General features: G+C 39.4%; 2 protein-coding genes across 2 annotated transcripts; one reads left to right on the forward strand and one right to left on the reverse strand.

Annotated features, from left to right (window-relative positions):
- The first annotated feature begins 22,749 nt into the window (after window positions 1-22,749).
- en (engrailed) lies at window positions 22,750-26,625 on the forward strand. Its single transcript, XM_068289868.1, has 3 exons — window positions 22,750-24,428; window positions 25,775-25,872; window positions 26,315-26,625. The coding sequence occupies exons 1-3, from the start codon at window positions 23,012-23,014 to the stop codon at window positions 26,561-26,563; spliced, it is 1,764 nt and encodes a 587-aa protein (XP_068145969.1). The 5' UTR covers window positions 22,750-23,011; the 3' UTR covers window positions 26,564-26,625.
- A 21,522-nt stretch (window positions 26,626-48,147) lies between these two features.
- LOC137576601 (homeobox protein E60-like) lies at window positions 48,148-49,147 on the reverse strand (the record flags this gene model as incomplete). Its single annotated transcript, XM_068289824.1, has 2 exons — window positions 48,148-48,574; window positions 48,998-49,147. Coding segments are annotated over 2 exons (423 nt in total), but the record flags the coding sequence as incomplete, so codon positions are not given.
- Between the last annotated feature and the right edge of the window lie 22,942 nt (window positions 49,148-72,089).

A 72,089-nucleotide genomic window follows, 5' to 3' on the forward strand; every position in this document is an offset into this window, starting at 1 on the left:
AAACAGTAAATAAAGTCAAAATTAAGTTATTATTATTATTTTTTAAAATTCTGGCTTTGAATCCAGAGAGACGACAAAATTTGCCATAAGGCGCAACAAAAATGAGACTTAATAAGTTTTACTTTTGAACGTCAAAATTAAGTTATTATTATTATTTTTTAAAATTCTGGCTTTGAATCCAGAGAGACGACAAAATTTGCCATAAGGCGCAACAAAAATGAGACTTAATAAGTTTTACTTTTGAACGAGAAACATTAGAAAGGTTCTTATACCCTTTCGGAAGGATTGTAGATTTGACTTTTATCAACGGTAACCCAAATATCTTTAAAGGATTCCAGTATCAACTACTAACTATCTAAAAGACAAATTCAAAATACCCTTAATGTTATTTATTTGTAAGTTCAAATTTGGGTTGGAATTAGAAATCATTTAAAAGATGTCTCTAGACATTCTAGCACTTTGAATTGTTTAAAAATTAAGCTGCTTTTTTTTACCTTAAAGAAAAAGTTAAACATTCAAAACATCTGAGCAATTTTATAATATCCTTTGCAAGGGTTTTTAATGTAGAAAAAGTAGGCATGAAAGCTGAATGAAGTCTAAGGGTATAAGAAGTTAAGTCAATATAGAACTCAAGGATATCCCCCAACAAATTTTACAAAAAGCTAACATTTTTAAACACACTTTAAATACATTTGAACTACTCTTTTATGCCTCTCGATATTATACAAAATTAAAAACATGTATGGCAACATTTTTGAACTGATTTGTTCTGCGGCTATTTTAATTTAGAAAGTCATTGATATGGTTGGAGTGCTTTCATTGGTCACAAGATTCAGGATATGATGTTTCGTTAACCAAATGCATCTGTTTGATCTCTGCCCCAAGCAACAAAAGCAGCAGCTGCAAACCAACAGCAACACCAACACCAACACCAAATAGCACATAAAATATACGAAACAAAAACCAGGCAAAAACACCCAAACACCAATGAATGTTGGGGTGAGTCTCTTTGTTGTTGGTAGGTGAAGAGCAGGATCACTTAATCGATTTCAAGCGCCTGCAACTATAAGTAATTTCCATCTGAGCTGGAGCTCAAGATGCCTCGCAAGATGCCGGGCAAACACCATGCCCACACCAGAGCACCACACAATTGCATGGTTATCAGCGCCAATCAAACTGAAGTTAAGAGACGGCAAAGCCTTCGCTTCGGACCAGGCTTAAATGCGAAATTAAAACATAAATCGTGCGCGCCATTATGGTTATTACCAAACTGGAGAGTGTCTAAGGGAGGAGGGGCTGTAGAATGGGAGGCATGTGGCAGAGGTGGATGGCCATTGGAAATTGCTCTGCAAGTACGCGCAAAATTGATCGTTCGATCAAATGAAAGATGGCCCATGAAGGAGGCTCCAACACGGACTTCCTCTTGAGGGGGCAAACTCATAAACTGAAGAATTATATATAGCTATATGGGCACATATATATATATATATATATATGTATGTATAACTAAGCTATGGTTAACCTAGTGGCCATATAACAGCTATGGCGTCGGCTCATCGGGCATTGTGATTATGAAAAGCTAAAATTGCAATGATTTAATATACAAAAAGAAAAATGAAGACTCACTTATTCAAAACTACGTAACAGCAAAAACCAAAAAAAAAAAGGTGGGCGTGCCCCCTGTATATGGCCCTTGGCCCTTTTGGGAAAATAAAAATGCAGAAATAAAAGAAAAGAACAAGTAAATACTTGTACTTTAGGTTGTGGAGCCTGTTCGGAGTGCATATAGTAGATCATGTGCTTATTAAATAATTTATTTAAGCACCCAATTCAATTTAATAAAAATGTAGCAAGCAGACAGTCAACCCGGCTCGTTTAGGGCCAAACACCACCTGAATCCCCTCGACCAGCCAATTGAGCATCAAGTGCATAATTGGACCCAGAGCCAAGGCAATGCAATCAGTTAGTATGAAAGCAATTTCCTCGTCCTTCTGGCATCCTTGTCTGTGTCATGGCAATTAACTGGGTGGCAGTTAAAAGTGGGCGTGGCCACTTGTACGCGCTTTTCATTTAACTCTTCTCAAGTCTTCAAGCTTGTGAGTCTTGTCTGGCTGGCACTTGCTCATTAATTTAATGGTTTAATTGCAGTTCTCTGCTCTTGTCTACTAAGAATATGAAAACCGCAAAAAAAAAAAAAAAAAACGCAGAGGAAACCACTTCCTCTCCACCCCAACTTCCCACTCTCTCTCTCTCTCGGTGTGTGTTCAGTAAGCTATTGCTTTTAATATTCAGTATGATCATGGCTGATCATATGGTTGGCAAATTTATGTCTTCATAATACTGAGCCAGAGAGTTAGTCTATTGTTGTTGTTGCTGTTTGTTGTTGTTGCTGTTTGTTGTTACGCATAGCAGCTGCCTAACCCATTTATATGATCTCAATCCCCTTTTTAGGTATTCATATGGCCTTGATCGGAGACGTGACTATAAGGTACGTGACTCAGTTGCTGAAAATGTTTGCTTATATCGCATTCTGTTGGCGTCGACGGCGGCAACGTTTTGAGATCTAATAAATATTTCAAAAAGGCCTTTTAAAAGGATTTTTTTTTGGTGTGGAGTTAATTGAAAAGGCAAAACTTGTTTCTTCTTTGTGTTTCGTTTTTATTTTGCCTCTAGATGATGAACTAATTAAAATGTTTATTCATTAAGAAAACGAATTAAATTAAAACCTTAAATTTTAAATTTGCTTAATGCAATTAGTTTGGGTCCAATCGAGAAGTGCCTACTAAACAAAATCAAAGTTAAAGTATGGCATTAGGGATTATACAAAATCGATGCTTGATCCATACTAAGGAAGAAACCGTAGGAATGTGTTAGGTCCGGACACCCTGGAGCCACTCCCCGTTCCTGTATACCCAAGTCGACGAAACGACTTACTTTTAGTTTGTTTCAATAAGTCCGTGACATTTTATGTAAATAAACACAGTTGGAAATCTTCAAAGCGATGAATCTTTCCTTGTTAAAGAAATTTGATAAATTTATACGACAGTCCGATAAGTACTTAGCCTACAAATGAAAAACGAAAATTTTGGGGAAGTGTCGATTTATTTCTCAACATAGTCTCCTTTAAGGTTGATGCACTTGATCCAGCAATGCTCCAACTTTTTTAACCCGTCTGAAAAATAAGTTTTCTCGAGGTCTGAAAAATGGGCCTTGGGTCAATATTTCCGTGACTGTGACTGTTTTACCTTTCTCCAGGTAGTCGATGTAGATCACACCTTGTGAATCCCAGAAAACCCACCTATCCTGCTAATAGGACAGTCTTCGCCTTCTTCGAAGTAGATTCGCCTGGTGAAGTCCACTGTTTCGAATCTTCCTTGGTCTCTGGTGTGTACCAGTTGATCCAAGATTCGTCGACGGTTACAAAACGACGCAAAAACTCCGTTTAAACAGCTTCAAACACTGGTCTGATGTCGTTTTACTGTTGCGCTTGTTGTCCGGAGTAAGCAAACGCAGCCGACAGCTTTCTCGTGCCCAAAATTTCGTGCAGGATATAACGCACGCGGGCTTTCGAGATTCCTACTGTCTCAGCTATCTCGGTCACATTTTCCATTTTTTCTAAAATCCGTGCACACGCTCGCTTCTACACGGAGTTAAAACAAAACCACAAACTCGATTCGACTGAAATTTTTAGCTTTGTCGTCTAAAAGATGGTTTTACACGATAATAAACTTTTCTTGCCACAGTAATGCCACCGGGCGGTGAGGCTAAGTACTTATCGGACCACCCTCGTATGTAAATTAAATGCATTTGATAAAAACTTCATGTAAGAGCCTTATAAATTTGTTAGTTGTAAGATTTTAGTATGGGCATATATGGTTATTTATTTTGATCGAAAAAGCTAAGCCTTATCTTTCCCTCCCTTGTGTTACACCTGAGCTCTTAGATATTTTGCACACAACATTGATGTATTTGTATAATTTGTATTTTTATACCCATGCAAAAAGCGTATATTAACCATATAAAGTATTATATGTATTCCTGATCGGCACGACAAGACGAGCCAAATCCGTCCGTCCGTCTGGATCGACGCGATCTTCTCCTAGACCGTAAGAGCTACAGAGCTGATTTCGCAACGCAAATGCATATAGGCTTGTATATACTGTATATCTCGGATTCAGCCAGATCGGATTGATTAGTATGATTAGATTTAAGTTCAAATATGGAAAGAAAGGGGCTAAGTTCACTTCTCTGAATCTAAATCTAATCTGAATCTAATTAAAGAAAATTTGAACATTAATTGCGATTCTACTTAGATGGACTATGCAATCTTAGGGATTGGATCACCCTGTGGGTGGTGGTGATTACCATAATTGCGAAAAGAATTAACCACATAAAATTGTCTACTAACCGCAATGAAATGTCTTAAAGCCCCCAAAGGTATGTTGAATGTTTTTACGGGCGTTGTAATTAGTGAGTAACTAACTAAAAAACAGCTACTAAACAATTTTAGTAAGCCTTAATGGGTAGTCGGTAACAACTTTAACAGCCATGCTCACTGGCGAATGGATGTCATCAGAGTAAAAGTTTCGATAGTAAAAATATGAAAATTTTGAATGGCCAATTGCTATGGCTGTGACTCCTCCTCCACCTCCTCTTCGTGGCCTTTGCTCCGAACCACTTTTGAAAGGGTACCGACTAAACTAACTATCCTATCGATCTGAAGAGCTGCCATGGCTTGGTGTCAGAAATAATCATTTGGCCAAGAGGCCAAATGAAAACTTCACAATACACAACAGAAAAGGAACCATTGAAAAGTCATAATTCAGTGATATTTAATCTCAGACAAACAAATAATAATAATTTCCTGCTAAAGCAAACAACTAAACAAACTTCACAGGCCATCGTCAGCCTGCAGACAAAATGCAAACTAAACGAACTGAAATAAAAACGAAAAAAAGTTGCATCTAAAAATTGCAATTGCAATGAAAACGCCTCTAAAAACACGCCCACAATGGGGCACACAGCATTTCGGACCAATCAATATCATAAAATGCAATTTATGATTTGTTGCTGTGATTTCTAAAACAAATAAAAAGAAGAAAACGTACAACAAAACAAGGCTTGCAACATGCCACATGCAACAGCAGCAACACCAGCTAGACACCAGCAACACCAGCAACAACATACAGCCAGCCACCTCAGAGTCGTAGAGCTTCAGCAGTTTCAAAAGTTATGGCACAATTTTCACATCATTTTCCTCATGCCTCCATCCCTCCAATCCCTCGAACCTTGCCTTGGCAATCGTCCAATTGGTATTGCGTCTTACCCCGCAGCAGCTGCCGCCAATAACTAAGTTATGGTTAGTGTCCAACTTGTGGACGCTTCTCTGTGGAGGCACGTAAAATAATTTAACCGGCATTTAACCTTAGTTTTTCGTAGCCAGTGTCTGGGGGATCCATTGTTGCAGTTGTTGCTGGTGATGGTGATGGTGGTGATGGTGGTGGCATGGCTGATCAGGCCGCTTGGTTGGTTAGTCTGGCTTGCAGCTGTCCCTGGTTTTGGTCTGCCTCTGCGTCTCTGTCTCTGTCTCCGTCTCCGTCTCCAACTTGGTCTCCTGCTCAGTTGCAGCGTTGATTATGATGAAGTTGTGCGCAATTTGTTGGCCGTCTGTTGCCTACAAGGCACAACGGAAATTGGAGACGCAACAGAGCAGCCGCAGCAGCAGGCAGGCAGGCAGGCAGGCAGCAAGGAGTAACACCAAGTTGAACTGAGCTGTAGAGAGACCATAGCCAGATCGCTTAATTGGCCTGGACTGGAACAGATCGGAGCGTTGAGTTAAGTTCTTTTCCTGTTTGTTGTTTCGTTATGGCTTAGCACACGAGACTAATTAGATTGGAGAATGTTGGCAAGTTTCGTTTTCGGTCATAAATGAAACAAAAGAACACAACACACAACAACTGGAGCTGATAATTCCATCAGGCTTAAGTCTTCCCTTAACCCTTTAAGCTGAACATCTGTGCGTGTGTGTGTGTGTGGGTCTTAGACTCCGCCCAGGCTATAATACCAACCACCAAGCAACCATCAAGACATTTGCTATAGACAGACTCCTTTTCTCAGGTAACTTTTGTGGAGTGGAGAGTGGAGACTCCTGCCATCTAGTGTCTCCCTTGACTCTCCATCTCTTTCTCACACGCATCTTTATTGAAGAGGGATAAAACTGGTTTTCGAAGTTTCGAATTCGCCACATAATTTCCCCTACACAAAACTCGAAATGTATCTGAAAGATACTTTTGCTCCCTATCCCTGTCACTGTTTATCTCTCTCTCACACACACACATACATTAGCTTAGCTTGTTCGCTGTCTTTTTGCAATTATGACTTAATGTTCGGCATTCGATCAAATGGCAACAAATACAACAAACTACAACTTGGCCAAATGCCATGGCGCAATTTCCTGTTAAATGATACGTGCTATAAACGTTTAATTTATGCCACCTTTTGGTTTAATATTAGCTTTGTCATGGCCCGATGCCTCTCTCTCTCTCTCTCTCCATCTCTCTGGCTGTCTCTGAGGCAGCTTCAATCTTAGTCGCCTCCAAATGGCCTGCTAATTCCACAGTAGCTGCCAGCAATTGTAATAGTTAGTCAGTTAGTCCCACACTCCCCGATATCAAGGTGAATTTTTAATTTTATAGAAAGATCCAAGCATGCGCAGACCATAAATTATGTGCAACATTTTCATTTCCACGTGTGGCATGCTATGCATAGATGGTTTAGGAAATGGCTTGATGATTAATACACACACACACACACACACAGAGAACTCCACAATTCGTAGCTAATTATGCTGCAAACTCTTTTTCCAAGCTGCGTCTGCGCGCTTCAGTGCCCACAAATTGCCTGCAGTCTCTCCGGTTCTCCAATTCTCAATTCTGTTGTTGTTGTGGGTGCTGCTGCTTTTAGCCGGGTTTAGATTGTATTCCAAAGTACATATTGCGGTTAGGGGACCCTCGAGGGGTGGGTTTTGGGTAAACGCTTAGCGCTTTTTAGTCGCTGCTTTAACTCTGACTTTGGGTCTCGGGGCTTTGGCAATTTTCAGCGATAAAACAAATAATACATTGCACCTACTTATTTGTGCAACGGTCTCTGTTTTCTCTTTGTTTTCTTCTTTTTTTTTTTGCATTGTTCTCTCCTCTTCAACCAGATGGATCCGAAACGGGGGTTCTTTCTGGCCCGGACTCTTCGTTGTCTTGTTTGCTTTTCAGCTGCTTTTGTTGTGTTGATTTGTTTGTTTTGCCTGCTTGCGATAATGAAAAGGTGTAAAATGTCAGTTTTGTTGGGAATATGGGGTCTCGGGACCCCATTTTGTAATTGTTATGGCGCTTTGTCGCTCTTCTTAGTCTTTCTCGAGCACTGGCGCTTGGCATAGAGCAAATTTGTGAGTAGGAAACTACAAAACAAAAGGAATTACTTTAAGTACTGAAATTAAGATATTTATCGAATAAAAGCCACAAAACTAAATGAAGGAAAATGAGTTAATATTTTCAATATTATCTGTAGACTGCTTCATTTGTCCTTAGGTGATATTTGAGTTTTAGCCATAAGCGAAAAATAAACAATTTCTTTTTCAATTTTTTACCATATTTGTTGAGAATGATTCACTTCAGTAGTTCAGCATTAAAATCGGTGAATCCTTTGACTTTAAGTTAATGTATACACGTCTTTAATCTGAAGGTTCACTAACATAGAGTTTCCTAATGTTATGTCAAAGTGTTCAAATTTGACTTAAGTTTACTTTCCGACGGTTAAAATCATTCACAACTCCTTTCACTGTAAATCCATTCATTTTATCTATAATTAATTTGTTTTGTTTTTTACCCAAGTATTAGTAAAGCAATGCTTTAACTAATTTTAAAATAATAATCTACATTTTTTTCTTCAAAATTTTCAAACTAATTTAGAAAACGACGAGACAAAAGAAATAAAAAATAGTGACTCGTTTTGAATTTGTCCTTAATTAACTTTAAACAAAAAGAAGCTTGGTTATAAAAAAATCATTTAAATTATCTTAATCTTCATTAATAAAATTTGCTTAAATTGGTTTCAGTAAAAAAGATGATTTCTGAATTAAAGATAAGAGCATTTTTTGCAAGCCTGATGAAACGTGATAGTTGAGATATACAATATCTAATTTTTATCCGATTTTAATGAAAAATATGTCATTCGACGGGAAATTCAATTCACTTTCTTTCGTAGTTCAAGGAAAAATGTACTTTAGTATGAATTAGTGTTGTAAAATGAACTCGCCCAAAGGACTAAAAATTTTTATACAAAATTCAGATTTTCAATTGGCTCCAAATCGAAAGTTGGGTCTAAGTTCTAAAATTGTTGTATGCAGTTTATCTTAGTTTTGCTGGATTTACAACTTCTTCAAAGAGTTAAAATTTCTATCTGTAATATTTAAGATTTTGGAAAAAAAAAACGGACTTTTCTTTGTTCGAATGCACCTGTGAAAAAAAGGATTAAACTATGAAGACCATTTTGACAGTCCGTTATCTGAAAACAGTAACCAACAAATTAAAGAAAAAAGTTATTCCATTAAGTTTTTTAGGAGACGAGAAAATCAAAACAAAAAAAAAAAAAAAAAACGTCTTAAATTCGTGTCCGCCACTGTATTTTCCCATATATGGGTTCCATTTATAGATTATCTTTTATACAAACAAAACAAATATTGACCAAATGCCGTTTTGTAATAGTTATAAATATAATAAAATGGCATTTAGTCAAAATTTTTTTTACCATCTGAAGTCAAATTTGAGTTGATTTTAGTTTCTGATTAAAATACCTTTGCTACTTTCGATGATATCTTTATTTACTAAGAATCATATTAATTTCTTTTAAGTATTGACTACTATTGATCAGTTAACAGAACTCTAAACAAACCTTTGACTTTGACACATTTTACCTATTAGTTAAGTATTAACTTACCCTTAACTAATAGAGGTTTGTTTAGAGGTCTAGGAGTATTAACTAACCCTTAGCTAAACTATTATTTCTACTACTTTTCTTCGATCAGAATTTGCTGTAAACAAGTTCTGTATCCTGTTATCCTTTGAACGGCTTAGAATTATTTCTTTCCTTACTTAAAATATGATTAATAAAGTTACAATATTGTAGAAGAATTTGAAAATTATTAAATTTTTAATCATTCAGCCGATTTTAGTTAGTTGGCAGCGGTTTATATATATTTCTTTCTCCTTTTTTTTGAGAGAGAAAGCGAGCCACACTTTTTCCATATCTCTGACATAAATCCACTTGCAAATTCTCCATACATATCCAATATAATTGGAATCTTCCTCAGTTCATTTCTCTAACTTTTGGCACCTCAATTTGGTCTACGTGCCGTCATGGAGTAGCTGAAAATTAGTGACGCTGAATGAGAAAAAATCTTGGCTAAATTGCTTATGAGAAGAGACAACAATGTCTGAAGAAGCCTGCCTGCTGTGATATATTTGAGTGAGTTATGAACTGAACCATTTGAAGGTCTTTGCACTATCTATTTATGTTTCATTGCTTACCTGGTAGCTAACGAAAGCCCCGTTCAATTGATTTCTATTAAGTAATGTTCACATCTAACACTTGGTGTGTGATTTTTCACATATTTAAGACCGATTAAAGACGTCAAAGCTATTATTAAGTGCTACTGGTGCGAATGATCTAATGTTGATCAATATAATGGCGAAAGACACGTTTCATTCACAGTTTAATGTGAGAAATACGTAGCTGAAAATGGAGCGCCTAAGCAAAGACATTTGTAGTCACTTGAAATCGATATTTCAAATCAAACGTGCCAAATTCAAATGCCCTGAATGCCCCAGGACCTTAATTAACTTTAAATGCTGATTTGTGTTGCTTGCCAGCGAAACAAGAAGGGCTTGAACTCGTTAAAAGTTGACCAAAAGGTGGCAAAACGGGCTTTTTGGCTAGCGAAAGTTTCCAAATCGACTTCATCCATCATCCATGGGTGGGGGGGAGGAGAGGAGAAGGCGGAAAACTAACCAAGCTCCAACTGTAGAATCCATTTCCTACAAATAAACAACAATGATGATTAATTTCAATAAATTTATTGTACAAGCTGTTTGCCTAGAGAGAGAAGGTCTGCAACGTGAACAAGAGAGAGGGAAAGGGAGTGGGGGGGCATCGGGAAATGGGTCACTTGCCGACAAAGTCTCCAGAATGTCTCCCCGTGACTTGGGGAGCTCAGTTTCAGTTCTTTTTCATCGACAAAAGCTGAAAATTTATTATTTGCACTGGAATCAAAGACAACTTAAAGAGTCTAAGTAGTGAGTGAGCCAAAGGGAGAAAGAGGGGAGTGTATGGTTTTTGGGGTGGGGCAAAAAGGAGGAAAGCCGCATGTACATAAGCAGCTCTCGATCCTTACGCTCGACTCCAAAACCAACCAACAGACTCTTTGGACTCTTTCTCTGGGCACACAACTCATTTGCAAATTCCAACGAAACACTGTTCCACAGAATTTCAACGATCATTTAGAATTCAGTTTGGGTGCCTCTCCGCTGTGGCTGTGGTTGTTGATGTTGCTGGTGTTGCGGTTGCATGCCCCAGTCTTAGAGTCTCTCAGCATCCCAGCATCAGGCCCCAGGTTCAGGTTCAGGTTCGTTCGTTCGGTCGTTCGCCATCTAGCTCGTTCGCTTCTTTTTCATGGTGCATGTTCAAGTTTGAGCCGAGACGAGTTGAGGCTTTTTGAAGATGCGCCGCAAAAGTTGTTCGAGACCACCCAAGTTGACGTTGCGACGACGTTAAGGATGAAGGCGGCAGCAGCACCAGCAGCAACAGCAACAGCAGCTTTAGAGAGAGAGGACGGGGCGTATGATGATGGGATGCCTTGCTGCTTGCCCATTCCCATTCCCATTCTTGTTCCCGTTCCCCAGATAAATGCAGGAAAAGGGCGCTGCTGCCGTTTTCTCCTCTTCTTATGCTTGTTTGTATGGTCTGCGTCTGCAATAAATGCGCAAATAAAGTCACAATTAGAGTTCAACTTGTGGGAACGACAACGACAACAACGACGACGAGGATGAGGATGAGGTTGAGGTTGAGACTGCGATTGAGGATGGAGGACAACGTCCAAGCAAAAAGGAGAACGAGATTCTTGTGGCATACGCTTTTGGTTAATATTTTCGACTCCTCTTCTTTTGACTGGAGGACTCTGTGGCATATTTTGAGATGCGTGAAGAATGTGCAACAGGCCGCAATCCTATCCTCTGAGCAGCTGCTTGGTGCATTTGGTGCTAAAGTAGAAATGCTTGTAGTATTACGACCAGGAAAATCGCCAGTTAGGGTCATTGATTTGTTACGAATTTATTAGTCAAGAAATCCCCAAGAAAAGTCCAGCGGCAGAATGAAGCGTTTAGCTGTAGTTTTCTCGAATTTCTCCCTTTTTTGGGGTCTGACAATGACATGAATTGTTCAAGAAATTATTGTCTTACCAAATTTGGTAAGGTCTTAAAAATATGGCCAAGGAGAAACACTGATTTATTTGCTTGCATTGGCTGCCAAAGGGGTGTGGGGAGGGGACAGGCCAGAAATTGTTTCATTAGGCGTTCTCGAAAGAAGAAATAGCTTCAGCTATTTGGGTCTTTATCTTAACTGCTTTACACATCTTTAAGCCAAAAGGAGGCTCTATGCCATGAGCTTAGCTAAAAGTCCAATTAAACCAAAATGTATCTTGATAATTGGCATTGCTGTTCTCTCACTCTCTCATCACCTTGTGATTGTCTGTGTATGTGTTAAAGACCGTTGGAAAAACCAATTAACCATGCCTCATCGCATGGCCATAAACTTCGATGCACCTGATCCACCTTTCTTTCCGCTGCCAATGCCGATCTCACCTTGGAACCAACTGTTTTGGCCTCCCCGTTATCAACATGGGCGATAATTGCACAGACAAGCCAATTTGTTACATGATTCCAATGAAAGCCAATTGATCTATGGCTAATACCGCAATAGCAAAAATTAATAATGCAATTCCCAATCGATGCGATCGGAGCAACACCCCAATCCAACAAGATGAACTCGAACTCCTTCTTCTTTCATTTGGCTCGATAAAATCTAAAGTGAAAATAAATGGCAGGAGAGGAAAGTTGCCAAGGTTGCTGTTGTCTGTTGATTGAAGGCTGACAATGCAATTAGCTTGAGTTAATGGCAGTTAGAGATACAGAGCGAGAGAGATCCTTGGCACGCGTCTTCTCTGCAAGAGACAAAGGACACACGACCTGCGACCTGCGACCTGAGTACGGCACGCGCTTTGGCCTTTCAAGGACTAACAGTAGGCGCATTCGCCTTGACTTTTCAAGGTTAGCAATTGCTAAATATAATATTTGGATTCCTCCAGAGGGAGCTTCTAAAAGAAGTCACCTTGAAGATACACACGACCAATCAGTCACACATAGAATATGTCTTCCTGGAAGCCACTTGCCTCCTCTGTCATTGTTTGTCTCAATTCGTTGTTGGCCAGCTTTTGTTGTTGTTGTTGTTTGTTTGTTTGTTTGTGTCTGTTATTGCGGGACGACACTAATCCAGCTTATAATTTTATTATGCCTGTGCGTGGGTGACGAACTGACTGACTGACTACATTGCCCGACAGTAGCGAATTTGTTGTTCCTTCTCCTTCCTTCCACTTCTTTTGACAAACCCAATACATCATCGGCTACCAAGTTGGAGCTGGAACTGGAGCTGGAGTTGCCGACCTCTAAAGCGGCTTAATGTCCATTTTGAGCTTGATGCCTGATTGTTTAATTGAATGTCAGAGTTTGACACAACATTGAAATTGCCACCAAAGAGGGGGGAGGGAGAGGGAGAGCGAGAGTGTGAGGGAGTGATCCCAAGCACGTGTTCCGATCCCTGTGTAACCTCACACTCACTCATACAACTCAATTGACTGGTTTCGTGCAAATTAAGTTTTCATTAGAAAATAGAAGAAGTGGAAACAAAACCAAGACCCCAATTCGCGTTGATTGCCAAATGTCAGTGTCATAAATTTGAAATTTGAAATTCTTCTAGCCACCTTGTTTCTGCCTGAAATTGAATTTTTGAACAAGCAACTTACTCACCCAAAAACTGGCAGTTGGAAACCAGGTGCATTATCAAAGCAGGCGATGTACTTTATGCAGCTCAGACAGGGGGAGGCAGAGGACTGTTGGCTTGGATGGTGTAGGAATTTTCAAAGGAAATGTCCATGGGAGCCGGTTCGTGTTAATAATTTAGTTGCTTATCGGTAAATGTTGACGTTCAAAATGGTTTTTTTTTTTGTGTTTTCGTTGAGCGCAAAAGGAGCCGAGTAGAAGTCGAGGTCTGTCAGCACATTTTTGGATAGTGAGATACCAGACTAGAGGTCCAATTAGCAGACACTTGGCACTAGCACCAGACACTGGCACATGGCATTAGATACACACACACACACAGACTAATTGGCAGGCGTTGAGTTAAAAGTTTACTTTGCCTCTCACCTCCCTCTCAATCTCTTTGTTGGGTTATCAAATCGAAAGACGATAAGGTCGTTGGGCCGTTGAGAAGACAATGGAAGTGTGCAGCCAAAAGAGAGGGGGTTAGGTGGGGTGGAAGGAGATCTGGTCTTGCTGTTGCGTATCTTAAAGCTTGCGCCTGTCTTTAGCCAACGTTTTGGACCACACACGACGATGTTGCTGCTGCTGGCCCAAACGAGATTTAAATGAGTCGCATCGAAACGAAAACGAACGACGATGGGGCAAAACGTAAGAATGACGATGAGGCGAAAAACTCTCTCACGATTCTGAATTTCAACGAAATCTCGTATTGCCAATACTACTCGAATGAGATTCCAGAGTTCCTTTTCCAGTTAGTTAGTGTTTTGCCTGTGGCGGGGCCCTGTGGAATTCTACGCATACCTCAGATACTTTTGGCACCTTAGCGGCGATTAAATGCATACACTTATATGTATGTATACACGGAACCTAAGCGGCTTTTCATTTAATTGACTTCAAAGTAAATACCTTATAACAAGGACCACACAGACTGCAAACCCCGATCGGAGAGAGACCAGAGATTAGAATGCATTTTAAATGGGCCAACTGAGCAACTGAAAATGAGGTACCATTTGTTGTCACAACAAACGGCGGCCACAAATGATACCACCGAATGACAAATGGACAACAGGTTGAAAACGGTTGAAAAGCAGTAGAAGCAGCAGCAGCCAAAGGGTTTCCTTTTTCATTTTTCTTCTAACACTCAAAGTAATGCTCGATAAGAAGGCCACAAAATGCTCCCAAAATGCAACCGCAGCAGTCCGCCGTCGATTCATCTTTGATTTTATTTCTTCTATTTGGTTTTCTTTCTCTTCTGTCGTATTTTTTTTGGTTGTTTTGTGGTCATGTAGCAAGTGACACTAATGTCCTGTCGTTCCATTTGTCGGCATCTCGCCTTATCGTCTCAAATGGTCAAAAGAAAAAGACTTTTGTTTGGTCTATAATTTATGACTAGGGGTCCCCTTCAAAAGCGAAGATCATGAAAAGGGGTTACGATGGCCGAGAGAGTGAGAAGGGGGGGATAGGTGCAGTCTCTGACTTACAAAGTGCCTTCGTGTGTTTCTACTGATCACGATGATGATTAACAATGGCCAATGGCCAACATAAAACTTGATCGAAAAATGAAAGCAGCAAAAAAATGCGTTAATTTCCTACTCAATTGACGTGTTGAGCTGCCAACAGCTAACTAGCCAGTCAACTAGTTAGTTAGTTACTCGGTCAGTCGAATAATCACTTAGCCAAAAACTTGATTTTCGGCCAGCAGTGAGAAAGAGAAACAAATAGACATGAGCGTAGATGCCAAGTAATTTAAAGTAATCTCAAGCTCAGACAGCTAATACAAGTCCATGGGTTGAATAATAGTTCTAAAAATAGAAGTCTTAAATCGAACTAGAAAATCGGACTTCACTTGGAGACAGTAATTTCGAGTACTCTATCAAATCCAATAGCTTGAAGTTTCCATAGGGAAGAAATATATGAAATCCTCACAGGATGAAGCAGAGAATACTGAGGATGATTATACACTGAGAGGAAATGTTAAACATTCTATTCAATATATTAATCTATTGTAAATCGTTTTACTCTCTACGCCTCTGCCCCAAGATGGAGTGCGAAAAACAGAGACACAATCTAAAGCTGGCTTAGTTGGCTACTAATCAACGAGTCTACGACTGATTGAATTGACTTGGAAGTGCTACTCGTTCCTGCTCCCCCCATTTAGCTTTCCTCTTGCGCTTGATTCGATTTCATAAATGAATAAAAGCCACAAAGTTAAGTTGGCCTGTAAATATTTGCACTTCAGTTAGCACTCAGATACAGCCCCAGCCCCAGTGGCAGTTCCAGTGTCAGTCTCATAGACGGCATTTTGAAAGCTTCAATCAAGCAAACAGGAACCAACCATGGCAATTATATGGAATTGGAATGAGGTGCTAATTTATGGGATTTTGAGCAAAAAACTTCATAGATATTTTTTTCTCTTCTTCTCTATAATTTACACTGGTTTTCCACTTGATTGCTAACGGTAAATGCTGGAGCATTAAGTAGTTATGTTTTGAGATGGAAAAACCGATGGTAGAAACTAAACTAAGTGAATGACTATAATTTATCTCTGTCTCTCCCTCTCCATCACTCGCTTATAACTAAGTCGTTGAGCATTTTTCATGATTTTCTAAATATTCATCATTTCTCTAAAGGTTTTTGTGTCAGGTGTTTTCTTCTTAATTTCTGAAATGTATATGCATATCAGAGATCCAATAATTGTTGCAACGTGATCCAAACGAGAAACTCTTCTCTTCTCTGTTTCAGATGTCTCAACATCCAATGGGAATGAAGCATTCAGTTTTATAGCAGTTCAGGTCATTGGTAGAAGGGAAAAGAATAACACAAATGAAAATTGATTGCTCCAATCTGGCCAAGGCATCTCCTCACACACACACAGAGACATACAAAGATTTATGTACATAAGTGAGAAATCTTGTAGGTATAAGGTATATAGAAAAAGGGATCCCAAAGCAACTTGGTGGAAATGATAGTAGGAAATATCTTAGATACGTTGCTTGCGGCATTTTTGAGGGCGTGTTTGTTGCTCTTGGCTAATTATTTATTTGGTTGGCTTTGACTGGCCCATACAGAGCGGTATAGACACATTTCGTTTGGTTTGGTTATTTTAATTCTCAGGAAATTTGTTTATTTATGATGCTGTTAGCTTTGTTATTAAAATGTTATTGGATTTCTCTCGCCAGCTGAGGTAACTTTATAGGCATCTCCATCCGAGCATCACGATCCGACATTTCTCCATTTGTTGGCCTTTATTGTTGTCTAGTGTTGTGATAAATGATCTAAATTTAATTTTCTACACACTGGCAATGAACATAATTTCGTTTAATGGGTGAAAATTTTCCCTAGGACGTTTGAAGTTTAACCGAAGAACAAAGGAAATTTCCTTCATTTTCGGCTGGACAAGGACAAGCCACCCAAAGTGAGAAGTTATTGCTGCTGCTGCTGATGGTCGTGTGACTTGTCGATGACCTTGACTGGGCCAGGAGTTGATGCAAAGCACCAGCAATTAGACGTCTACAAGGTCGCAAAGTCAAGGCTAAACTATGTAGAAGGAACAGTCATTTGCAGTTGCTGCCGTTTTGCAACTGCTGCAACAAACCGCACAATCATTTACAATGCAGCAGGACAAGAGAGAAAAAGGACTCTCTAACTGGACCGCCCACTGGTCTATGGCAAATCTCTCATATATTTTGCACTTGCTGTGCCCCTAACCTTGACCAACATCTGTGACTCTCTGTCTGTTTGTGTGTCTAATGCGTTTTCATCCTTCTTCTTTTCTTAGCCTTCTTCATGCTTTGCGGTTTAATTGAATTTACAGATTTTTTCACTTGGCCCAAAAGTTAATCTTTAAATCTAGTTTAGGTGTTTGCAAACAGATTTTATAGGCTTAACTTCTTAGACAAAAAAAAAAACAGAAAAGTGTCTTAAGATCCTTATGTAATCTCAGCCGCAAATTAAATTTCTTGGAAAATTTCTCTCCAACACTCTATAATTAAAGACTCAGGACACAAACTTCTTAACACTTGGCAACAATTTTTGCTGCTTTCTCTGCAAAACTTTCAATTTCATTTCACAACTGAAAAGTGAAATTGTTTAAACAATAAAATAAGATATTAAAACACTTTAGCGGCTGCTGCAAAATTCATTATCCAAGACCAATTAGCGCCTTTAACGAGCCAGCAGCCAACATTCCCCAAATTGGTAACCAAATAAGCCAGCCAAAAAACTTAGGCAAATTGACAGATTAGCTGAGAAAACAATTTGCGCTTGAGTGGCAAATTAAATAAAATTACAGCATCCAACAGAAATTTGGTTTTCAACAAGGAGAGGAAAAAAACAAACGGAAATCTGTTAATTGATTGAAAACAAGTTGCGTTTACTTTTCACATCAACGAACAAAGCTCTCAGATGAAGTCATAAAAAAACGTTATGACTGGCAATCTTGAAATTGTTTTTTGTTTAAATGTCATAAAAACGGTTTCAGTCGCCTCCCAAAATGTAGAGAAACAAGCTAAAAAGTTATCATCATAATATAAATTAATAATAAAAAACAACAAAAAAACGAAACACACACACACACAGAGAGAGAGAGAATTGCCAATAAGAAAGATACAAACGAGTTTCATTTCTTTGGCTTTTTATTACTATTAGTTGGCTATTTTCTTGCGGCTGGTCGTGGCAAATAAAGTAGTCAAATTTATAATCAACAAGTTCATTAACATTTAACCCGAAACGCACAAAGGCGACAACAAAAACAACAGCAACACAAAATGAACGAAACGACAAAAAAAAATGTATTTTTAACAAATTAAAAATTGTTTTGCAGGCCTCCGGGCGTACTGACCAAACGGGGCGGGGTGGAAGTGTAGGCCACAGCGAGGCGTAGGGCAGCAGCAGTGGAAGGAGCAGGCAAACGATTTACGAACAAAGTTAAATTTTAATTAAAGCCAAGAGCGGGACAAGTTATGAGAAAAGCTTCACCATTATCAACAAATACGAACTTTAGTTGCTCTTACCAATCAATCATTTTGATTTCTACAAATTTCACATATCAATGAGAAAGAAACTTGGCAAATAAAGGGAGGAAGATAACCATATACAAGTAGTCTTAGCATTGACTTGGCTAACTTTGCCATTGCAAAAGAAATTAAGTTAATATCTTTTTCGCTTCTCTTACGTTTTATGTAAGTTAGTCTGAAAAGATTTAAGTATTCGCTCCAAGTATATATCGAAATCGATGAATAAGAATAAAAAGTCGAACTAAATATCCTTAAAAATTTAACTTAAACTTAAAGATTAGTGAAGATTTAAAGTTACTGATTACCTAAATAGTATAATTTATAATATAATATATAATAAAATTAAGTTAATATGGTTTTCGCTTCTCTTACGTTTCATGTAAGGTTAAGACTTAAAATATTTAAGTATTCTATCTAAGTATACATCGAAATCTATGAATAAACACAGGACACACGGACTGCCTAAACATCCTTAAAAACTTAACTTAAACTTAAAGATTAGTGGAGATTTGATGCTACAGATGACCTAAATTATATATAATTACTTTCATTTCATTACAAATTGCATCCCATTGGGCTTAATTACTTTTCAATAGTTCCTAAATATCCTAAACTTGGCCTGAAACCTTATTGTCAATAATGAACCTTATAAAGCTCCTTTTTTTAAGGTTCCTAAGAAAAATTATCAAAAATATATCATTTTTTAGTCAGTAGTAGTTAGTTTTGTATAAGTAGTATGAAGTAGTTGTAGTATTTGAGAGTTAGTTAGTATGATACCAGGTTTAGCAGGTTTAGCAGTGAAAAGTATCAAAGTCTTGTTAGTCTGGTCTCTGGTCTAACTCTTTGCATTAGTTAGACGACTTGTTTTGCGTTCTAAAGAGTATCCAAATGACACGTTGGCCTGGTGGCTTGCTGTGGCTCATTTGTCTCGTTTGAGGCCTTATACTTAGTTACCTCCATTCGTTTATACTTACTTACATACATACATAAGTAAGTGTGTTTGTGTATATTTCGTATGTATATCATTAATAACTCTCGATGCCACTCGCCGGCACTCAGCAGCAGCACAACGCATGGATTTACGCGTTTAGACTTTTTTTTCCCCTTCTTCTGTTAAGTAAAATATGAATTTTAAATTACCAGTCAGTGAAAGACAAAGATGGGGAGTGAAAAGAAAAAGAGATGCCCATTTAGCTTGCTGCCATGGCCGCCAGCGGGTATTCGACACATGTTTCTGTTAGTTAGTTAGTTAGTTAGTAACTTACTGTGTTCAAGTGCCCATATGGTGACCCCGACGTGAAAAGCATTCCATTTACTGGTGTGTGTGAGTTAGTTAATTGCCGTTATAGTTTTTATTGAGTTGTTGGTGCAATTAAGATTTACAGTTTTGTTAGTTTTAAATACCAATTGACAATCTAACAAGTTTGTGTCGTGAGTCTTTTGATTTGTCGCCTCCAGCTGAGATTGAAAATCATTAAAGATCTTGTATATGTATATGTATGTATATAGAAACAGTAGCCAAAAGTGGTGGAAAGGCAAAAAGCTCATTAGCAGTTACCATTTTATTCAAACAGACAGACAGATGGATGGATGGATGGATGGATGGATGGATGGCATCATTATCATTAAGAGACCAAAAAAAAAAAAAAAGACGAAAAATTCAATCAACTAAAGCAAAGGGGCAAAAAAATAAAGAAACATAAAAATCAAAATCGAGTTGAAAACTTTAATTAACGCATTTTTACGCAACTGTCGGCAAATGTTTAACCCTATTGTGGCCGCAGTCGAGCAAACATGACAACGGTAATAATTGAAAATCATGGCAATTAAAGGCGGTAGACCTAAGGTACATACGCATCTAGCGGTGAGGCGGGGGGGCGAGAATACACAGGCAATCAACCCTGCGTTGAGCGGAAAAATCAACAGCTGCTTTAATGGCCCACATGGGCGAGCGATAGAGAGAGAGGTAGAGGAACACGCCAGCCACAGCCGACGGTAAATCAACTTGAGTGCTAGACGTAGCCATTGTTGTCATGCGTGAGACAGGGAGAGCGCTCACACACAAATTGTGAGAGAGAGAGGGAGAACAAGAGCGCGAGCATATGCATAAGTGACAGCATAAGTTAGAAGAGTACAGCTACACTCACTAGGCCTAGTCAAGTTCGAATCGAATGAGGGGAAACACTTTGAGTTTGAGTCAAGTCTCTGAGCCACTTTCCAGTTATCGAATTTTAATGGCTGACCCACCACCACCACTGGAAGCACTGGTATTCGAGTTTCCAGTTTCGAATTTTACATTTCGGCTTATCGATATTTAATTAATTTGCCCAAACCCAAACAATAGTTCAAATATTTATCTTATGCACATAAATAAAATATAAATTTGAAATTGAAAAAAAAAAAAATGAAACTGGTTTGATTGCTCCAAATATGGGGGAGCCCAATCAATTCGGAGGTTCTATTGTTGGGGCGTGATCTTAATGGTCAAACAGGAAATGAGTGGGAACAAAAGCAAATGATGAGACCCAAAATATGTATACAAAGATATACATATGTATATACATATATGTTAGGGAATAATCAAGTCTAATGTCTTGGCCATATCACATATTGTGGAAGTGTTGCCAAGTCAATAAATCACAGGCCCACAATGGAATTCAACTAAATAAATAACAATATCTATGGCTATTATAATGCCAAAAAATTAATAAAAAATTCATTAGCGATTTCAACATTTTTCGATTCACTAAAGCATGACTTTTTGGTGTGTGATTTATCTGCCATATATCAGAGTGTTTGTTGTATTTTGCAGCACATGTTTCACATTTGGCTAGATCTATCTTTTGATTAGAGAGACGCATAGAAAGATCAAGCCATGGCCATTGTATAAATTTTTGTTAACACCTCAAATCGATGGAATGTTTGTTTTGACAGTTATCATATGTCCATAATATATAACTTATAGTCCCATTATGCTTAACGCTTCGTTGAATGTGTTTGTGGGGCAAAAAGAGGAAAAAAAAAGTTTGGTAAATTGATATTCAATCTGTGTTTTGCTCATGTGAACAAATAAATAAATTAAAAATCAATCAAATAACAATCAATTGCTCGATTGGCTACCTCTCGACACTTGCGTCATTTTCTGTCCATCATTCCCATGCCAGAATTTCCATTGCTATTTGGAAATTTCAATTTCAAGTATTTTTAAGTTCAACTACATTAAGCCGTTTAATTGTTATAAAATGATGCTTTCATTCGAACTGGAAATTGGGTAAATGTTTAGCATGTTTTTGTGAAAAACGCAAATGATTTGCCTAATTGATTAGAGGGCAGGGCAGGGCATGGTTAGGGGGTACCTACACTCATTTATGCGTACGTACATATATGTAAATTATAACAATTATCCCACACAAACTGACACAACACTTGAAATCGTCTTCCTCTTTTCGATTACCCGTCCCGTCCCGTAACTCGCCGACCACTCACTCATTCTCTGGGGTCTCGGTCTGGGGTGTCAATAAAGTTGTAGTAGGCTCTTCTCTGCGACTGAGTGACGCAGATTGAAACGTCGCCGCCAAAAACAAAATCAACAAAAACAACTAAATGCTTATGAAAAGTCCGTTCCCGTGCCGTGTGCCCCGTTTGTCTGTGGGTGTTGGTTGTCCATCCGTCCGTCTGTCCGACCATCCGTTCTGTCCGTTTGGTAGTTGGTTATCACTCAAGCGTAGCATTACCCTCTTTGCCCGACAAAGATAGCCACAGCACCGTGCTCTTGTGCTCTCTCAACGTGCTTGATTGACAAATCAACTAACAAAACACACAGAGCAGCCATTTTCTAGCTTTGTGCACATGCGTGCGAAGAGTGCGGCTATATGTTTGCCTTGGCTACGCCCCCGTGAAAGAGAGCGCTGAGAGTGAGAGCGCAGCGCAGACGCAGAACTCGGACGACACAGTTGTCAACCGCATGACAGCTTCAGCGCGCGCATAATAAAGTCATATCGAGCCCTAACAAGACCCCACCAAAAAGGGGGCTCAGGCAAAAGGCGGAGTAAGCGAAACAGCGCGCGAGTGAGCGAGAGAGAGTGCCACAAAGAGTTAAGGAAGGAGAGTGAGAGCGAAACCGGTTCAGCTCTTGGCCAAATCGTATCGACGACGGTCGTCGTACATGGTTTAAACTGACAGCTTACAGGTGACAACTACAGCATTCGCAAAAACAACTCCAAAAGCCCAAACAGCTAGACACAGAGTCAGAGCGAGAGAGACTATGGAAGAGAGTCGAGCACGGAGTTCGATCTGCATTTTGAAGGAACTCCACTTTGTTTCTCTCGTCTTCGTCACTGTCACAAATGACTTGTCACTCACTCACTCACTCTCACTCCCTCCCTCACTTACTCACTCACTCAGCTTACAGCTGGCTGGCAGTGCAGCTCTCTCGCTCTAACCACCGTGAACGGCTAGCTCTCTCACTCGCTCCCTCTCCCTTTCTCCTGAAAGAGAAATAGAGAGTTCAAAAACGTATCTGTATCTGCTGCTCGTCGTTGCTTCGTCGCCGACTCAGGCATCTGTGATTAGTTAATTTAGTCGTTGCGCTCGCAGTGAACAGACGTGCGCGTTCAAGTCGGAAGAATACGAGCAAAAAGTATTTGAATTACAGCCGAGAAGACGAACTTAGCAAACCAAAAGAAAAGTAAAACAAACAAACGAGAAAATAAGAAATCAAAGCAAATCAAATCAAATCAATCAAAACGCAAAAAGCAAAGAGTAAAGTGAAACTGAAGTGAACTTAAGATCTGGTGCCGGTGTCGCAAGAACAAAGTACAACCAACAAGTGCAGTCAAAGTGCAGTAACATAACCAAATGGCCCTTGAGGATCGCTGCAGTCCACAAACAGCGCCCAGTCCACCAGGTTGTCTACCGCAATCACCGCAACAGTACAACTCGCAGTCCTTGACAACCTTACCCATAACAACTACCACAACTAGCCACGCTTTGGACATGAGTCTCCAGTCGCAACAGAGCCCACCAGTGGCCACCTTGTACCAGCAGCAACAGCTCCAGCATTTGCATCAATTGCAGCAGCTTCAGCAATTGCATCAGCAGCAATTGGCAGCCCATGGCGGAGTCGGTGTGGGAGTGTTCCATCATCCGGCTGCTGCCTTCGATGCCGCTGCAGTGGCTGCCGCCCATGCGGCTGCTCTGCAACAACGTCTGGCGGCCAGTGGATCACCTGCCTCTTGCTCTACACCTGCCTCATCCACACCACTCACCATCAAGGAGGAGGAGAATGACTCCATTATGGGTGACAATAGTTTTCACAATCAAACAAATACCACCACGGGCACTGCAACCGAGGATGAGGAGGATGATGACATCGATGTGGATGACACCTCGGCAGGTCGTCTGCCCCCACCAGCCCATCAACAGTCGTCCATGGCCAAGCCCTCGTTGGCTTTCTCGATCTCCAATATCTTGAGCGATCGCTTTGGCGATGCCTCGACCAAACAAACGAAACCAGGAACAAACCCATTGGAGGCAGCCGCCGCTGCGGCTAGCATTTTCCGACCCTTTGAGGCTAGTCGTGCAGCTGCCGCCACACCCTCCGCCTTTACGAGAGTGGATCTCTTGGAGTTTAGCCGCCAGCAGCAAGCTGCCGCCGCAGCAGCCACGGCCGCCATGATGATCGAGCGTGCCAACTTCCTTAATTGCTTTAATCCGGCTGCCTATCCCAGGATTCATGAGGAGATTGTCCAGAGCCGTTTGCGCCGGACTGCCAACACTGTGCTGCCTCCTGCCACATCCGCCTCCTCTTCGAAAATGACCGAGCCGAGTCAAGAGAAATCCGCTCTGGGATCACTCTGCAAGACAGTCTCCCAGATTGGACAGCCCACACCCAGCTCGAGCACAGTGACCACCATTGCGACACCTCAATTGAGCAGTTCGAGCAGCTTGGCCAACAATCTGGCTAGTCCGCCACCCGCCTCAAATGCCTCTACAATCAGTACCACCTCATCCACGGCCACCAGCTCGTCGGGTTGCTCGTCGGCCACAAGTTCACTGAACTCCTCGCCCAGCAGTCGCTTGGCCGCCGCCAATAATGCCAGCAGCCCCCAACCGCAACCCATTCCGCCACCATCGGCTGTCAGTCGGGATTCGGGGATGGAATCCTCCGACGATACACGCTCCGAAACGGGATCCACCACAACAGATGGCGGCAAGAATGAAATGTGGCCAGCGTGGGTCTATTGCACCCGCTACAGTGATCGCCCAAGTTCAGGTTAGTTGAAATTCGAATCGAATGCAATCGATTTCCTTATGATGATGATGATTCCTTCATAAACTGGGACCACCATCCAAGCTAGCGGCACTCTTTTTAGTTTTTCAATCCATATTGTTTTGGGTCATAAATTCCAAGGACATTGCCACAATTAGGAAAGAGAGACACGCGGACAATGACAATGAGTTTAAGTTTCAAATCGGAGTCGGCAATATGTTCTTGTTGTTGCTGTTGAACACAATCGTGTGAGCCTTCCGGCACAGGGGCCGCACGCAGCGTTTTGCTCGACACTTTATGTGACAACATGTAGCGCTCAAAAGATCGTTTCATTTTCGTTTGCTTATCGCCGACTTCGAGGAGTAGGAGTAGGAGTAGTCAAAGCAGAAGTCCAACTCAGTTAGAAGGTCACAGGTCACGCACTTATTTCTTTAAAAAAAAGAAGAGACGAAAGAAAACAGAAATCCACTGACGATTGACATAGGGAGAAAGAGCCCATTAAAAGGGCCTTAGGAGAAATCTTTTCTTTCTTCTTTCTATCTCTCTCTATCCCTTTTCCTTTTCAATCCATGTTATTGCCACAGCGCGTTAATTGACAAGTTAAGTGCTTTTTTATGACTTGAAATGGTTTTTTAATTTGGTGTCGATAGAATCAGATAAATACACATATAAGTATATGGAAAAAATCTAACATTAGGTGTTGATAGGCCCCACTGCAGGGAGGGAGGGGACATAACTATAGATTATAGACTAGAGAATTAATCAAATCAATTCACTTCGAACTAGGCAATTAAATTTTTAATTTACCATGTGTGGAAAATGGCTAAAACTAATAACCACTTGACTTGCTAGCTAGTTGGAAAATCTTTTGCTAAATCGTTTTCCTATTTGCCAAATGCCGAGAATATTAAGTCATTTTACAGTCGAGTCTTTTCGAGTCGGCAGGGGCAGGGGCAGGGGCAGGGGCACGGGCACTAACACGAATGTCTCGAATCCCATCACATTAATTAGAGAGCATATTTTTTTGTGTGCCGCATGCATATTTTAATTTGCCTAAAATATATAGAAATATATACGATATAACAGACAAAATGGCTGCCTAGTTTTCTGCCTCGTGACAGCTGACAAATTGAACACTTCCACGACGACGACGAGTTGAAAAATAGTTCCAGCACGCAAAAAGAAAGAAACCCAAAACAAAATAATAATAATATGAGAAAAAGTAAAACGAATTCTTTAGTTCGTTAGTGTCGTCTATGCTAATTAAATCATTAATATTATTAATGATATGAAAGAATATATTTATGCTAATTTTCCCCCTCTCTCTCTCTCTCTGTATTTGCTTGCAGGACCCCGCTATCGTCGCCCCAAACAACCAAAGGACAAGACCAACGATGAGAAGCGACCACGTACAGCCTTCTCCAGTGAGCAATTGGCTCGTCTTAAGGTAAGCAGAGATAATACCAATACCAATACGCTTGCAATCTCTTTCTCCCGGACCAAGACAATTCGAAATGTTGTGTCATTTTGGCACCAAAATATTTACACACATAACTGCCACCGCCTGCTGGGCTAAGAGCATCCTGTCCTAAGAGCATCCTCGGCAATAGCAACCGCATATGCCAACTAAACTAAACCAATTAGATATGCTCATATTTCACTCGGACTTGGATTCGGACTCCGGGCCCATTCACCAGGGGTGCCTCTTTCATTTTAACCGCAAATAATTGATTCGCCTTACCTAGATACATAGCTCGACTGTGTTTTGGTCTGGCCTGGCCTGAACTAGTCTGGTCTGGGACAAAAAAGAGTGAGAGAGATGGAGCGTTATCTTTTGTTATGCATTTTGTACTCATCTCTCTGTGTGTATTCTCTCTTTCCACTTGCAGCGCGAATTCAATGAGAATCGCTACCTCACCGAACGCCGTCGCCAGCAATTGAGCTCCGAATTGGGTTTAAATGAGGCGCAAATAAAAATCTGGTTCCAGAATAAGCGAGCAAAAATCAAGAAATCGAATGGCTCGAAAAATCCATTGGCCCTGCAATTGATGGCCCAGGGTCTTTACAATCATACCACAGTTCCATTGACCAAAGAAGAGGAGGAGCTTGAGATGCGCATGAATGGCCAGATACCCTAAGGAGAATACCCCATTTAGGGGTAAAATTGGGGCATGTGCAATAAAGTCTTTTCGTGGGTTTAAGGGGGGGGACTAACTAAACTATGGTGCGGCGTACAAAATGAAACAAAAAAGGAAAACAAAAAAAAATTGTAATGAAAGTGTTCATGTGATATAATTGTAATATAAACATGTAAAATTATTATATAAGTTAACAAGTTTCACATCATCTATTCAATAAGTTGTTGTATTTATTAAAAAAAAAAAGCTAAAAAAAACAAAAGCAAAACATAAACAATATCCAAAAAAGTATTAACATTTAACTAATTGCTTTGCTTCTGAAAACAAATTCTATTCTATCACACAATTTCTTGTAATTTTTTTTTAACTCTTACACAAAGTTCGAAAAGCAGCAACAAAACTAAAGCTAAAATTGAAAACAAAATACAAAACCTATTCCTATATATATATATATATATTATATACACATATGTTTCTCTAAGTAAATTTAAATGAAATAATTCTTTAGTTTAATTTTTAGCTATTAAGTTTCTCACACGGATACATAAAATTGCTATGATAAAAGTATTTCTAGTTCTTAAGCTTGGCAAAACAACAACAAAAACATATTTCTGAAATCCATAAGCTAAAAGAAAGTAAAAGAAAAACAAGTTCAAGAAAGAAACAGCAACAAAAACAAATAATAAAAACAAAAAACAATTTAAAACAAATATTAAAAAAAAAGCAACGCAATTTTCCTTTACTGTTTTCTGTTGCCTACTTTTTGGCTGCCTAACCTATGCCCTTAAAGAGACGCCAAGCGTAGTTTCACTTCACTTCAAAGGCCTCGGACAGACTTGAAACCATGTACACCAAATGATGATGAGGGTGAACTTAAAGGCAAAAGACAGACCACACGGGTGGAGAGGGAGGAACTGCGAATGAGACAATGTCAGGCCGCTAATTGCACAATCACACAAAATCCACATAAAATACAACTGAGTGACGGCACCAACAGCACCAACAGCACCAACAGCAACATATTCAAGAGATTCGATTTGTTGCCTCGTCCTCCTCCATTTAATTAAAAACAAATTTTCATATAAACAAATATTGTGACAAGACATATACTACTACAGCCCAAGCCGAAGCCAGCATGGGAGCACATCAAATGATTTATTAGCACAGATTTCAAATGGCACGGGGGCAGAGATGGCAAGAGGAAGGAGTCGCTCGGTGTTAATTTGCTGAAAATAAATGCAAAAATCGCACAAAATGCATAGACAAACTGTCAAAGACGGGTGTTGGAGGGAAGGAGATGACGCGGGGAGAGAGAGAGAGGGTGTAGATGGGCAGCTGACATTTACTGGCAAGCGTTGATGTGCTGTATACCAACGGCAGCCACTGACACTGCCACTGCCACTGATCGACTCTATGGTCGTGGTCGTGGTCGAGATCGAGATGGCGCGCGCGGGCCACATCAAAATGAATATGAATTAATGCCAAAAGCCGCTAATTGCTCCGCGGAATCCTATGTTGGAGCCAAAGGCGGATTTAAATCAGCCATATTATAGAGGCGCAAATCCATTTGTGCACGTAATGAACCAATTAGCCAATTTGCCATTAAAAACCAAACTGTGAGACAAACAAACAAACAAACAACCAACCAACCACCCAGACAGAAAGTCGGACAAAGAAATATACACAGATACAGATACAAATATCTTAAGTCATATAAATACACTGAGAAAAATCGAAATCAAGATCGGAAATAGTTAATATTTTCAAATTAACTAATGTACAACAATTTAAGTATTTCAAAAATCAAAAGCATAAAGTCCCCTACTAGATTAAGGACTTTTTTGACCTAGAGAATATGTATGATGGATAGCCCGGCAGTTCCTCCAAATCACCTGTGGCGACGCGTCGCGACGCGGAGTCTAGAGGTGGAAATGGGCCCATAGAGGCCAGCGATAGTTTTACTTTCCCCAAGGTAGTTTGCATAGAAGCAAACATGTGAATTGTAGAAAGCGATACCCTACACTTTACAGATACAATTTTGGTAAGAAAGACTAAGATTTAGAGAAAACTTACTTTAGAACCTTGTGAATTTGTATTCCAAAAACAAAAGGCCGGTTTTAGGCCTAAGGAAGAATGACGTTCCAAAAAGAAAATCTTCGATGGGATCCAAAAGTTTATATTAGATTTTCTGAATCTACAACTTTTTCAAAGAGTACACAAGTCTATCTATAATATCCGGCGCAAAAGAAGTCATCCGATCATCATGGCTCTTATTTTTTTTCTAAATGGAAAACTTTGACAATGGGCGAGCTTTGGAGTCGAGTCCAAGCGGCATGGAGCATTCTATCGCACTGATTGATAGAAAAATTGGTGGAGAGTATGCCCAGGAGCAATAGTAGCGTGATTAAAGGCAAAGGCCTTTGGACTAGTATTAAAAAAATTCCATAATCTATACATGGATACATGCTAATTTTTCAGATTTTTCTGGATTATTTGAACTAAAGAGGGGATATTAAAAAAAAAGTTTTTGTTTTTCGTTTTATATAATATTAATGGATTTTTGTTAAAAATTTCGATTCGATTAAGAAATTTTCCTGGGTTTTAGAGACACTCAAAGTCACAGTATCGCCACTGTACATACATATGTACATATAAATATTGTAGCTAACTTTTACTGATCTTAGGAATATTGTAAATATTAGATATTTCAACACTTAAATGCATTTTGCTGCCATTCAGCAACTTTATGATATTATGATGTTTTCGTTTTATTAATTTTTAAATTTATACATATTAGATAATATTAGATCTAAAGAGGATTTTTGGCTGAAAGAGCAAGCGACTATGACTTAGTTTTTTAAGGGTCACACATACATAAACATACACTATACTCTTCTATCTTTTCTCTAAATTGTTACTTTAAAAAAAAAAAAAAAACATATGTACATTGGCGGCAAAAAATGTTGAGACATAAATTTGTTAAACTTAAATTCTGATTTCATTCGATTTTTATATAATATTAAAGGAAAGTTTAGATTTGGTAATTTATGGTGTTGAGTTGGTCATTGTGTTGAAATGATGTACCGTAAATGTTATGGGCGTATCTCTAACGGTTTTTTTTTTAAATGAATTTTGATATAAAGCCCCAAAATTTGGTCTTGGCAATTAAAAAAAAGATACATTTTAATATTTTTGAAAATTGATCGTACACCTTTAGACCCTAAGATAAAGTTTTAGGTCTAGTTAAACTAAGATAAACTGCATACCACGAGTTTTCAATTTGATCCCAGGATCCAATTCGGAGCCAATTGAAAAACTCAATTCTGTAAGTATTTTTTTGGTCTTCCTGCTTGGCATCATTTTAAGCAACTAATTCATTCTAAAGTATAACTACACTTGAACTACGAATCGTAGTTTAATAAATTTCCTGTCGAATGAGATATTGTTCATCAAAATCGGATAAAAAATAGATAAACTTTGTTGCCTTGAAAATATTTGTAGTCATAGACTCGTTTTTGAAAATTTTTTAAATTTATTGTTAAACACAAAAAATGACGAAATTTGTTAATTTAATATTTTTCTGTTTTACAATGTAAAATGTACTCCCTTTAGAAATGGTAAAACAAATGATTGTTATGGCTATAAATATTTATAATTTATTTAAAATTGGTGAAATTGCTTTCAAAAGTTATTAAAATTAAATTCTTCTGCTTGAAAACAAAAGGTAAAATAATGAATTTTGAGGTATTTTATATTTATATTTATTACTTTTATAACATTCTTGTTGACTTAATAGCACATTGTTACTAAATTGATTACTATCTATTACATACTACTTAGTTAAATACTAAACTACTTTAGTTATAACATCCACCTAACTTCTGTTTATCGATTTTTAAAACAAAATGTAATTTATTTCATCAAGTGTCAGTTATTTTCTCTCAGTGTACTCACATATCTATTGAAAATTTATAATTTTCCATAAACGTTTTGTTTGAAATACTCTGCAAAATATAAGGACTAATCAAATTATGATTTGTTACGATTAAATATGGATTAAATTTTATTTCAAATTTCGAAAAGTAACTAGAAAACATTTGAAACTGAAGACTCTTCTGCATTGCTTCTGTTTCGGATATCCTCCTTATTACGTCATTTCCATATATCCTTACACTTTTACAGGAAACCGCATTTGTCTTCCTTTTTTGTTGTTGTTGTTGTAGTTTTATTGATATCAAAGTAAACTTTCAACACTTCTAATTAGCAGAAATTGCCAAGTGACACACTAAATTTCACTTTCAGACAGCTCAAGATGGTGGGAGAACTAAAAAAAAAAGAAGAAGGATGGGCATGGAGACATGTAGTAGGTGGCGGAGGTGGTGGGGGAGTGGGGGGAGAAATGAAATGGAATGGAATTTCAATTGCGCATACAATGTACTCCATACGAATGGATTGTGGGTAGGGGAAATTTGAAGTTTTTAGTCGCTTCTTGTTGGCGCGAGCTATTAAAAAGCCACAAAAACACACATATGGGATGCTCTCTCATCCAGTTCCAACTTGAGGTCCATAAGTCGTCGTCAGCCTCACCCCTGGTAGCTATCTGTGTGTGTGTGGGCGCCTTCACCCTTTGCCGCTACCCCGATGCCATGGCTGTGATTTATTTGCCTTTGACGTCGATGTCTGGAAGATCGCACACAAGATGCTAGCCAACTCCTTTGATATACCCACGTGGCATGAGGGGAGAGTGAGAGAGCACAGGGGAGTAGGAGTTGGATGTGGAGGGCGGCAGGGTTGCCACATTGCTAATTGCGTTTTTGTTGGGGTTGCATGTAGTTATGCATTTTACAGTTTTGTCGTATTAATTGCTTTCGCTGCCGCTGCTGATGAGCATCTTTGCATCTATTAAATGTCTGAAATTGCTGTGGCTGCTGCTGGCGGCAACATTTTTTCGGTTAGATTTATTTGCTGGAGCCTGTGGCACTTGTTTCCGCTTCGCTTTATCAATTGATTTACGATGCGAAAAAAAAAAAATGCATTTCTCATCAAATGATACTTAAACATTGCAATGAGGCATGTGCATCATGATCTTTGTGTGATGTTCGCCATTTGCCACAGAGTGTAGATCCACAGAGACATGCAACACTCACACACACACACACACACATCAGCATAGACTGGCGGAGAAAGGAGAGGAGGCGGAGTGGGGCATGGTAGAGACTGAGAGGCACAGAAGTGCTTGGCATTTCATAATCGCTGCCAGTTCCATGGAAAGTGCACTCAATTATGGCCAACAGACAGGCTTTTTTTCTTCTGTTTTTTTTTTTTTTGGTCTCAACTCAAGTGTTGCTGTCCCGCTCCCGCTCCAGCTTCAACAACTACAACTCTGGCGCTTGTAAAATACAAAAAGAGAAGAAAAAAAATTTCAAAAATATCTCAGCGCCTAAACAAACATTCAAATGCCCAGTCGCAGAGTTTGGTGTTCAGCAGAAGTCAACGCCAACATCTTGCCAACCTGGAGGATACACATACATAATCATCTTTTATCGTCTTCATCATCATCAGCAACATCAGCAACATCATTATGATCATCTCTTTAGACGTCAACTCGAAACGTCAATGCTGGTTGCCATGTTGACTCAACGCATTTCAGTTTTCGTTCAACTCTTTTGGCCCAAAAACTCTAACTCGAATCGAAAAAAAACGTACATATTTTCGAAAATCTATCTTAACCAATCTCAATTCCCCGGCGCTCAGTTGTCTTCAAATATTTGTGATGTTTTAAGTAGTAGTAAATTTTGTTTGTAATTGATTGCCTTTTGTTAACTACAGTTGGCCCTGTGTGTTGAATGGAGGAGGTCGGGGGAGAGGATTGGTAATCCAATTGCCAAGATGCTAATTGCTCAACCTGCTTGCGCCTTTGTTTGACTCAACAATTTGCACCTTTTGCATTGAGTGAGATTTTTGTTAGTTGACCGCTAACTGCTCTCAATGCTGTGCTAATTGGCCAGGCCAATAGTTCGACTAACAGAGGGAGATAGAGAGAGAGAGACAGAGAGAGAGAGGGAGACCTTAACTTACTAATGGCCAAATTACAGCTGAGCATATTAGTTTTTTGACGATTGAAAATGTCACACGGCTGGCGCCTTGCGTTCCCAACCGGATGAACATAAAGTAATCGAAAATTTATGAACAAAAACAAATACATATAATTGTAATGAAATTTTTCATTTATGGCCATATAAAGGAACAAAACGAATAGTCATAAATATATAATGAATAAATGAATATGTGACATTAAATATTTTTCCTTTCGGTTTCTCAATTGTTACCGCGGTGGGTCCACCCCCCTTAAAACCCCCCTGCCTTTACTGTGATTGTGTGTGTGTGTGTGTATGATGACATTATTATTATTAACATTATTTTGTGATTATTAATGTTTAATAGCCAACACACAAACACACAGACATGTAGCCGAAACATAAATACGAAGAGAGACAAAAAAGTCAAGAGAAACAAACTTGGCAATTGAATTTTATTGTATGTAAATGTCATTGAGGTGCCGTTGAGGTGGCATTTCAAGGTGTGGGTTTCGGAGTGAGTCGAGTCGAGAAACCAATCAATGCAGTGAGGCAACAACAACTTCCATAAGTTAACCAAATAAATATTAAAAAAAAAGAAAAGAAAAACTACTATTATTAATTTGAACCATGGGTCAAGACATCGCAAGGCTGTCCACCAGTTGGTTAGAGGCTTCTTTGGGCCTCTAATTGAAATGCACTTCGAACTGATGACGAGTATGAATGAATGTTGGCCAGAAATGCATTAGCTTAAAAAGATACGAGTAGATGTCTGGCTTAATGACCATGTCGTCTTCTTAGGCCACCCCAGGAGCCCCCATTCCATGTAGAATGTCAATGCAAAGACAAATGATTCTTACATAGCAATGTCCAAATGCAACTCCTGCTCACAGATAATGACAATATTTTGGCATTTGAATATGACAAACAACAATAACAAGTTGGAGTTTTCAGTTTAGTGGGGAATTGTCTCCTTTTTCGAAGAGAGAGAGAGAATGCAACTCACAGCGGAAATTTGTCATTTATCATGCGATGAAATTCGCGTAAAAACATTTCACAAACGATCATTTCTTCCCATTCACCAGATCATATATCAAAATCGCACGTACATATATCGGTATAAATCGAAAATCATGCACACATATATATATATTGCGTTATGTTTGTGGGTGGCAAACTTACCAAATTTGGTTTAATTAATGAACTAAACACAGACACCAAAGAGAAGAAGAGAATAAACGACAAGAGATGGAGTGGCAGAGGGTGGAGCAGTGAAACCAATTCAATTTGGCAAATTAAATGAAAATATTTGCACATATGAAACAAATTTGTGTTTGCTATGGTATTTCAATATCAAATAAACCAGGGTATCAAATGAAGTATATTCGTTGACGAAATGCAGGCCAGAAAACTTAGTCATTTTTGGCTAAACTAACATACTTAGAAACAAAAACACTTGGCAGCACAACAAACATTAAGCGAAATAATCGGTATGCAAATTGAAACTCAATATCAGAACGCACCATTTGAAAAAGTCATGGAAACTAATTGCCAAATTATCATATAGTTAGTCAAAATTGTTGTTTACTTACTCTAACTAGTGGCTATAAGCTTAAAAGTATTTGGGGGGCTCAGGATATGATGGGGTCAGGAAATTCTGTCATTTTTGAGGACTACTTTGTAAAATAAACATTTTCTGAATTTTGTATGGACATTTTTGGTCCTTTGGGCGAGGCTATTTTACAACACAAGTTTGTACGAAAGTACTTTTTTCCTTGAACTATGAAAGAAAGTGAATTGAATTTCCCGTCGAATGACATATTTTTCATTAAAATCGGATAAAACTTAGATAGTGCTCATCGCCTATCAATGTGGCCAATCTAAGCAGCGGCCTTCGGAAGGGGTAAACGCATGATAAGAAAGATATGGAGAATAGAAGGGAAGTTTTGCAAAAAATTTCCTTTATTGATATGTATATTTAGATGTACAGCTGCTGTATTACTTCAAAAATTTGTTGTAGTATATGTTATAATCGACAACATGTTATCTGAAACAGGGCGAAGCACTTCTGACAATGCCTCAAGAAACACTTCGATAAGTTGAATTTCGCCAATCTTTGTTTTCGTCTAATTTTGCTGTAATTCTCAACTTGTTTTAACATTAGGTGGCCATTGCAAAGTTAGAATCTTTCGCAGAGTCTGCTGGTAAAGAATTTGACGATCCTTCGAATTGCTTTAGTGACATGCTGCTTACCGTTTTGCACTGTCTATGAGGACAAATTCTTGGCCGGCAACGGATTACCCAAGGGTTGATATAGGAGTGTCGGAAGAGTCCATTTACAATTTTCAACTGTCTTCCTGTTTTTTAGGAGATTAGAGAAAGCAGTTACTGCTCTTTTACTCTGCTTTAGCTTGACTTCTTAGTCATTGCCAAATCGTCATGACCAGCTACTCAATGCAAACTTATTGACAGTTTGTTATGCATAATTTCGTAAAAATTTTATCCTAGAAAAAGTACTTTGGTTAATCATACACTTTTCTCTATTATTTTCCTAAATTTGTTCAATAAGTTTTAATGAAGCGATAGAAAAGCGACTTCCATCTAGGATATCATATCGTCCATACAGATCCTTTTAATATCATTTTTTCCTTTACACATATTGTTAGATTTTTAGATTTTTTTTTTTCGCCCAAAACTCATCTGCTGGAAGTGCAATTCTTTCACCTTCTTTTTTTCATTCTCACACCTCTCAAATATGCAAAAAGGTGGCAAATGGCAAAACAAATTGTTTTTTATGCAAAATGTATAGGGGAGGCAACTGAATACGCATACACAAGGGTTAATTGATAAAGAAAAACAACCAAAAAACCAAAAAAAAAAAAACGAAGAAAAGAGAGAAGCAAATTCAATGTTGATTCTATGAAGTGTGGAAACTGGGCAGGAAACAGCCCACCCAGTTAGACAAGAGCCAACCACTTGGATTCAACCCCGTGCCGAATTCGCCCCCCCCTCCAATCCCACACCATACCCCTCCGACAAACATCCTTGCCATGAAGTGTAAAAATAAACATTGTGCTCGCAAGTTGTAAAATTTCAAATTAAAAACGTGATCTCAGCGCGAATTGGAAAGTAAATTATTTGATTCTGCACTTTTTCAGGCGCGAACCCCCCAAACCCAAATCCGGACCCAGCCCAACCCAACATGAAAACCAACCCAAAAAAAAAAAAAAAAAAAAACCCAACCAGACACAAGCGAAAGTGCTGAAAGCTCAATAAAAACCAAAAGAAGAAAAAAAAAACAACGAAAAAGGAAGAAGCGAAAAAAGAGAAGGAAAACAAGGAAACTGCAGCCTGAACATTGGCGCAATAAAACGAATTGGTTGAGGGAGCAGGAGGGTGAAAGGTAGGTGGGGGGCAAAATCGGTGGAGGGTTAAAGGATGTATGTATGTATCCGTATCCTGGCAAATGTGTTGAAAATTGCACACCGCCGTTTGGTTATCTCTCCATTCAGGACTGAGCTGGAAACGCCAAACAGTTTTTATCTGGCTTCGTGCAGTGCTTTTGAGCACGAACCGAGGCCATAACTCAGATATGGCCAAGAGCGGCAGTGGAGGGCGGGTAGTAGGTGATGGAGCATAGGAAGCGGAAATGCGCCACAAGCAATTGCTGGCAGTTTGCACAGCTTTTGCCCCACTGTGCCATGGCAGACGCGACTTCTCGCAGGACGACGCCTTAATTGAGGTACAAATTGAGCTTTTGTTACGCTCCTTCTCTTGCTCTCGTCTTTTTTCCCGTCCGTTTGTATGGGGTTTCTTTTTTTCGCTTTATTGTCTGCCAAGAAAAATTGCCCCACCACCCGTAAAGAGGAATCAGAAGAAGAATAAGAAGAGCTGGAATAATGTTGCACATACGAAACTCATTCCCATTTGTCGGGTCGATGGGAAGGGGTGGCAGGATTCGCACTCCGGCGAGATTTAATGCGTGTTTTTTCTATTTCTCTTCTTCCCACTGCCGCTCTGGCCGTACTTTCTTCATGGTTTTCTTTTTTTTTCTTTTTTGGCAATAAATTTTCGAGAGCGGCAAGTGCTCTGGCGCTTAGTGTTCGGTGCTTTTAGTATATATGCCGGGTAATTGCAGTTTTATAGCAACTAGTTTTTGAAACGGATGCGACTTTGATGTGATTTTTATGGCACTCAACTCCAGTTTCAATGGAACTTCAAAAACGCTAGTCAAAATGTAATTAGTGCGATAAAAATCCCATGCTAGGTGGCAAAACCCACGATGGGGTGCGGAGAGGGGGAAGACAAATCGTCAAGGAATTGCACAATAATAAACATTGAAATCAAATTGAGGATAGTTAAATTTTAAATGTAAAATAATCTTTGAAGTGACTCTGAGACAACGATTTGTTGTCGATGGCATTTGCTTGAGCCTCTCAGGATTGATTCGGTTTTTTAGCACCTAATTTTGCTTTAGTACCTTTTTTTTCAAGGATCTCCTATGGGGACAATCGCCTCAAGGATTCTTTCACCATATTAAGTATACAAAAACGTATGACTATATAGGATAATGTACTTTAAAAGTGGTTCTTACTGAAATATCTTTCAAACTTAGGCACTTTGAAGACTCTCTTAAATCTCTGTGGGCAAGATTTTCTCTTCGTTTAACGCACATTGCCACATTGCCTGACCAAGATCATTACGACGAGTCTGCAATGCTAAACGCTGTTTTACTTTACTGCAATTTGGCGCCGCTGTCCCAACCACCGTCATCATGATGATCATTTTGCTGGTGATGATGGCGATGATGATGATACGAGACTTGGAGCAAACGAGCCGCAAAACTACTGTGACTTTGCCTCTGTTGTTGCAATGCTGCCCTGTGGCGTTGTGCAGCAACGGCAACAGCAACGGCAACGGCAGCGGCAGCAGCATCATCGTGTGTGGTCTGGCCAATGTGGCCAATGTCTTCTTTTTCCAAAACTCTTAAGCTTAAGAGAGAGAGACAGGCAGAGTATGGCTCTCTCACGAGTCCAGGCGAAAGAGTGGAGTGAAGAACAGTAGCCGCATCACGTAGCCTTTTGAGCGATCTGGCCAAAGTGTCAATAATTTTAAGTGTAGCGCATTTTTGTGGTCTCCGTCTTGGAGTTGGTCTTGGGTTTTGCTCTTACATTTCACGGTTTACCGGATAGGGATCTCTGAGACGCTCTTCAGTGTTGCTTTGGCTGTGGCTTTCGAATCGCATACATATTAATCACTCCTAATGGACTGCAATTGAATTTCAAGTAATCATCGAGTGCCTCAACTTGGGGCAGGCTTAATAGCTGCCGCCGACAACCGACAACCGACAACCAGCAACAACAACAGCAGCAACACAACAGAAGACAACGACAGACGATGGACTGGCGATCATTCGCCAATGGGCTTTAAAGCCAAAGGCAACTTGGGTGGTCCAGATGCCGTGTCTGACTCTCTGACTCTGACTCTGGCTCAGACTCTGACTCTTAACTCGTTCCCCCCTCCGCTTTGCTGATTGTTGTTGTATGTACGAAATGTTGCCGCTGCGTTTCCATACAGGGGCAAAGGTTTTTTTGGCAGGAGTTACCAACTTTTACTACCACTATCATGCCACTCACTCACTCTTCAGACTGATTTTCAATCGTTATCTACTGCCGACTATTTTTTCTTTGGTTTTTACATGGAAAAACTCAATTTTCCAACCGTTTAAATGACTGCAATTTTTCATAATAGATAATTAAGTTTCAGTTTTGGAAATTAATTTCCGTTCCATGGAAATTTCAAGATCTCTTACCATCGATACACACAACAGACACACACACACACACACACACACACACGCACACACAGTAGCCTGAGCAGCCTGATGAGCATCATTAGTTAAGCGTCGAAATTCCACGTAAATCGAAAACAAGAGAAGGAGAGTCCAACTCGGACATCGGGCTCGGAGTTTGTAGTAAGTATGTCCACCTGCTTGCCACTTCTCTGGGGACAATCGATGGCCGGACAACATGTTACTGAGAGGTTTTTGTGTATACGGTTTTTATTTTGTCTCTTTTTATTCGTTTCTGTAAATGAAAAATTTGAATTGTCCATGTATTCGCATCGATCATTCCAAAAACTTGAGAAGAATGTTTTGTTTTTGTTTGCTTCTGCGCTACAAGAAAACTCCAGAGACTACATGGGGCCAAAGACAAGATCGTTTTGTAATTAGACCACCAAGTTGGTGGACCAAGTTAGTTAGTCAGCGAGTGAGTGAGTTCATCAGACTTTGCGTTTGCCACTTTGCATGTGTGGCAAAAGTGTCGCGTGGTTGCTGCCCCACATTGTTGTATAATTTACACGGGCAGGTGTCAGGCCGTCGACGACGAGTGTGGCCAAGTCGGCCGGGCCGCTAGCCAACCAGCCGCCCTTTTCTCTGTATTCGACGCGTCTGCGTGTCCATTTGCTGTTGGCGATAAATTATGGCTTAATTAAAGTAACAAAAAATATACATACATACATGCCAAGAAGAAAAAATGATTTTCTGGTATTCCAGCCATATATAATTAGCCTCTCAGGGCTTATCAGCAATTAAATCGAATACAGGGAAACCTTAAAGCACTTAGAAATTGTAAATTGAAATTGACTCGGACAGCAGAGTCAACCAAGATCTGTCAACGATTTGAATTGACCAAAACAATGACAGCCATACATCAACAGTCAAGAATGAAGAGCGCAGAGTGAGTCGATAATTAATCCTACATTGACAGGACAGACTGACAGACAGACAGCAGTGAGGGAAAAGTGTTGAGGATAAAGGGAAGCAATGACTCATTTGACCAATTGGTTCAACCCTAATAACAATCTAACAATCAGAGTTTTGTACATTGACAAATGTGTGACAACAAATCACTTTCAAATGATTACGATCAAAGATCATTTAAGAGGGAGACAGAGAGAGAGACTGTGCTCCGGTAATATAGCTTTTCTTTTAAGCCAAAACTTACATTTCCATTAACCACTTGAGTCGCTCCATCTTGATCAAATATAGGCCAAAATCACTCAGCCTTGCGCTCAGGTGGTCCAGTTTCTTCTGGATAAATTTGCTCTAGATTTCAGGGCAACTTAACGTGTGGTCGTCGATCATCATCTTACCACAATTGAGCCATCAGGGCATCAATGACCAAAATGAAAATACAAGAAACTGCCAACTTTTATTAACCCAAAGAGACAGGGCATCTAAAAAAGGAGTGGCTCGCAGACTATGGCACTCAAGTGCCAAAACATGACAAGGCATAAGTCAAAGCCGACGACGGCGACAACGACTACAACAACAACAACAACAACAACCACAATATCATCAACGAAGACGACTCATATTCAAATATATACAGATACAGATTCAGATTCACCGATTTTGATCCTTATGTGCCATATGTGTGGCCCTCTCTCTGTATAGAAACGAGCGAAGCGCCTCCAAAGTACCAGGAATCAAGCACTCAACGGCTTAAGTGTGCGCCACACAGAAATCCCGATCCCGACACCCCCGAAAAAAAGTCGCACGATCATCAGGTCGTGGTGTAGATAGAGGATGGATCGGCGTGGGGCATGGGCATCGACAGCAAGATGTTTTGCGTCAGCTGCAGCCTCTTAATTTGACACAAAACAAGATCAAATGTCACTCATCATATTCCACTGGAGTTCACTGGCTGTAGGGTGTGAGAGGGCACCATGGAGTGGGTGAAACTCACGTATGCATATGACTTAAATACTAATGAGCCACCAAAGAAGTAGAGGAGAGTAGAGGATGATGATCGCCTTTTAATATGCCACAACGCATGCGTTAACCGACTTAAGTTGGCCAAAAAAAAAAAAAAAAAAAAAAAAAAAGGAACAAGAACCCACAAAAAAAAAAAAAGGCCAACCACACAATGTGGGTCTTTGTCCTTTGTTCTAACCACTAGCCACTTGCCCCTGAACCACGCACGCACACGCGCTGCATAATGAGTGGCAGGGAAAGACTCTTCTTGCCTTGAAAGACTCTCTCATAATTTGTTTTCGTTCATTTTTCTTTCTTTTTCGGTGACATTTCCTTTTTTTGCTCTCTCTCAACAACTTCTACGTGGATTTATGACTTTTAATTTGTATGTCCGACCCACGGTATCCACGATTAATTGGACCTCCACGAAGTATTTTGGCTACTGTGCATAATATTTTGGTTTTCCCTACTTAAGGATGCAGTTCGGAGGGTTCATTATGTATGAACGAACAGGAAGGGCAAGAGGCAAGTTAATAGAACTATTTAATATTAAAACGACTCTGCCCTTTTCCTACTGGGTGTGCGTGTGTGTGTGTATTTGGTGTGTGAATTTGTTAAGCCTTTTTTTCCGTCTGTGACAAGTTCTAGGAATATATGTTTTCATTGATGGACTACCTTCTTTTGCGACCTTGCCACTGTTTGTGGTATGATTGTGTTTGCTTGCGGTTTTCTCTAGGGCCATTGTTTAATAATTTATGCAAGTAATGTTTTGATTTGTTTTCAATTCTTTTCTGTTCTGTTTCAGGTGTGCATTCAAAACACACCCACAATGCCCGCATTGTCTGGTCTATCCATTCCCATTCCCGTTCCAAATCCCAGACGCGATCAATTTCTGTTTTGACAGTTCCACTGTCAAGGGAGTTGAAGTGTGTCTAATTGATGTTTTGTATGTTTGTTTGTCTGTTCGTCTGGTGGTGGGCAGGTCACAGATGTCCGAATCGGAATTGAAGTTGATGTTGCAGTTGATATTGGTATTTTGGATTTTGGATTTCAAATTGTTTGTTTGTATTAGAAAAGTTTCATTTGAGGCAATATCAAAGAGCACTCGAGTGACATCTGCCTGATGTTTGTCGGGTTGGTTGTCCTGGTGACAGTTTTATAACACTTTAAATATTATTTAGGTTTCGGGTTACGTGTTTATTGCATATATCCTTATCCCTTCTGCACATTGGACATGCGTGTCCAATCGCCTTAATGCCCAAAAGGGTTGTCCTTGTCCTTGCTGTGTTCGTTTTGGGCTTGGGTTTGGGTTGGGTAGCTCTTGCTCATTGGATACAATTAAAATTGTTTTGCTGGCTGGCAAAATGTCTCATCCAAATGCAATTCAAGGGTTGGGTCTCTCCGCTACATATTCTTCATTATCGTTAGAATTTACGATGCGGCTTTCTAATTGAATTGAAATACATCTATTCGCAAATGACAATTTCCAGTTAAGAAACTTTCCTAACTAACTGACTAACCGACAGACTAGTAAACATAAGCACATAATAATTTTGCCTGCCTGGAATGTCAAAAGCTCCTCACAAACTTACCAAGTAACCTAACTAACTAACTCTTTTGGAAACTCTCCTGCTCCCCCACTCCCTCTTGGTCTACGAATATTACCAACATAAAGGTAGGCTTTTAGCCTAAAATGGCTTGTTTTGCATGTTAACAAGATACTTCCGTTCTAATAGCAAAACAACCATGTACATTTGCCTTCTGCAGAACGATGTAACGAGTCGAGCACTTCAAATGTCGGAACGACATTGTAATGAAATTTACACATTTTCATAAGTCATGATAATGGGCTAGAAAGTATTTTTATAGCATAATTAACTCCAACTCCACTGGAAATTCCACTTAAGTGAATAAGTTCTATACATCTTTGGTATAAACATTTATAAAACTTGTAGCTGAAACTCATCGGTGAATTCTTTAAACATTTATTTGGCACCTGATTTTTTGTCAGCCAAACTTTTGTTGCCAAATTATTAAAAAAATTATTTATTAAGAATTGAAGATCTTATAAGAACTTCCCTTGAACTAATTGTAAGACGAAATGCAGACTCGGTTATATTCTTGCGAGGTTCTCCTGGCTAACGAATCAGAAATAGTTGACCGGATTGAATCATTAACCTCAGCTGACAAAAAATGAACAAGTCTGCAGAAAACTCACACTTATGGACAACTCTATATCTAAACACGTTTCTATCTTGAAAAAGGCCAAACTTATAGCTCTTGATTAATGTCACAGTTGGTGCAAAATTTTAACTTGGACAAGCCTTCGTTTTCTACAAAATATGAAAAAAGCGGAGTAACTAAAGTTACGCCTATCATGGGTCATATGTAATATACAATGGTGGTGAATTTATCGATTACCAATATAAACAAAGCATCGGTAAGTAAGAAATTTTGTAAAATAAAACCAGATGTTTTGAATCAAAAGTCCCTAAATTCGGCTATTATTTTAATAGTTAAAGTAAATTTCTGAGGTAAGTTAAATGGTATTAGGCTTGTCTGAATCATAAGTTTATTATATGCCCAAGTTGAAGTTTCACAAGGGTGTAAAAACCAGATTCAGGACTGGATTCGACGTTAATGCCGCTGTAATATGTGCTCTTCCTTGTTCGTCCTTTTCATAGTTTTAAATATTACTAATTGTAAGTACAACCGTAAGTAAATTTTCCCCATCTCGGCAAGTGGGTTCTTATTTCGCGTCCTCCAAATCAGTGCCAGGCTTAACAAAAGATTATTTCAAAGTGAAATCGTCTCGTTAACTTTGTATACCATGCACCAGGCAAACAAATATTGTTGTATTGGGACTTGGGAAATAGTCCAATTAATTCAAATTGCTGGGGCGGAAGCAGGCGTGACAAAATATTTATACATAAGAAACCTGCGCCTTTACTAAGCGAGTACACCAAATAGCTAGAAAAATTGATGTGGCGAAAGAAGGCATGGAAAAATTTTTAAATAATCTTGATTATTTTACAAACTTCACGAGTCTATATACCAAATTTGGTGGTTCTATCTCTTAGAGTGTTTGAGATCTAGGTGTTCATACAGACGGACTGACGAACATGGCCAAATCGACTCGGCTGTTGATTTTGATCAAGAATTATAGTACATACATACTATTTGGGTTCGAAAAAGCTTTCTTCTGCCTGTTACATACATATTGGCCACTTTAATATACCATTTCACCCTATGGGTGCATGGTATAAATAGGTGAGCGGGTTGTCTGCAGAGCTAAGTTCTCAGACTTTGCTAATGTACCCAAGAATCGCAATGTCCATAATATGTCATTAGCACTAAGACTAGTTCGGAATTGCAAATTAATGATGCAAAAAAGATTGGTTTAGCTTGCGATGCCAGACTTCATTCTTTTGAAGATTGACTTCGAGCTGACTTTAATGCAAGGTTTGACTGAAATTTCAAAATGCTCATAATCTAACCAGATAAAGAAGTTATTTAATTTATTGAAATTCCAATCACAATTTGATATTTATGAAAAAGAAAGTGAACTTTCATTTCACAAGAAGTCATATAATAAGAGTTTAAAAAGTAGGTTTAAAAGTATTAACTTAAAGTTGGGCAACATTTCGAGCACCTCTCTTGGACATCCCTTAAATATAGACTCGAATTTTATATTCCTAATATAGAAGACAATTTAATATAACTTTTCTCATATCAATAAATTACTCAAATTGATATTTCTGTGCATTTTTTTTATTCCGCTCTATTTATAGAAACTTGGGAAACTAAGTATAATAATGGTTGGGAGTGGTTCGGGCTCTAATTTCACACTAGATCTTACCATTTTAGCACCAACATCCAGGCAAAATACTCATTAAGTCTATTAGGCTTTTAGGTTTGTTGTTGTTGTTATTGTGCTGAAGTTATCGCTGATGCAGCCTTGATCTCCCACGCCCGATCCGGAGAGATGTTGTTGCTCCTCCTGAAGCACCACCTCCGCCTCTTGCTGCTTCTCCTCTCGTTGTTGTTCTTCCTCAACTTCTTATTGTGGTTGACTGCTGCGCAGGCGTAATGAGCCACAAAAACGCAGCAATGTCAAATACGCAGATCTCAGATCTTGGCGAAACGATTGGCGGCGCTACGTGGGTGGTCGACAGACAGATATCCAGCCAGACGGAGCGAGCGAAAGAGAAAGAGAGGCAAGCCACACCCACAGATGTATCCACACTCACACACACACACGTACTATCAATGGAATCAATGAAAACACCAAGAAGATTTGCATGTTCCCCCTAAGTCTAAGCCTAAAAACTCATTAAGTCGTTCCCCTTTCCTTCCAACTCTCCCAAAGATACTCGTAAATCTTAAGCTAGTTTTTGTGTTTCAGTGTTTGTATCGGTCAAAAAAGGGTGCAGGGGCTGGGATTTGGAGCGCATTTCGTTGTAACTTTGTGTTTCATTAATAATCCAAAAACCGAAACGGCAAACTCCGAATGGCGCGGACTCTTCATAAATCTTGTGTCGCATAATTACAGTTAAAATTTATAAGCTTATCTCCTTAGCCGCAAATTTATTAGCGTGTTACAGGGCGCAACGCGAAACAACAAACGACGACGGATGGATGGATGGATGGATGGAAGCAAGCAGGAAGGGAAGAGGGGAAGTCAGAGCGAGCGGACACTGCAGTTCGTCAAGTCAGAATAATGTCGTTTGGCGGCCTTTTGTCCCAAGACAACTTGCCAAGTTTAGGTCCCCAGACCAGTCCAGACAAACCGACAAACCGACAACTTCGTCTCACTCATTATGAACACGGAAAGTATCGAAAAATGTGTATTTAAAACGGCGTGAAAAACAATTTGTTGCCAATTTTATGATGCCTCGCGCCTTTTGCCACACAACTCATCCTCATTCTGCATCTCATCCTGAGCTCATCTCCTGCGATCCGCAATGCATGCAAACAATTTCATTTGAAGACCCAAAGAGTTGCTGGGGGGGGGAGAAGAACGGAGGGTGGTGGTGGAACTGGGTACTAAGTGTCAACCCCATAGATTTATGCGTATTGTCTTTTTTCGGGTTACTCTGGCTCACATTCCGGGAAGAGGACTGGCCCGATACTTGGATTATATACCTATGGCTCTCCCTCTGTCCCTCTCTCTCTCTTAGTTCGCCTCTGGTCAAGGCTACTAGCTGCCTGCCGAACATTAATCATTTGGGGAGGGCAACCAGAGCTCCAGATCCCAGGACCAGGCCAACTGCGCTCCAGCAGCCGTTTTCAGTTTCGTGGCCAGCATTTCGAGGCGTTGTAATATGTCGGTGAAAACGGCCTCTGGGATTAATGTGCGCGGGCAAGGTATTTGAATGGGCTTTTTATGGTCACATTTATTGAATTTATAACGTAATATACTCGCACCATGACTCATCCATTCCAAGGTTAAGGCAACCATCCATTCCAAACCACAATCCAAAGCTTAGGACTCTACATCAGCACTCTTCTCCAAAGTGACTGAATCTCTGATCATAAAAAATTATGCTTAAACAAAATGCTCTCTCTCTCTCTCTCTCTCTATCTCGTTCGCTCTCCGCCCCCATCTATAAATTCAGCAAAATATTACCAAACTTAAATTGACTTTTTATGAAGTTATACGCACCTCCCCTCCTCCCCCCACCGCAATCCGTAGCGCGTGCCATAAAAAATCACTTAAGAATAAGAAAAGAAAAAACTCCCACACAAAATGATCATCGGCAATGGGCAAATAAACTGCAATACGTTACACGAATACGTAGACGTCTTACGTTATGACTCGTTATGCGCTTACGTTAATGCGAAATGTCACCAAAGGAATGAAACGAAACTGAAACCCAAAACCAAACTGTAAATCATTCACTGCGAATTAAGACGTTTTTTGCGCAGGCGAAAATAAAAAAAGTAAATAAATAATTTCATTGTTGTTGTTGTTGTTGCTGCCAGGGAATCGAGTTGTTTTACATTTATATCAGGCCTAAACAAAGCGTTTATTATTTACTGATTCGTTCGCAGAGTGGTGACCCCCATCTTAACTCTTCAGCTGAAACAAGTGAGCATTTAAACTTCCCTCGCAATGAATTAGCCTGGTCTTAGGTTTTAATGAAAGTCAACTTTTGAGTTAACTCTAACTTGGCCTTCATAAATCCTTACAACTTGTCCTACGAATATTCCCTTTGACAATCTTTAAACTATTCTTGCTGACTTTTGTTTTTCTTACGTATGTAATTGTTATTGCCATTGTGCAGACCTTAATGATATTTGAATTCGATTTGCTTACCCTCAGAGCGCTTATGACTATGAAATTTACTTGTAATGTCTTCCATGTCTCTGGCGTTACTTCACCTTGCTCCTCTTCATGCCCCACACATCATGACAGACACATTTAACACCTACGCCGATTCTGTCTTTCGTTGCTGCGTTTAAAGTGAAGCTCAAAAAGCGCATGCCGCCGCCGTGACTTTGACGCCGCCATGGGCGTAGACGAGTTGGGGAGGGGTTTTTATTGTTCATTGCCTAAGATTTGGACACTTTCTGTCATTTCGCACTGGCCAAATTGAGTAATGTATGTATTTCAAAAGTTTTGAAATCAATCTTCTAGATTCTAGACTCAAGTATCAAGTTCATATCATAAGCTACTAATAATCTAAACCTCATTCCTTTAAGGCTTTAAGTTTCATGATAATAATAAAAACATCAGCCCTGAGAAACCTAGAAAGACGTAAGGACACGGGCTACTCAAAGGGTTAGGATTTGTATAGACTAGTCCTTGAATCCATTAGGAATTAACAGCACCTTCAATTGGCTAATAGACCTAGAAGAAGAGCTAACTACATGCTCGTTTTTTCCTATAATCTACCAATTTTAGCTTACCTTTCTTGTTGGCCCAAGTTCATACATATATCGTATACATATGTCTAGTATGTACCCCTGTTTGATTTTGACAATATCGTGGGCTGTGTCCATGTTGACGCCGTCACATAGCCATCAAGGTGTCAATTTGCGCCGTTGGCACACACACACACGCACACACACACACACATACATATTAAATATTTTTGTTGTTGACGAGACTGTATGCAAATTTAATGGCTAAATTAGAGGAACGAAGTGAGAGAGAGAGAAGGAGAAAACCAAGCAACCTCTTGGCTGGGGCACCTTCATATTAGGCGTGTGATTATGCCCAAAAGATAAAAATGATTTTCTTACCAAACTCCTAATTTACATAATCAATTTAATTCGAATTATTTAAGTAATTCCCAGCAATTGCTAAGCTAAATCAACGAAACGATCCAATATCAGCCTGATCTTGGCGGCCCAAAACCAACTTGAATTTTGGTTTGTTAATTGAGTAATTAATGCCAACGCCCACAGTGGATTTATACAAAGATAACGAGGCATTCGAAAATCAAAATCTTTTGAATCGAAATCGAAACATGCTTTTACTCCATGGAGCAGATCGACCACCCACTTGACTTGGACTTGAAGCCAAGTCATAGAAATTATGCAAACGCGTTTTGCGTATAATTTAAATGTTTATTAAATTATTTTATTTGTGAATTTATGAATTTTTTATTATACAAAGTATTAACACGAAGCCGCAAAGACCAACCTGCCTGCCTGCCTGCCCGCCCGCCCGACTGTCAGTCAACAACCGAGGAAGTTGAAGTCGGAGTTTGGAGGTGGCGAGGCTACGCTTCGTGTTGCGGGGGGGACTAGAATATTTTACAACTTAATCTACTGCTTTCTGCTTCTGCTGCTGTTACTACTGCTTACGACTTACACGCTAAAACACACTACTAATAAATATTAGGTATTATTTATAATCCGTATATTAATATCGCTTGAAGTCGTGGACTCCAACTATGAGGGCTCCTTGCTGGCGGCGACTGCTGCAGCCGCCTCCTGAAGCTCTTGGAGTTCCTCCTCCTCGCGTGTCAATGGAACTGTCGAATGATTGTACAATCCTTGGGCCATCAATTGCAGAGCCAAGGGGTTTTTGGTGCCACTGGACTTTTTCAGTTTGGCCCGCTTATTCTGAAACCAGATTTTGATTTGTGCCTCATTTAGGCCCAGTTCTCCGCTCAATTGTTGGCGACGCTTCTCGGTTAGATATCGATTCTCATTGAACTCGTGCTGCATAGTGGAAGGGGAAGGGAGGAGTAAGAAAACAAAACAATCAATATTTTGAATTATGCATGTGAAGTCGGAGAACCGACTTCGTTATACCCTGCTAACTAACTGATAGCTACTAGTTAATAAAGTTATCCAATCCCGTATCAGAAAAGAGAAATATATAGAGATAGAGATAGAGAAAGTATCGAGAAAATACACAAAAAGTTTTTTAAGTTAAGATTTAAGACCTCTTCGAAAGGCGTTCGATTATCTGATACCCTTTGTTTAGATCGGCGCTTAAAGATTACAGAAGTCTTTAAAAAATTAAAACAAATAATCCAATCTAACCGTTCTTGAATACTCTCTGACAAACTGATTACAACCCTTCTAAAACACAAAGTATTCAATACTTTACAATGTTCGTTTTCATTGGTAACAACTTACCTTCAGTCGCGCCAACTGTGAACCACTAAAGGCTGTACGCGGCCGTTTATCCTCTGGCCCTTGGCCACCATCCGTATCATTTTTATCCTGATCCGTTGAACTGGTCGTGGCGGGCTTCTTGGGTTTGCGTGCACGCGGACCTGCAAGCGGGAAAGGGAGTTACATATATGTATGTATACAGGAGGTCATAAAAATTCCAGAGTTCGCTTAATGGCATCAACATGACTGGACCCATGGACCTGGACAGGCTCAACCTGCTACCGCCGACTCATTGAGCTCACATAAATCCTCAGACTCATCATCATATATGGGAGAGCAAGTGTGTCGGCTTGTTGCTAGCAATTAATTCACATTTAAATGCGTCCAGACAAATCATCCCTGCCTCTCCTCACCCCTCCCCTCAAAAAGTCCAGCCCATCGGCATCAGGGTTTTGGTAAAACAATTAAAGTTTCTTCTGTTTTTTTTTTTTTGTTCTTGTTGTTTGTTGTAAAATTTGTTCGCGTCATTTTGTAGCAAAATGTAATCAACGCAATGACTTTTGACTGTGGCTAATTTCCATCCACCAAGCAACCACCCAAGCACCACCCATACACCCACCCACCCATTGAGGAAATGTGGGGCGTTTCGGTTGCCTCCAAAGTTGACTTGAGTTGTCTTGGATTTAATTAACAGCATTGGTTGAAGACAAGCGCAGAGAATCATCTGCCCCCCCACCCATACCTCCTGTTTCTTGGAGTGACTTGTGTGTGATGTGGGTTTCCTACGTAAAAACTTTTACTTAGGGCCATAAAATTCTATTGCTATTGCCTGGCAGCGCGAAAGGGTTAAAGTTTTGGTTTCGAACATGGCCAAATAGTTGGTGAAACTCAAATGGAAATGAAGCAATTATGAGGTTTTACTAATGGGAATATTTCTGGTGACCTCAAGTTGCTTTTGCGGTACTCTCAAGAGACACAGAGAGAGAGAGAACGACAAAATATTTTCTAATTTCACTTTGCCATTCATCATAAAGCCAAATGTATGTAGATCCTTAAATTACATTGGCCCAAGACCAGGTCCCCACGTCCATTGTGAATTCCATTGGATCTCCAAATTTTGTAGTTTGTTGTTACTTACTTCGACCTGCAAAGAAAAAGCGAAAAGAAAAATGAGAATGAATCGAAGAAACACTTTCAAGTTTGCTTAGACAATTTAAACGCGAATCAATAAAATATCGAAAATTGATTAAATTCCTTGACATTGTTGAAGCAAGACAGCCAAAGAAGTCTAAGCAAGTTTTCATTTGACGAAACGTGCAAAAATTCCCGTTCACATTCAACCCCCCATCCCACCCAGTGGGCCGTTTTTAAACAACCTTCAAAACAAATGTACTGGAACTAATGGCAACCAAGTCATAGTCATGCCTTCGGGCAGGCGCTCATGCCCCAAGTTAAATCGTTGGAAAAATTGAACAAATCAATTTTGTCAACAAAATGTCGAGCAAGAAGGCGACGACGAAAGGCGGCAAGAACGGAGCGCGAAATTAAACCAAAAACATTAAGTGTAATATGGTCCCGGCCAATTCATGGGGAGGCGTGGCATCGTTTGGAAGGTGTTATCTTGGTTTTAAATTTCACACGCCGCCGACAGAATCAGACAACAAACAGCAAACAAAACTCCAGACCTTGAAACTGTCAGACAGCCAGGAGACGACGTCCAAGCCAGCTACGACGACAATGTCGAGTCATGGTGACCCCGACGTCTCACCCAACGGAGAAAAAAACGCATGTTGCTAGGCAGATAAGCGTTTTTTTCCACTACAAGTTGCATACCAAAGTGTAGCAAGGACATTGCCAAGGGCCTTACCCTTATCTCACTCACCACCACCCCTCTCCCCATTTTCATCCTGCACCCCCCTCTTGGCCGTTGTTAGTGCAACAATTGCCAGCTTCAAATCTGTTTCGCCCCCATCTGCTCTTAGCCTTCTCTTTCTCTCTCTCGGTTGCCTTTTGTGAGAATTGTGATTTATAGCGTGTTAAATTTTTCATTGCTTTTGCTCGCTGGCAGCAAATTTGACACAATAAAAGAGTTTTTTTTTTTTCAATAAAACCAAAGACGTGGCATGGAAGGGGATAGAACTGGTGTCGAGGGCGTTAGGGTGGATAAATTGGCTTTAATACAAATTATATCAACTCAATCATTGTTTGTTTAAGGTGTTGAAATTAAATTCAATGAAAGATAATTTGTAATTAATTCAAGTAGACGACTTTAAAGGAAATATATTAGAAGTAATCTTAAAGATAAACTTTAAAGGGGTTTAGGATTACATGACACACAGGTGCTTATACCTATATACTTAGATGAATGATAGTTCGATATCGTCTAGTGCCCACAGGGTATCTCTAAGTCGATTTACCCCAAGAAGTTTCTCTGGGCTTGAAAGTGCTAAGAACTGTCTCTTTGCATACCGATTGACACTTCTCCTCTATATATGGAGAGCATTCCATTGTGCTCCTTCCTAATAGATCTCAGCTAGTGACGTATACTTGAAACCTTGAACTAATACATTCTAGTTTCTTTGAGTAAAACTAATTAACTTGGGTTGAACGCAATTTATCAAAATTTGTTTAAATATCCATATGGTTTTTGCTTATTAACTCAACTCGTCCAAGTTCATTTTTTTCTTTAGCCGTTGTCCTCTCTGCCCGCATTTTCTTAGGGGGCGGGGGCCTTTAAAAAACGCACTCACATAAATTGTTGGACTGCTCATCAGAAAAAAGGAGCAGCAATAATAACAACAACAGCAACAACGACAGGCAAGAAAACGACAAAACTGAAACTGCACAAAAAACACAAAACAAAAACTGCTTAACAAAAACGGGAAGATGTCTTCATCATCTTGGCCGCAGAGTCAAAGCCTGGTTTGGTTTAAACGCCAATGACCCAACTTGGTTATGGCCTGCTTCTGCTTCTGCTTCTGCTTCAGCTTCAGCTAACTGGTAACAGAAACAACAACAAGCATGAAAACACGAGAAGTCCGAGAGAGAGAGAGCATATGTTTAAAATAAACGCATTTGTTTTATTTATATGCTTAACATGAGTTGCAAATGCCAAAAACAGATGCAACAGCAACAAAAGGAGACTCTGACCAGGTGAGTTACCTTTTTGGAGTTAACAAAACTTGAATGAACGTTGAATGAGAGTAAGACGACGCAATTATAAGTTAAATCAAGCATCCTTCAGGAGACGAACTCTAGTTGAGGTAGATGAGAAGACAGAGAGCAGGATGGGGTAACGAAAAAGAGGCCAGATACCATTTTTCGGCCATATACATAAATTTGTTGGTAATGTACACGCAAACTTTGTGGCCAGTCAGCCAAATGAAATGAAATTGACTTATAAAGATCTCAAACTAACGGGCCACACACAGACACAACAGCAACAACAAAAACAACAGATCAGATCCAGATCGTTGGCTTCGTCACAGGGGAGCCAGAGCCGGTCTCAATGTTGGTAGTAGAAGTAGTAGAAGAAGAACCAGCCAGCCAGCCAGCCAGCGAGCCAGTTTGCTTCACATGAGCTTTTGAGTTGCCAAGTCTCTGAGCTTGTGTAAGCGATATGTTTGACTTGGCTTTGGTTTAGATACATCTCATCGTTGTTGTTGTTGTTGTTGTTGCTGGATGGTATTTTGATACCTCTAAAAATCTAATGATCGCACATTTCAGTCAAGATCATTAATAAGCCATAAAAATAACACATTGCTTATGGAAATTTACATACTCACACACACACACACACACACACACACACACGGTAAAAATATTAAAAATGAGAAAAAGTGAAAGTTGAATTATTAGACAAAGATGACTGATAAGCTATATGGAAAAACTGTTAAACTAAACATTTTTATGATGTAGATAAAAAATACATATTGTAAAATATTTTAGTGTAAACACGTTTATGAATAATCACCTAAAAATATATCCATCTATTTGGCATTTTGACGAAAACCATGACAAATGTGCATTAATAATATACAATCTTTACAATCAGTTGTAAGTCAAGAACAGATTCGTTAGAAGCTGATAGTTGGTTTTTTCGTTAAGTCAAAGGACTAAGAGTTAATTGAATTTTATGAAAATGTTTCTTCTAGAGCTATATGATATAGTAATCCAATCCTGATAATTTTCATACTTGATTTGCTCCAGATAATAAAAAGCACAGAATTAAAATTTTAGCCCGACAGCTCTTAAGATGGCTGAGTAAAATGAATACGCACAGACGGACATGGCTATATCGACTCAGCTTCTCATTATCATGATCAAGAATATATATACTTTATGGGGTCGGAAACGTCTCCTTCTGTGCGTTACAAACATCTGATCAATTTTATAATGCCCTCTGTAAGGGTATAAATATAGTCAATGCTTTTTCATACAGGCAAACATTTAGGAAGCGAACCCAACTAAGCTCATAAAACTGATTAGATGAAGAAATTTGGGGCTCTGCCACCAAAACCTTTTAACTAAGCAACTTGGACACAATATTTACATTTATACATTTTATTTATATTTGAAGAGATATATTTAAAGGCGAGGCTATGGCAATTGATCACAGTGTTATGATTCATAATAAACAAACTAATAGGATATACTTGTAAACTATCGACCTAACTATATTTTCCAAGCACTGGCAACTAAGGCCTTCGGCTTAGACGAAAACTACATCCATACACTAGCCTGGGATTCTAGCCCAGGTCCTCGTTGTTCAGTTGACCAAATGACTGGGTCACTTAGACAACTCATCTACCGAGGATTGTAGAAAACAAATATTCTACCACGAGGAACTAAGAGCATAGAAGCTTATGCGAAATGCATGTAAAGTGAAAAGTCATAAGCCCAAGGGCTGCTCCTTTAAGATCTAGCGATATTAAAAGGGATCAGGGATAGATCTAGGGGGGTGTTTCAAGGGATCAAAATAATGCAAAAGTTTACAAAAAAGGGCAATAAAGTTGTTTGGGCCAAGTGAAAAGAAATAACTCCTGGAGACCAGGCCGTATTCTACTTGGCCCAAACAACTTTGTTGCCCTTTTTGTAAACTTTTGAATAGACTATTTAACAATTGAGTTAGGACATTCAATTATTTAGGTTAATTATTAAATAAATAAAAATAGAGTAATATGGAAATACTCTGACTATAAAAAATCGTTTTTTAAAGGGTATAAAGTAGAGTTTAGTTTTTATTTAAGACCAAGTCAATTGATTCAGGATGTATCAAAGTATCCCGGTATTAAAAATCTCCATTTGTTAGCTTAAATGGACAACATTCTGTTTCCTAAGCTTTTAATGGTAGTTTTCTTTATAAATTTCTTAATGCCCTTTCCCATGCCATTCTATTATCTTTGCCCTTATATCATCGTTTCCACATTCACACACTTATTTAGATAGATACGCTCATGTATATACTTATTTATTCCGATTCAGTCAAATGACAGGCAAATTAACGCTGCGGTTGCCGCCTCTTCCTCTCCTCCACTCTCACTTGCCACCCCTCCAGAAGCTAGCAACGATGAATATTGACATGACGATCAACGATTTGATTGCAAGTTAATTGAAATGATTGACACACACACAGCTTGGATCGATGTTCGTTGCTGCTGATGACAAACGATGCCGAAGCAATCGAACCAGCCAAACTGTCAACGGTTTGTCTGGTTTATATCTATTGCAGCATTGGCTCAATCTTGGCTTAAATCAAAAATAGCTAAAAAACTGATTGCAATTTACTGATTGCTGCGTTCGACTCAAAGGCAATGGCCACATTCCAAAGCATAAATTGTTGTCTATGTTGCATGTGTTTTAATTGCTTTATCAGTTGTTGTTGCCGGGGCAATTGCTGTTGTTGTTGTTGCTGCTGCTGCTGACTACTTTGCATAGGCCTGTGTTTTGCATAATAATTGATTTTACCTTAATCAAATATGCTTTATTATAGCAAGAAGGTGTCAAAACATTTTACAAATATAAGCTTGAAGTCGGCATAAAAATAAAAGATCAAAGGATTGAATAAATATGAATTGCTAAGAATGCCAAAGTTTAATTTGCGAAATTTGAATTCTGCTTCCTTAGCCTCTTATCAGATGCTAATTTATGAGCAGAATTAACATTATCGATTGGTAATCCACCTCGAACAACTTTATTTAACCTTTACATCTTTCATGCACTCACACCTTAACCACACTCAGACTCGCACTCTGCGAGACTGTCCCCCCTGGCTCCCTGGGCCTCGTCCACTGTCTGGCTCATCGATATCGATTACAGCTAGCATTGATTGGGGGGGGGCCATGATCCAACTGCATCTGGTGGTTGGTTTGGACAAATTGCAAACCGCATTTTCCGCTGATATTAGCAAACAATTTCATTAAGAAACTGTAATCAATATGCAAAAAGAAGGCATACAGAGGGAGGCATTCATCAGGGGGAGTGAACAGTCATCATCATCATTATCAGGTGGCTGTATGTATCTGCATCTTAGAGGAGGCGCAGAAGGTAGGCCATAACGACATCGACACTGATATGGCTAGGCAAAGTATCTGTATCTTTAGGCATTTCTATAGCTGCTGCTACTGCAGCTGCTGGTCGCCTTAATAGACTCGTTTTGCAATTGAGGTGTGAACATTTTACGCTTCTATGGTTATTTCGACTAAATTAAATGCACTTATATGGCCTCTCAATTAAAGCAATCGCAAAACTCAATCTCCTATTTCTAATTTAGATCAGCAACAACAACAGAAACTAAATAAAAATCTTGTGGACTTTCACCTCTAATGAACACATCATTAGAAGACTCTTCGATCTTACTCCGATCTGACTGCCCGACTCAATGAGTGACTGGACCACCCCGGAAAGTTTGTTTGTTTCTTCGTTGCGGTAGTCAACGCTCGCCGAAGTCGCCGAGCCATAAAAATTAAATTAAAACAAAGATCTACTAAGAGATTGAAAACACCGACCAGTTGACCAGTCGGCCAGTTGACCAGTCGACCAGTCGAGTGACCATTCCACTATTTTTACCTAATGAATATTAAGATTACGAAAGCGTTCAAGAACCAACAACGATCAATCGACTGATCGACCGATCGATCGATCGATTCCAGCGTTGGCAGAGCCACTGCCACTGGCTGAGGGGCTGAGCTCTAAATAATTTGTAGATCAATAAATGTTCGCTTTATGGCTCTATTAGTGGCTCATTTTCCATTTATGCTGATGGCCATGTGTATGCTCATCCGTCCGCCCCAGTGGAGACCTGCAGACACCCATTTTCCTCCTTCTCTTTCAAGTTTGGCTTTTAATTACACAATCATCGTGTGAGGCAGTTGGAGGCATAACAAAACAAATATGCGAATAAGTATGTTCACACCAATGCCTACCCAACATTTAACATCAATCTTCCACGGATCAAAGATGCAAAACACTTGAGGACCACACCGATCACGATCATCATCATCGTCATGATCGTCAGACGTTGCTCTCGTGATCATCAAGTTGCCGCCGACTCCACATTGCACACTGGCGCATTGAAGCAGAAGAACACTGAGCCATGGCGAAGGAGTCAGAGATGCTGTCTGTCTCATCTGTCTGCCCGTTTGTGCCAGTGCCTCTGCATCTGCCCGACTCTGTCTCTGGGTCAAGTCTAAGTTCTTCCTCAATGCCCTACAATTGTGTCAGCTGTCGTTAAGCAGAATTATCTGCCCCATTAGTTGGGGTAAACATGGCCAGCGATGGCATTTCGGTTGACAACTCTCAAGGCACCCACGCTTATTGCCTTTATGGTCGTCTATGCCTGAATCGCTTATGGTAGGGTATATGCTTGGCATGTTAAATCTGGAAATGTCTTAATAAAACAATTAATAGCACAGCTGAGCTCATAAGGTTTGGTTTTTTCTCTCTCTCTCTCTCGTTCTCTACTTTTCTGATGCCAATGGCTTGAGCAGAAAAGCTCAATACAGGAGCGGATTGAGAGGAGATTGTAGTTCAAACTGTTTTTGGCACTATGTACTTCAAATTCAATTCCATTATTAGTCTGGGAATTACTTCTAAAAACTTTCGAAAGTTTCCAAAAATCCAATATATATGTATATATACATATATTCTATATATTTGCTTTTAAACCACGTTTTTTTCCTGTTGTATCAGATTCGAAAGAAGAAGACCCTTGATAATATTTCTAATCAAGAAACTAGCTTTGCCTTCACTTTCAATGGAATTTAATACCCTCCTGGGGTATCTTATGGGTTCTGTTTGCTGTTGTTGTTGTTTTCAAGCACCAAACGCCGCCGATCGTATGTCGTGTACGTACTATAAAGTAATTGAAAAGCACAACAGATTGTTTTAAATATCAGTCGAGAGCGAGAGATAGAGAGAGATAGATCGAGACAGAGAGCCGGCTAGCGAGCCGCCCAAGTTGACCACCTGTGCGAGGCAAAAGACTGAAGCTGTTGGCCAAGTCCACAGAGCGGATTTATGGCTTGATGCCCTTTTGGCTTTAGCATTGGCTCTAAATGCAGCTGATCATCATCCAGCTTGAGCTTGAGTTTGGCTTACTCTTTGGGTAAAAGAGACGCTTGGCCTGGCATTGACTTTTGGCTCTCAACATCATCATCGTCATCATGATATATCTGAATGATCGTCTCTGCTCTTATGCTAATTTCGTTGGAGCTTTGCCATGTGCTGGACCTGGACCACACACGTTGCTCTCTGGTCCAACCAACCGTCTGACCGAACGACCGTCCGACCGTTCAACCAATTCGCATTGGACTCATCGTCGTCGCTGCTTTTATGACCCTAAAAGTATTCGCCACTGGGTTTTCGGTTTGGTTTCGTCTCCAACCCTCTCCGTCTCTTACTCTTTGATAAATTATCGATAAAATGATGCCGAACGATCAGTTTTAATTTGGTTTAACTTTATCTATCTACCTACCGCATTCTTTTCGGGAAAAAAAAGAAACCGATCCGAACTACCAAAGTGAACTCAACTCAACTGTTGTTGTTAATTAAGTTATCAAAGTTTTTATGACGTCAGCGGAATTGGATTTGGATGCTGCTGGATCGGCAGCTGGCGCCAATGGCCTCTTTACACAGAGACAGAGATAGTTGCCTTGGGCGAGGGGATACATTTACTTGAATACTTGGCAACAATTTGCTGCAACATTTCCTGCCCGGCCACTACTGTGGGAATCTTGAGAATTCATTTGACATTGGCATAATAAGATGATGTTGGGGATAAACAAGAATTGACAACTAAGACGAATACTAAATGCTCTCACAAACAAATTTAAGTTCTAGTCAATCCATCATTCTTCTCTAAGGTATATGACATTAAGATAGACGTCTCAGATCTTAAAACTTTCATATACATTTTACAAGTGCAATTCTTGATAATTCAGTTAGTTGGCCTTATCGATTCTCTTCGTCTCTGAGGTCTGAGACTTTTCTCTCTGGCTTGTTTGTGAAAAATTCTCACGCTCTGCTTCTGGCGACTTTTAATTACAGACGGCATGCTCCTCTTCGATTTTTGTTGTTCATTGCCGTCTTGTTTGTTGACTTTAATTAAGTAATTAGTGACAGGGTTAGCACACACACACACACAAGAACAGAGAGAAGAAATCTATATGAGAATGAAATTGAAAATTCATTTCGTTAAATTTTTGCCTGGTAATCTGTGCTTCAATTTCAACTGTCATTGGAGTTGCACTTTGTCTCGCTTCCTTCTTAAACCAACAGTCCTTTCGACCCCCAAAAAAAAAAACTGTCATTTGTCTAATTTTAACAGACACGCCGACATGAAGGATTTAATTAAATTCAACTCGAGCTGACAGCTACCATAGAAGCTTTGATACGCCCCCCAACCACCTGCGTCCCCTTTCCTACAGGACTAAGGGAGGGTGCATGAGTTGTAGATATGAGAGTAGAAATGTTAGAATTTTGCCCTTTTACTGCAGATTCTCAATTTTCGATTTGGCTTGTCTTTTGGCTTTCTGTTGAACTTTGTCTATGCCGGATTATAATTACTATTCGTTTGGAATTTCCATAGTCAGTCAAACAGAATCAAATATTAAGTTAAATTCGTAATTTCAAACAGCTCGTTAAAGAACTTTAATAACTCACTTTGTTTGGAAGTAAGCTTGATGGTACGAATGAAGGGGAACTCGTCAGCAATTAGCCATGAAATGAAAATGTCAACGGCATAATTTCATAAGCCAAATTGGCTGACTGGTGGCAATTTTAGTTATAACAACCAAGAGCAGCAGCAGCAGCCAACAAACAACCAACAATCAAAGCCTCGTGGCATGCAACATAATAGACACAAAACAAGGCGAAAAGCCAAGGCAAGGCGAGAGACGAGACATGGCAATTTTTGCATACATATGTATATGTAAATATAAACCTAAGTGTATGTGTGTGAGCCGTAATTAAGCACACGAATTGGCCAAGTTAGTAATAGACGCACACTCACACCAACAAATTCTTATGCTTGTAGATAGATTTTCCTTCTGTGTGTGTTTTTTTTTTTTCCTTTTTGTAGACAGCGTCAATCAGTCAACATGGCAGCAATTTTCAGTATGTGTGTGTGTGTGTGTGTGTTGGCCACGTTTTGAAGCTGTGGCCATTTATGAAATTAAGTTATTTTGCTCTTGGGGGCAACTTGCAGCTGCAACTGCTAGCATTTGCTGCAACTGCAATAGCAGCTGCAGCGGTGATCAACAGCAACACAAACACTTACAACAACAACAATGTCAGCCACTTTTTAAATGAGTTATTAGCCTCGCCAGTTGACGATTTTGAGCAGCCAAGGCATTGGCAAGACAACAAGTTTTTCTCTCTTTCTTCATATATTTTTGCCTATGAATTGATGCCAACGCCCATTTAAGTGGATTTCTTTTTATACATATTGTTGCCACAAAATGGCAGTGTCTATCATCATCGTCCTCATCATAATCATAATATTTCATGTAGGAGGGTTGCTTATGCCTACTCCTCCTCCTGCTGCTGCTCCTTTATGCTGAGATGACAAGCCACAAGCAAAATCAAGCAAACAAATTGATTCTCTTGTTTATCTTGCACGCTTATTATAAGCCACCCTCGCAGACTGCTACCCTTAACTGATGGACCTCAAATCTATCCACCCCACATAAAAACATGTTTTGTTCCTCCTGTTGAGTGTGTCGACAAGATAAGCCGCATTCATGAGCCTATTTCAAGCACTTTGCCCCGTGCCCCCTGGAAGGAACTTCCATTTGACAAATATACAATTCCAAAATCCAGTTCAAGTGGAGTGTGTGGGCTTTATATAAAGAAGTTTATGCCTCTCGAGTGTTCACACTCAATTATTACAAGATATATTACACGAAAGTTGTCCTTTGGAACAATGTTGGACAGTTTATTTGGCCTTTGATGTGTTTCATCTCTTTCATATAGAATATTATTTATCAATCAAAATGGCTCAAAACTTGATAGAAATCTGAATCTATTATTTCATAATGTTAGTAACTACTTACTATGTAGTTAGAAATGCCAAAAACTAAGTAATGAAACCTGTTAAGGTAAAGAAAGGCATTACACTGTGCTCGGAAGTTGGCCAAGACTAATTTGAATGTGTGGATATATTACAGATAATATGTATTTGAGGCAAAAAAGGCCAAGCGAATGGCAAAACGTTTAAGACAGTTTTAAACCTTTCTTTTGGCGACTGATTTAGTAGGATTACTAAATGCTCCTTATGGAAAAGTTGTAGGTGATTATGACCAACATCGCCATGGATAGAATAAAGCTGTTTTTGATATAAAACTATAACTTCCCAATGACTTAAGCAATGTCATGTTAAATTCAATGCAATTTGATTATATTAAGATACAGACATTCAAATTAGAGAGTTTTACTCCCACCGCTTAAGTACGACTTTGACTAAATTGCTTACACAATTAATAGACTATAATTTTTGTAGTATGACTCTATTCATTTTAGTAGATGTTTAAGTACCATAATTGGGTTTTCCTTTCAACTTGTCACGTTCTTGCACATGTCACAAAACGAAACTTCAATTGAAATGCCTTTTGGTGGAATTGTTGATTAACGGTTAAATTAATAGACTAAAATTAAAGTAAAACGACTAAATAGAAAATATTTGAGTTGGGCATATCAATTACTCAACACACACACACACACACACACATGACAATTTACATTTCAATTACAAAAACATTTAGTCGAAATGGTCGAATGGAGTGCAGGTCGGAGTCGGGTTTAGATAGGCCTCCATACCATATAACTATGTATGTAGAAACCGATCATTATATACAAAAAAACAACATTTAGCTATAGGCCAGAGACAAAATCTGAAAGCCAGACGGATGTCAATTGTTATTGTTGTTGCTGGGCTTGTTAACATGAGTGAAAATGTATCTGTATCTATGTATGCATGTATGTATATGGCTCTGCCTTTTGTGTGTCTGTATGCCAAGCTGGCTTGTATGGGCACAGAATATTAATTACAAATCAAATGAAATGCAGCAGTTACAGTTGTTTCTCACATTGATTGATACTCGGCAACATTGCACTGAATCAGTCAGCAGTCATTGGACTGTGGGCCAGTTGTGCAACATTTTTATTGAAATTGAAACAATTTATGCACGCAATTAAGTTGAAAAGAGGCAGCTGAAAAGATGCTGCTGCAACTGAATCTGTGGCATGCAAGTAAATTTGTTTTCTACAGCTTCATGTGCTGCATAACCAATGTGGCAGTGTGGCAATGTGGCAATGTGGCAAGTAGGAGTAGCTCCTCCAACTGAGGCGTTTATTGATGAAAATGCGAAAAACGTTTGCCCCAGACACATGCACATGAATAAAGAAATTAACTACACAAACTTTTCAAATATTTCTCAATGTTTTTTTTATTATTTCTCCTGTTTCTTTTAGAAAGTTAAATATCAAAATATTTTCGTAGAAAAGTTAAGAAAGATGTTTGAAACGTGAAATCGATTTTCCCTCCGTTTTTAGGTTTTCCCATTTGATCTTATCCTTAGTGGCCTTTAATTGTTCAATTACGTTTAAAGCAACTCATTTAGGGACCATTAGCATATCATTAAGACTAAGAAAAAAAAACATAACCTTTATACTACTTTCTCCTCTCTCTCTTTTCCCTCTATCCCTGACCAACTAATTATGTGTGCGTCGTCATAACAATAATTCTCTATGCCTTCCGCCTGCTGCCTTCGCCAGTCTCGATCTTGGACTTGAAGTTCTTTCTTTCTTTCTCATGTTTCCCCCTTATTGCTGCTGCTGCTGCTACATTTGTCTGCCAGATGAACATATCCGATAAGATATCAGAGATGTATTCCTATACCACATACTATATGAATGTGAGACTGTGTGTGTGTGTGTTCCCTGTGATCCCAAAAAGATGTCTCATCTCTTTTGGAGCAGGGGGGCTTAATTACTTGCACGCGTGCTAGAAATTTATATGCACACAAGACAGAGTGATCCTCTGTGCCTTTCTCTCTCTCTCTCTCTCTTTCATTCTATCCCCCTCTATGGCCAAGTTGTTGGCGACACTTGTATGCTGTGTGGCATCTAGGGAGACGTCTCACTCAAAGAAAAGACCTGCAGCTGCAGCAGTTGCAACTTGCACACGTTTGAGTTATTTAAATCTTTTCTAAACATTTTCATGGGCGTCGAATTCCTAAACCCAACAATTTTGGCAAGAATGTTGCTCCTCTCTTCAAAAATGATCAATATTGGAGTTATAGTTAAGGAGATATCATTCAACTTGCAAAGTTTTCAACTTTTTTCAGTGGCAAGTCAAATCTTTGATACAAAAGCGAGAAGTTATCGACACTGATATACCCTATATCAAGCATGAAGTTCTTTCAAATCATTTCGATTCTTCATTTTCAAATAAACTCTATAAAAACTGAGTTTTGATAAGAGAGAATAGGTCTTGATTGAACTATTTTCAGTATTTCTGATTGGCTACGCCCATGTGAAAAGTTTCTTATGTTGCATGTTGTTTCGGCTGTTGGCCAAGTTTGTTGTTATTCCTGTTGTTATCGTTTGTGTTGTTGTTGTTAGACCTACAGCATAGATTCGTTAATTACATTATTAATTTATGGCCGATGTCTTGTGACACATGCAACATGCGACAATGCATGGCCCTCGATTATTGTAAGGGTATATTCATGTGGCCCTGCCCAGCTGATGAGTTCATTAGCGAACTAATTTCAACTTAAATTAAACTTAATGCGAAATGATCGTCATCAGTAAAGCAAACAAAGAATCAAGACGAAGCGGCAACAAGATGGGGATGGGGATAGGACGGAATGGGGTATGGGGATAAGACGGGGCGAGTCGAAATGAGATGAGATGAGACGAGATGAGAGCGAGGGTCGAGCAACAACAAAATGTTTTAATTTGCAGCTTCTGCCCATTTCGAGCGGAAGAAATCAAAGGCGTAAATGCCGCTGAAGAGCAAGAACAACTACAGAAACAACAACAACAACATACACTTTGCAATGGCACTGCAGCATGCAATAACAACAACGACTATTCGAGTTAGTTAGGCGAAACCGAAATATCTATACCCTATAAAGAAACCCCTGTAAAAAAAAAGATTAGATGGTTGATAGAATAGGATGATCAGTTTATTTGTATCTATGTATATACCTACCAACGTAAGGGCTTGCAAATTTCAAAGGACTCGTACAAATTAACTGCAGGGTATCAAGTGAAACTGAGCAAATGTGTCCAAAGAGAGACAACTTTTGCAAGCCGTAAAGAGAAACGAACAAAATAAGAAGAGAACGCACATCCGTTTTGTATTGGCGACAGCCCCACTCTTATACTCTCCCCTCCCCTACCCCCCCGCCATTCTGTCATACACCCTCTTTTGCCTGTTATTAATAAAGACCACACATTTTGACAAGCCGCGAGGACCACCCAAGAGCAGATGCAGTTTGCTCATAGTTGTTGTTGTTGTTGCTGTTGCTTTTGGACTTACGCCGCTCTCTGAAATGCCCTTGCCCTTTTCCTTTTCCTTTTTTTTTTTTTTGCTCTTGCCCCCTTTTAGACGTTCTTTGCCCCCCTCTGGCCTTTTGCATGCTTGCAATTTTAAACGCACGCTTAATTATATGCGGTGAAGAGTTGTGGGGGGAGAGGGAGAGAGCTTCGCGTTGTTTATGTAATTCCCCAAATGCAAATTCTTTTCGATTTGCAATCCTCCACCCCCCGTCCAACAGGCGAGAGCGAGATGCCTATCGGTGTTTTGTAATTACAATTGAAAGAGGGTAAATATTTTATGGCTGCTGCCATAGCCGCTCCCTCTGCTGCTGCTGTTTGGCTTGCGTGTGGTCAGGCTTGGTTAGCTTTTGGGTTAACTACCATTCACTTGTCTTGCCTCTTTTGCCCCCTCAACCGCCCTCATTCCCATTGCCCCTTTGTGCTTGCCAACTAGTTAATAAAAATGTCATTGCTGCACATACAAACATATGCAAATTAAACAAAATAGCAACCAACAAAAAAAAATGAAAGAGCAAAAAAAATGCAACGGAAAACCAGCTAATCCCAGAATCAATGTAAACATCAAGAAAGATAACAACAAAAAGTAACTGCTAAAGCAACCTCATTGAGCGGAAAATCAGGTGAATTACACTACACAACAAAAACTTTGAGTCAGGCGTTTCGATTCATTGATTAGAATTTTACCTAATCCCTTCCATTGCTAGTTCCTAATAAAAAAAAGGTTATATTCATTAATCAATAAGAATCCGAATATTGTATACACTATTATTGCTTTAAAGTAAATTCTATTTTATTCTGTTGATTGGTGTAAACCTGGCCAATCTAACATGCGTCGTAATCTGCATACACACACACTCACTCACATGCATTGGTTTATGTTGGCATGTGTATCACTTGAAGATTAAACTTGGCCAATTTCTTATATGAGACTAACACATAAAAAATCTATGTTTCTGTCGCCCAGTGTTTTGCCTTCATTTACAGCCGCCAGCAGCAAGAACAAGCGAGGACCACCCCTAAAGAAGCCTGGGATCTGAGAGAGATCTTGGCCAAAGCCACACTGGGGCACACTTGCATGGTGGTCCTGGCTCTTCGCAGTGCTCTGTTCTGGTCTGCTCTGCTCTGCTTTGCTCTCCATTGTTGGCGGATTTGCCAAACCTGAGCGCGGCTTAAAAGTTACCTCCGTTCCCTCTCAATACTGTGAGTCACACACAGCCGAAGAAACTGCGGCCAGAAACTCTGGGGGCCCATCGAAGGAAGGGAACTCCTAGATGGTGAATGTGGACGCATGTGTGTGGTCCGCTGACATACTGAATCATCGAACGTTCATCATGACGATGACGATGATCATGATGATGATAATGATGATGCTTCATTATGAGGTTCTTGTGTGCGCCGCCTTCGAGTTGCGGGTGCGTTGTCTTTTGGTCACTGATCTGGCTCTGTCTTTGGTTCCTGTCCCTACTACTGTTGTTGTTGTTGTTGTTGCTGCCTCCGATCGCGGCGCAGATCTCCAATTAGCCTGCCTTCTGGTTGATGACTTAATTAAGTCTCTGTGTGTGCTGTGTGGCGCCCGCTAAAGGCATAGGAATCAGGCAACTGGAATCCGAGAACTACATTGAAACTTTCGTTTTCGATTTCAATTGATTTGTGTGCGTATCATCATGGGGTTGTGTGTCTGTGTGTGTGTGTGTATGTGTTTAATATGGAAATATAGGCTAGTTAATTAAACGTAAAGAAAGCAAAAGAGATCCACATACTCCGCAGCCTCAACCCACATATGTATGTAATCTGCATAAGGAACTTGGGGGGACTTGGTGATTTATGCCTCTCCACGCAGACACAGACAGACCAAATACATATGTGTGTTCTCTCCCCCTTGATCCGACTTAAGTTTAAGTGTTTTGTGCATTTTTGTGACATCTTTTTGCATCACATTTCTCATGTTGTGAAATATTTTCGCAAATCTCTATGTCCCTATGCCGATGCGGCATCGTTTGAAGCCCTCAATCTGGGTGGGCTCCCTCAATGGATGGAAATGCGAGCATTTTACACTCACGCCAAACATCCCATCCCCCATCCCCCTTAGCATTGGTTTATTTAATAGGTTACAATGAAAAGTGTGTGTGTGGTCTGAAGATTACTAGTGCCTGGAATGAGTCACATGGCCGAAGCGTGACAGAGCCATAGTCGTAAACTAACACAGAAAGCAAGATAAAGATAGCAAGAGATACTTAGAATCAAACTTAATTTGAACTTTATTTCCATTATTTACTTTCGCTTGCAATTCCCAACTAGTTGTGGCATGAAGAACTATTTTTTCTTTCAGTGTATAGTCGAACATTTGGTGAGGTCTGTCATTTGTGGGTTAAAACCACAATACTTTGACTTTGACGACAGTTGGTTGTTTCTTTAATTTTTTGTCATTTTAGTCTAAGCAAACTTAATGGATTTTTAATGACAATTCACAGTTTGTCCCTCTCGCACTCTCATGGTACAGGCAATGTCTCTGTCTCCTAAGTGAAAAATAACTCATTTTGCCTCAACATGGCGGTAGCCATATAATCATATTATTATTATTATTATTGTTAAGACTCTTCGACCCTTCAAATGGTAATGTCAACAAATTTACAACGTTTCGTTCCGCCATATGGAGCTTTCACCGCCCACAACTTAGCCGCTCCATTGTTCAAATGTGTGGGGTTGGAGAAGTTAAAGGCTTCCAATTGGAGCGCGAATATTTTCCACTTGTCTGACTGATTGTTAAGCACTTAAACTCTGTTTCGGTTTTGGTTTCGGTATCCCCCCACCATTTCCACCTGTCAGTCTCTTCGTTGTGTGCCACATGCCAACGATGATCATCTAGCCCGAGACTTCTTCCTCGTCTCTCTGAATTGGAATTCTTTTCTTGCCGCTTCTTAGACACACAAACATACTGTCAGTCCGAACTGATTTGCAGTTGATGGATTTTACATTATTCTTGTGGTTCTTGGTAGTTGCATTTGAATTCTATCTGTGTCTGCTTAGAGGCAGAGAAGGAAGTGCTAGGCTAAAGAGTATTTGCATGCTGGGCAAATTAACATCTGGGCATTAGAGAACGAGTCCAGAACGACCATTTTATCTTGTGACAATTACAATTGGAGCAGCGATGGCACCTTGAATACAACTCAACAAACAACTTCAATTAACACCTGCTCACCTGCTTGGCACCAACACCACCACCAACACCACTACCAGCCAACAACAATAATAAATAATAATTGCTCGAATGGAAAAACATGGCCAACACCAAAACGCGTTTGTCAAAACAGAAACAGCCACCAAACACACACATACACACACACACACACAACAAAAGCACCAGAGACTTAGGTTGGCGGAAAGCCTCTGTGTTTCGCCTGTGTTTTGGGTGCGATCACGACACACGACACACAAAGCCAAAAAAAAAAAAACACCAACACGCGCAACAACAACATCATTAACTTTAAAACATAATTTGAAAAAAAAAGCCAAAAAGAAATGTATATATATGCACTTTTGTCTATTTTTCTTTACCTTGTTGTTGTGTATATACATAGATGCATACATAGATGTATGTATACCCTTTACTCATAAAGTATATCCAAATGTGGTCAGGTTAAAACTGAAACTCAAGATCCCTAATGACTCAGAGGAAAGAAATGTGAAAATGGAATGAAATTGGCTCAAAAGTTGTTTGTTCTTAAGAAAAAATCTTAAGTCTTCAAGAGACCTTTCTGACCTTTGTCAAAATTGTTCAATTAAATGATTTGCTAACTTAGACTTTTAAGAACGAACTTAAATACTTAAATATTATCCCAATTTAAAAAGATTATGACTTCGAATAGATAGGATTATAAGGTATTTCGTATACTTGAAACTTTTCCAACATTCAATTTGAACTTGACTTGGTAAAGGGTATCCAGTCTTAGGCGCCTTTAAATACTATTTTCTCTTTCAATATTTATTTGTTGTCTTCTTTTTTTGACAATGCCAAAATGTGAAACATGAAAAAAGACAACAACAACAACAAAACTACATAGATTTGGCCATTAAAAAGACATTAAATGGCAACAAGTGTTCGCTCAGTGAAAAAAAAAAAGAGAAAAGAAAAGAAACACTAGACAAACACAAGACAGAAAAAAAAAAGTTTTAGCAAACAAATGGCAAACGTCTGAAGATGACCTAGAGCCAAGAAACACTTGACAAACATTGTATACGATTTACCGAAACCGTTTTAAGAAACCTTTCCCATCAACAATGGCACACAAAACTACTTCCAACCGCAAATGAGGAGAAAAAATGATGAAAAATTTATTTAAAATCACTTTAAATTAAGGTTCGACCCTTGTTCCACAGCTGCAGTGGATCATCAAAAGGTAAGGAAAGACAACTGCACATAACCTTCGGGGTTCAAAGAGGCGCCACGCCACACGGCAACTGTGCAGCAAAAGTCACAAAAGTCGAAATGTCCGACTGTCGTGTGTACCACACGCATATCCAATTATTTAAATCCACCAAAAAATGAAATGAAAAAACAACAGGAGAGGCAAAAAATGAAGGTAACTGAGAGCAGAAAGAACTGCAAAGTCCTGACTACCTTGATGATAATGAAATGTTTCAATCACAAGCACTTAAATCATTTAAATTGCCTCCTCTTCCCTCGGGTACTCTGCAAGGGGACTGCAAAAACTATCGGCGAATAATAAAAATATGATTACGATGTTTAAATGCAAATCTAAAACGAAGAATCAATGCAAAAACCTCAACAAACGGAAGGGTCGAATCCACAGGAAGCCAAAACATTCTGCATTCTGTGGGGAGACTCGGATCAGGCAGATGTTTCCGTCTCCTGTGGTTGGTGGGGGGGGGACACTCTGGGGACAACTTGTTAATGGAAAACATTCTTCTGATTGGGATGGCCAATTGTTTTCGGCTTTAGAGCTCTCTGGTAAGATGTTCCGTTTCTTCTTTCTTTTGGCATTATATTAATTGAACAATCAGTTTGTTGTCAACAAGATGTTCTGGGGCATCATTTTTGAAGAGAATGCAGAACAGTAAACATTGGCTAAGAAACATCTTGAAACTTAAAGTCATATTTTGGAACTAAAGATCAAGACTTTTAATATGATTGTTTTGAATGATTGTTTATCTTCATATTTATGCATCAATTTGCCTTAGGAATATATAGGAACTTCTGACTATAATATTATGTATTTAGAATCTCTTGGTATTATAATAGTACTATTAAAGATCCCATTAGTTAGCTCCTTAGTAACAATCATCTCCATTTCCAGAGGTACAATCAAGTTCTTTCTTTCAATCGTTTTCGATTTCTTAGAATCTTCACTGTACCCACCTGAAGCATCCTCAATTAGAACAGATTTTTGGATAAACTGTCAGCTTTAACACACTCATTACACATGCTTAATGAGCCCCTCCAGATCGTATACCCCTTCTCTATAGCTTCGATCACGATTGTAACATTCAATTTCGTGTAGATTCAATTTCAGTAGCCAATTTTGGACATAGAGTCAATTGCAATTAATCAATACCAAATATAAGCATAAACATAAAACTACAAAATAATTTAACCTTTAAATAACAAAACTAGAAATAAAAACAAAAAGAACTGGCAATTAAATTGACTACTTAACTGTCGGAATTGGAATTGTTTCTTTTTGTTGTTATTTTTTTGGTTTTTCCGAACAATTAAATTGAAGTAGAAGGCTTCAACAATTAACTCGTTGGAGAGAAGAAAACGCATAAAGTCAAAGGGAATTCGTCGGGAAGACGGGCACAGTGGATCAGAAAAGTGTGCGACAACAATTACCTGCAAGTAGAGAAGAAAGAGATAGAAAAATACATTAATGATTGATTGAATGATTGGAGTTAACTTGCATTAGTTAGGGTATGTACGAGTAGTTTCTAATTAAGCAATTGGAAATCGCTTTTAATCACTTTGCTGTGTGTGTGTGTGTGTGTTAATTAAAGCCAGTCTGAAGTGTTCCAAGAATAAATGAGGAAAAAAAATCAGCCACAGCAAGATCAAAGCCAAGAGATTTGGCTGGTAATTGAGCTCAGTCTTTCAGTCTTTGTGTTCTGACAACGCTCAATCAAATCGGCTCAATGTCAATGTACTCCACAGTCAAAAAGAATGAAAAGAAGACAAAATGAAAATACAAATAAAACCAAAATAAAAAAGTGGAAAAAATACATTTTAATCAACTTATCAAAAAGTGTCAGTCAAGTCGGCAATCAACATTTGCAATGTGTGTGGTCGTCGTCGTCATCGTCATCAGCTTCTTCTCATAGCGACTGTCTGTCTAACTGTCCGACTGACTGACTGACTGGCTCTCTGACTATCTGACACCAAAAGTTAAGTGGCGCACACAGACAGAGCGACACCCAGACTGGCAATTTCCCAGTCTCAGTATCTTAGCCAGTTTTCAAATGCAACAATCTATGAGCTCGCTCTGAGCCTTTGCCAGAGCTTAAGCTCTCTCGTCTTGGCCTGGCCCGGCATGGCCTGGCCAAAGCTTCAAGCCATCAATCTTATTGACACCGTTTTTGAGGAAAAACAAGACCAAAAAACAACAACAAAAACAAAAAACCATGGGGACAGGCCCCTCAAGCAATTGAACCAGTTGTGTCTGCCAATGTGTTCTGTGTGTGTGTATGTGAGCCATCTCTGAATCTTGAGCTGCCAATTGAATTTTCAAACAAATTTCATTTCAAGTCTACGCTGAGTGTTATAATTTGCGGCTAATAGATTTAATGGGAGGATAGATGAATGAATGGATATATAGGATAAGCCAGCAAAAGATGATTAAGTTAGATATGTTATTAAAAAGTAACTTATTAATGATCTCATTGGACCCTGAACTGAACTATCTAATAAATATTTATCAGGAAATGATGCAATTTCATTGCACTGGCTTGAGGAGTTCTCAAATTGAAGATAGTCAACCATAATGATGACAAAAAGTGCTCATAAACTAAATGCATCCATCGATGTAGTATGTCGTGATCATCATGATCATGATCATTATCATATATCAGCGACAATAACTGAGACTCGTTGCTGTTGTTGTTGTTGTTGTGATTGTCACAATTATTACGCACATAAATCGCAATGAAATCTGACGACAATGATGACAACAACGTACCACGACAATCGCAGATTGCCGTGAATCATTGAAGACAGAAGACCTCCAATATATATATATATAGATATAGATACAGAAACAGAGACAAGGCGGTAGGCAGTAAGCTAGTAGCTGGGGCTACTTATTGAAGTTAGACTCAATTTGGTCTTGGCTTTTTGACAGCCAAACATCATTATCATCATCATGAACATCAACATCATCGTTGTCATATCTGAAGAGAAAAGAAAAGGAATGGCAATTCTATTTTCTACTAAATATTTGCCATCTCTAGTTTATATTAGAGAGTCCTCTTTCTCTCTCCCTCTCTCTCTCTCTCTCTCTCTATAGACTTGATCTGCCCACCTCCTCTGAGTGCCTCCTCCAGCACTTCTACCTCCTGCTCAACTACAGGACAAGAGCTTAAGATCGCTGGCTGTGTTCGTGTTCGCTGTCAACTTGGGTGGTCCAAGAGCTCGACTCAGAGACAGAGGCTCAGCGACTTCCAACAACGGGCTAACTGAACTGCAGTTGGCTTGGCTTTGGCTTTTTTTTTCTTTTGACTTAATTTTATGTTGGCCAAGAGCTTCCTTTCGTTCTCTGTGTTTCCGTGTGTGTGTATGTGTATGTATATAGATCAAAAGTTAGACAAAAGTTGATAGCTTTTTATAGAAGTTTGCTTGATATTATGCTAGTTGACATTGGTCAGACAATATCTTCATGACTCTCTGTTTAAGGTACTACAATTAGTTGTGACTGACAAAAAGAATGAAAAGAAGCCTGTTTTAGCCAAAGGTTTTAGTGAAAAACTCAATTATCCATATGCATATTTACCCAGCACTTCAATTCTGATGGACGATAAATATGTGAGCTGAATTTTCTCT

The sequence above is a fragment of the Drosophila tropicalis genome, unplaced genomic scaffold (genome assembly GCF_018151085.1).
Source record: "Drosophila tropicalis isolate 14030-0801.00 unplaced genomic scaffold, ASM1815108v1 contig_593, whole genome shotgun sequence".
Taxonomy (NCBI): Eukaryota; Metazoa; Arthropoda; class Insecta; order Diptera; family Drosophilidae; genus Drosophila; species Drosophila tropicalis.

Coding starts and splice junctions, on each gene's coding strand:
- en (XM_068289868.1), top strand. CDS start 23,012: ATGGCCCTTGAGGATCGCTGCAGTCCACAAACAGCGCCCAGTCCACCA. Junction 24,429..25,774: donor CAGTGATCGCCCAAGTTCAG/GTTAGTTGAAAT, acceptor ATTTGCTTGCAG/GACCCCGCTATCGTCGCCCC. Junction 25,873..26,314: donor AGCAATTGGCTCGTCTTAAG/GTAAGCAGAGAT, acceptor TTCCACTTGCAG/CGCGAATTCAATGAGAATCG.